At 40.2% G+C, this 72,089-nt stretch overlaps 1 long non-coding RNA gene across 1 annotated transcript; it reads left to right on the top strand.

Annotated features, from left to right (window-relative positions):
- Positions 1-25,635: 25,635 nt before the first annotated feature.
- Positions 25,636-41,546, top strand: LOC131912361 (uncharacterized). Its single transcript, XR_009379607.1, has 3 exons — positions 25,636-25,762; positions 31,532-31,681; positions 40,984-41,546. It is a non-coding gene; the product is annotated as an uncharacterized LOC131912361 (long non-coding RNA).
- The last annotated feature ends 30,543 nt before the right edge of the window (positions 41,547-72,089 follow it).

Below are 72,089 nucleotides of genomic sequence, written 5' to 3'. Positions count from 1 at the left end.
TCACTCGATAGCCTTGAATCCAGTACCAGTCATGGGATCACACACTGCTCATCCAGTCCACCCTGGTCAATCTTCTCAGTCACAAAGGGAAGACACAGCTTCAGTGTCCCCAGAGTCTCTTCTTAGACTGGATTCTTACAACTGTAGTTGCTGACGTTCTTCAGGATAAAACCCAATGATGCATCACTAGTACTGATAAGCTTGAGTCTCCAAATTATTTACCAGACCCACAAGTCCTTTCTCACTCTTTTGAAGGAACATTTGGATCTCTTTTTAAAATTATTTATTTGATTTTTTGACATTATAATACAATTACCTCATTTCCCGTTCCCTTTTCTTCCTTCCAAGCCCTCCCCCATAACCATACACCCCTCCTTGCTTTCTTTCAAACTCCTCCTGATCTTTTCATTATTTGTTGTTACATGCATTTATATGTACTTCTTTTACAAAGATTTGATATTTAATTTTTAATTGTGTGCATGTACTTGTATCTGTGTGTGGGTTTCTGCACATGGGTGCATGGATGTCAGAGGGTAGCTTTGAATCCTCTCAAACTGTAGGTACAAACAGTTGTGAGCTCCTGGTGCAGTCTTGGGAACAGAACTCGAGACATCTGCAGCAGCAATGTGCACTCTTAACACTGAGCCATCTCTCCAGCCCCCTCAAATCCGTTCTAGAAATTATTTGTCTTTTCTAAAAACACATGAAAACACTCCATGTCTAAAGGTCTAAAAGTGAATAAATGGGGTAGGGATGTAGCTCAGTTAGTAGGGAGCTTGCCCAGCATGAATAAAGGTTCAAGTTCTGTGCACAGCTTCACATAAACCAGGTATGGTGCTGCACGCCTGCAATCCCAACATTTGGGAGGTAGAGATAGGGTCAGAAGTTAGTGGCCATCTTCAGCACCACAGCTGGTTTGAAGCCAGGCTTAGCTATATGAGACTCTGTTAAGTGAATGGATGAAGAGGTGCAGGCATTGAACTGAAGATGTCTCACTATAATGTTCCTGCTGTTGACCTGAGGACCGACAGCCCCCGTGGCCACTGGTGGTCATGTCTGTGAAATGTTACCTCCAACACTGCTGCTCTCGTGAGCCCAGGACCCCAAGTCGGCCAATCAGTTTCTCCATTAGTAAATTGAAATTGAAAATCAAATACTTGGGGCCAAATTAGGTTGACAAATGGCTGCCAGGGCTGGATCGCAGCTGCTGATGGCCTGATTCGGGCTTTCCTGGGGCTGCTTAGCAACGAGGGCCTCCCTTCTAGCTTGTGAGGTACATACACTTCTTGTCTTAACATTTTTTTTTTATATTTTATTTTCTGTTAGTTGTAATAGTGAACCTGAACTAATAAAAAATAAGAGAAAAGACTGAACCTTGAACAAAGAACACCACAATGAAAACAAGTGATCGTCACTCATAGGGAGTGCACAGCTTGTTTTCAGAACTCATATCAAAATTCCACATGGGAACCATGCTGTGTAACTACTTTCAAACATTTCTTCTCCATTCTCAGTCTGCCTCCACAGCTCAGCATTGAATATCCCGGCTATTGGAGAGACAGATAAGAAGAGAAAGGGGAGTGATGGAAGGGGATGGAAGGTGGAGAGAAAGGGAAGTGGGGAAGGGAGGAGAGAGACAGACAGATAAAGACAGAGACACTGAAAGACTGGGAGGGAGGTGAATGAATAATTGTGAAAGAAACCAATCATAATAATAACTGTTTCAACGATCATGGATATTGTCCCTAGACAGTATGTAAAACTCAAATTTGTGACATAAAGCCTATGTGTGTATATGTGTATGTGTCTCTCTGTGTGTGTATGTATATATATATACATACACATATATAAATACATGTATACACACATATATGTGATAGGGTATGTATTTTTCCCCACTGTTATAATACCATTCCCCAGTCTAGCCTGCTCTGAAAGTGGGTCTATCATCTGTGCACTCATGACAGGCTCCTGCCAGTTTGTCTCATGGAAGATCCTGGTCTCCAGGTTGAAGAGTTCTCTTGAACCTTGACCCAGCTTGGTGCAACCTAGCCAACAATTCTGCCCACTGATGCCACTACTGATCAATCTCTTCATCTCAGACTTGAAATACTGAAGTGCTGTCAAGGTGGCAAATGGAACCCCCAGACTCTAATTTTCTCTTAAAAACCTAAATTTGTTAATGGGAATGAGAGTGTGGTGGTTTGGATGAGAATGGCCCTCATAGCATGTTTGAATGATTGGTCCCCAGTTAGTGGAACTGTTTGGGAAGGTTTAGGAAGTACGTCCTTGTTGGAGGAGGCATATCACTGAAGGGTAGGATTTGAGATTTCAAAAGCCCATGCCAGGACTAGTCACTCTATTTTTCTGCCTTCTGTCTATGAATCAGGATGTAAAGCTCTGCTCCAGTGCCATGCCTGTCTTTCTACCATAGTGACCTTGGACTGATGCTCTAAAACCATAAGGAAAGTTCCCCTTAAATGTTTTAAATGTTTTTTTTTTTTTTTTTAAGGAGTTGCTTCGGTCATGGAGTCCTTTCACAGCTGTAGAATAGTAATGTTCCTGGCTTTGGCAGTGGCTGACTTTCTGTCAGTCATTCTCTAACGGTTGCCTTAAGGAGGCGATCTCCCATCTCGCAGCTTGAGGGTACTATTTCTTGGGTTGAGGAAGGCTGCTATGCTCCCATGCAGGGGTGCCTGTTTGATTCCACACCTCAGTACAAAGAATATGAAACAGATGTGCAGTCAAGTTGGAATGTGACAAAAGTTTGCCATTTGCTGCTTCCTTATGGGTATGTCAAAATGAAACCAGATAGAGAAGAGAGAAGCCAGGCTGAGGAAGAACGCACAGGCTACCAATCCCAGCTCACACCTTGGCCAGAGTTCCACATACTGTTGCTTTTATGTTCATGGTCTAGATGCTATTGAAGGGCCACTAGTCATGTCTCAGGGTTGGTCTGAAAAAATTTTGATCTGCTTGTGCCCAATAAAGGTTTTTGGGGAACACCAGGCAGTTCTGATTTCTTCTTTAAGAAACACTGACAGAGAGGAGAAGTATACGGAATGTGACTATGGAATGTAACTATGTGATATTGAATCCCATAGTTAATAATCAATACACAAAATCAAGATTAATTGTCATTTCCACACTAATTATCTACATGACTTGGGCTCTTAGAGGAGATGTGAGACAGACTCACATCAAGGATCAGGGGATTTCTGAGAAGAGGGGTTGGAAGAGTCCAAGAGGCAGAGTTTGGGGCAAAGCAGTGTGGTTTGGACATGACAGGGCTATTCCACACACCAAGTCACTGCAGCTTTGCTTGTCTACACAAGACCTAAACAATATCAAGCCAGTCAGCATTCCAGCATGAAGTAGGAGAGGCACATGAGCTTTCCCTAATCCTCTGAGGAGTTATAGACAGTTGATGGCTGCTGGTGGAGAAAGTGCCACTCATCTGTGGGGATGAACCACTGGGAGACATGCTCTGCTCTATTGGCTAGCCCCACATGCACGAGGAAGCATTTATCAGACTTAGAGGGTTATTACAAAGACAAAAAAGAGAAGACTTGAGGTTGAGGGGGAGTGTGGGGAAGAGAATCTGGGACGAACTAGAAGGGGTTGAATGTGATCAAAATACACTGTATACGCATGAAATTCTCAAAGAGAAAATAGTTTTTAAATGAAAAAATAGAATTATATGGAACTTTCTAACAAAGATAAGATGTGTGAGAGAAGTCTGGGTTGAAACTTCTCTGTAGAATTGTCATAGGTTGAGTTAAATCACCCCAAAATAGAAAAGGGGGAGAAAGCTTGCTTTCCCCATCAAAAGATGAGTGTTAAGTTGTACTTCTTGCTGAGTCAGGATGCTGCCATCTCCAGGGAGAGGTTGTGTAGCTAGAATTTTCCTGCCTGGCCCACAGTCAGGGCAAATCTCTTTCACCTGCCAGTCCCACAGCCGCTCAGACCCAACCAAGTAAACACAGAGACTTGTATTGCTTACAAACTGTATGGCCGTGGCAGGCTTCTTGCTAACTGTTCTTACAGCTTAAATTAATCCATTTCCATAAATCTATACCTTGCCACGTGGCTCGTGGCTTACCGGTATCTTCTCATGCTGTTTGTCATCGTGGCGGCTGGCAGTGTCTCTCTGACTCAGCCTTCCACTTCCCAGCTTTATTCTCCTCCTTGTCCTGCCTATGCTTCCTGCCTGGCCACTGGCCAATCAGTGATTTATTTATTGACCAATCAGCAACACATTTGACATACAGAACATCCCACAGCAAGGTTGTGTGCCCTCTCTGCTGTACCAGCCTTAAGCACAAGGTTTCTTCAGCTGGTGATGTGCACAGAGGCCTCTTGCTACTTGAAAAGGAGGTTTTTTACAAGTATTCCTCACTGTCACTTTTGATTTTTCTGAGGCTGAAAGCCTAGCAACTCCTCAGACTAAAAATTTATTGGGTCTAGACACATCCAGGTGTCATGTCACATGAATATAAGCAAGTTGAAAGCCCCCCAGACTTCAGGATTGATGCACCTGTCATTCAGGAAGCAGGAAGAGACAGAGATACACAGAGAACAGAGACTATAACAGAGGGGGAAAGTGTGAGTGTGCAAGAAAGCAGAGAAGGGACCAAGACTCAGTGGTTGAATCATGGAAAACAGCAGAGCAGGTTTTATGCTGCCAAGAAGGAAAGTGTCAGGAAATGAATTCGAGTTACAGCTCACGCAGGTCAATCGTGTATTACACCATATCTGTTCCAGACTTTAACAGGCATTGTGTCAGCAAAACATTTCCCTTCTTTGGGCTACTATTACTATTGTTACTGTTCAGTTCATGATATGGAAATATTTCTTAGTCACAGCAGGGTTTGGGATCTAATCTCAGTTTGAAATCTAGTTTTACCTCTTGGTCAGTCTGCTCCTTAGATGGGGGGTGTGTATCTCTCATTCATTTCTTTCTCTCCTTCTCTTTGTCTCTCTCCCTCTCTCTCTCGCTCCAGTCACTCAACATTAATTTTCCCTTCATGACAATTCCAGAAACTTCATTGGGACTAAGACCTCACCCTCACTTTCCACCACTGACTTGAGTATAATTCACCAGACTCACAGTGGTTGAGTCAACCATGGGCACATTCCATTAAGCTCTCTTGCTGTAATGACAAAGAGGCCAGATCCAACAACGAAGAAAGCAGAGCCCAGAAACAAAAAGGGAAAGCCAAGACCAATGGACCTGGCTGAGCCTTGAGCCAAACCACATGTTCGGTCAGACTCTCTCTGAATACTGGGGGTGGGTAAAGCTGGAAATTAATCTTTTGTCTTTATTCTACTTACAAAGGTACACTTTTCCTCCTCCTCCTCCTCCTCTTCTTCTCTCTTCTTTTCTCTTTCTCCTAATCCTTCTTCTTCCTATCTTCATTATTTTCCCTAGCTCAATTGTTCCTATTGAAAATCATTCACTTTTTGTTTACATTTTGCTCACTGATGGTGCCATTTACTCCTGTGTCGTCTTCTCCAGGATCTGGCCAGGACAGCAGCCAGTAAATTCTTCAAAAACTCATGGGAGAATCTTTCCACAAACCAAGTTATTTTGTCTGTGTTGATCAAATAGTTACAAGCTGAACACAAACAAATGTAACTCTATTATTTGCTGGAGGGTCATTTAACCAACTTAATGATTTTGGCTGGTGGAGTGATCCCTAATTTTTAGCCAAATTGGCTCTAGTCATTTCAGAAGAATTTGAAAGTTTGGAAAAACAAGGTGTGTGCATGAGATACTGTGTAATGAGAGGTAATTTTAGATGGTTTTCTGCTTAGTCATTAAACAGGAGTCTGCTGTAGCACATGCACAGCATACCAAGCTGTAGCACAAATGCTGCTCCTTTCTCGTGGTCAGCTGCTCTTACACCGAGGGTGTTGAACTGAGGGGATGTGGCTGCACAGAACACCAGTGAACAGAAAAGGCAGGGCATCATTGGGTGTTTGATTCTCTTTACTTTTCTGAGAGTATTTAATAGCATTTTTTTTTTCCTGATTCTCCATAATGCATCCATATATAAACTAAAGAAACCTTAGAAACATTCCTTTAAAATCCTTCATCTTACACATTTAGTATCTCTGCTCAATAATTCATCTAAGGTTGTCTAAGTTTCCAGGATTTCCAGCCCTTTAGAGTTCTAGAAATTAATATAGGGAACAACTTTATGACAATCTAATTGACAAGTTTACTAAGGTTAATAAGAAAACAAATGACTTTGTTCTGCAAACCTTGGACCAGAAATGTTCTATTGTTTGCTCAAGGACTGACTGATGTGAACAAACCAGGCCTGGAACTCAGATTCCAGTTCTATTTCCATGAGAGTTCAGTTAGAGTGGGAACAGTATTTTCCTATATTCTCTTTCATTTGGAATCATACATCTTTAATTTTTAAATGAATTAAAAAGTAAGTACCTAGCATTGGAAAATGGTCTTCTGGACTAAATAGGTGATTTGTTTTTCTACCACAGAACCTAAAAATAGTTTTTATCCAGTATTATCAAATTTATTCCACATACTTGACCAAACATTCCTGAAATACAATAAAAGTTAATTTTGTTTTCTGATTTGGAAACTCCCTGAATCTTTAATTTCTAGAAATTTTTATACTGTCTTTATTAGCTTCTTATAATTATAAAGAAAATCTTACATTAACCAGGTTTTTCTTTTATTTTTTTGTTCACTTGGTAAATTTAAAGAAACCCACAAAAGTAATCTAATTTACACAGTGGCTACAATTAAAATGGCTGAGAATTCTCATCAGACTTTCTCTTAACTAAAGTCATTCACTTTTTTCAAAACAGTCTTGACCTCCAGCCAGACCTCTATGAATGAGGTCAGTCATCTTAATGTTGACCTGGGTAACAATCCTACTTCCATAAACTTAGCTCAGCAGTTATCAAGAGTATTTATACTTGCTCTTGATTCTATCCAGAGCAATTCTGTAACTTTATAATTGTTAAACACATACTTTCTAGGTAATATATGGTATGAAACATACCACACACACGTATTTTATATTATAAAGCAAGCAATAATGCAAAGAATTAACTAATTGTTGCATATAACCTTGAGATGACCTGGCTTGTGTCACTTAAATAGACCTTTTCATTAGAGATGATTGATACTATTAAAGAGTTTAATGATCTCTAAAATCTTTTAAGTGGATAAATACAACTTACTAGTTGTTTAATATTCATTATGAAGCCTATGAAGGCTATTACACTGTTATGAACTCAAATGCTTTAATACTTTACATTACTAACCTAATATTAGAGGGAGATGAGTATCTTTCAAATACATTTAGTTCATTCTTCTAGGTTCCAGTAGTTAAATTCCAACTCCATGGGTGTTACAGACACCATTTCTGCATTTTGTGAAAATTAGTTTTATGGTAATTTTGGTTTAAACTAGTTACTACCTTTTCTCAAAGATTACAATCCTAGTCTCCCACATTTATATTTATCTACTCATTCTGAATCCATCACTGCCCCAAATGGTTGACTCCAGCCATGGTCTTGATTATAAAATGGATTTCATAAATAATGAAATCCTTTGTCATGAGTTACAAAAGTACAGCTACTTAAGTAACAAGAGGGAACTGTTATAAATATGTAATTATACAAAAATATGATAAATTTGTTGATCTATTGGTGCTGAATCTCTGGACAGACAAGTTTATCAGAAAGAACAGCCATGGTTTGGACCATGGTTACAGCTCAGTTGTCTAGTATTGTCTAGTATTCACAAAGCTTTAACACCCAGAACTGCATGAACTAGGCTAGACTGCGAAACCGATAATCACAGAATTCAGGAAGCAGAGGCAGGAGTATCACAGGGTCAAGGTTGTATTTGGCTTCATAGGGAGTTCTATCTAGTCTACCCTGGATAGTTCTCAGAACAAGAAAGAAAGATGGAATGAAGGAGGTAAGGAAGATTGCTAAAGTGTATTTCAAAGCCAAAATCTAGGCATAACACTTAAACATTCTTAGCCTCAGCAGTGGAATTGGTAGCTGAACTGCTGAAGAGTGAAAACTGACACTCATCTACAGAATGCTGGAGCAATGCTGAGCGTACCCAATGGATGCGTCCTCCTTTCTCATTCTTTACACTTTTCCCTTACCTTTCTCCATTTAACGTGCACACTTTCTGTGCCCATGTGGTATCTGTGTTACAGAGAAGCAGCTATTTCCCAAATCACAAATACAAGAAAAACTAATGGCTTTGATGTTTTTCTCTCTCTACAGCAATCCTGGTGATCCGTTCCTTTGTGATCAGTTGGAAATCAAAAGCTGCCTTTAATCCATTATGTTTATCATTTAATCAAATCCTCATGCTGTAACTGTGTGGTGAGGACAGATGCAGTGGTTGGAGATGAATTTTTGGCATTTGCTGGCAAACCACACATCTCTGAGGGATGACATTGGATTACAGGTAGATGCTGTGTGGGTCGGCATCTTGAGAACTCCCAGCCTTCTGTCACATTTCTTTTTTGGCAGACTATGACAGAGAGGGTATCCAAACTACCACAAGGCTGCATTGGCCAGGGCCTTTCTCTGAGTGCTCTGCTGGTGTTCACTGCTGACATCTGAGGCTGATGAACTCATAGTGTCATTTGTCACAGCTTAGTCAACAGCTTTGATGACTCAGTCTTTACCGAGCTGCTGACTCTGCTAAGGATTCTACCTTAATCCCTGTCCCCTGATCCACTCCCTACAGCAGGTTCTTTCCATGTGGGGACTAAAGGAAACTTGGGAGACTGTTCCAGACTCTCTTTACCTGGGGCCATTATACCCTGACTTTGATTACTAGTGCCCCACCCTATGGTGCATCCAATGCAGCCCTGCTCAGGACCTCCTTGTCCTCTGTGACTGCCACATCTCTTCCTGAAGAACAAATTCAGGAAGTAGGAATTAGGGTGGGTACCCACTTAGCCAGAGCTCACCCTTTGTGTTCTAAGAGAGTGTGAATTTTTGATGGGTTAGATGACATGCATGATTTATGAAACTGCTTTCTTTCTGTAGATAATGAAGCCTAGTATCTTTTATAATTATATTTGTGACATGGCAATCTGAATAATGATCTTCTATTTGCACTTTGCTTGCCTTCTCTGACAATTCCAATGACCTTGAAGTATATAGGTGACAAAGGAGAGGTTGTGCTGTAACAATACATGTGTTGAGGGTATTTTCAAATACAGCTGCTATTACATACGTTGCCCCATTCTTACATATTTGCATTTAAATGTGTTACACGTATGGTGGCAGATTTACTGTCTGAGAACTAATTCTCAAAGCAGACCCCACTTAGGTATTTAAGTCAGGACCTGTTGTGGAATATTGTTTTAACTAGGTAAAAGTGTGTCACATTTGTTTAACTAGGCAAAGGTGTGTTACATTTGTTTATGTTGCATTTGTTTAGCGATGTAAAGGTGTTTTGCTTGGCCTGCCTAAGGCATCTTATTGGTCTAATACAAAGCTGAATGGCCAATAGATAGGCAATAGAGGGATGGGCAGGACTAGCAGGCAGGAGAATAAGTAGAAGGAGGAATCTAGGCTCGAGGGAAGAGAGAATGAGGTAGAAAAAGAGAGAGAGATGCTCAGGGCCAGTGAGCTAGGAAGCTGCCAGACAGACAGACATGGAAGAAGCAGGAAAGAAGGACATACAGAAAGAAAGAAAGGTAAAAAGCCCCAAAGCAAAACATAGATGAAGAGAAACAAGTTAAGTTAAATTATAAGAGATAGTGGGACAAGCATGAGATAAGGCCAAGCATTCATAACTTATAATAAGTCTCTGTGTCATAATTGAGGGGCTGGTGGTCTAAGAAAGCCTGCTACAATGACATCTTCTGTCCATGTCTATCCCATTCTATGCTACTCCACATATTGTCACCTATAGCATGAATCTTAAAAAATCTTATTAAAAACAAACCTAGAGCCAGGTATTGGGGTGAACGCTGAAAGATCAGAGAAGCAGAACCAGCCACAGCTAACCTCACCTCACCAATTCCTCAGCTGATCCTGTTTCTTCAGACTGGAAGCCTCTGAGTCCTTATCCAGATGGATCTCAGCTGAACTGCTGCTAAAAGCCTAAAGCTTAACCAGGCCAAAAGCATCCAGTTTCTGCTCCTCACGCCTTATATACCTTTCTGCTTCCTGCCATCACTTTCCGGGATTAAAGGCGTGTGTCACTATGCCTGGCTGTTTCCAGTGTGGCTTTGAACTCACAGATATCCACATGGATAGCTTCCAGAATGCTAGGATTAAAGGTGTGTGTGCCACTATTTTCTGGCCTCTGTGTCTAATGGCTGTAGCTAAAGTTTTTCTCTCCGAGTCCTGCCAAGCCCCAGCAGTCCCATAGCCCACTTATAAAATAAACATACAGACGCTTATATTATTTAAACTGTTTGGCCTATTGGCTCAGGCTTCTTGCTAGATGTTCTTATATCTTAAATTAACCCATTTCTATTAATCTATACTTTGCCACATGGCTCATGGCTTTCCGGTACTTTACATCCTGCTCCTCATCGTGGTGGCTGGAAGCATCTCTCTGCCTCAGCCTTCCTGTTCCCAGAATTCTCTTCTTTCCTCATCCCACCTATACTTCCTGCCTGGCTCCTGGCCAATCAGTGTTTTATTTATTAACCAATCAGAGCAACACATTTAACATACAGAACATCCCACAGCAAATAGCTCTTATGTTCTCTGATCACAGATAAGTTTATTAAGGTACACAATATATTGGGGAACACAACATCACCACAGTCACCATCCTTATGGTGTTACCCCAGATCTTCATCTCCATCCCTGTCTGTGCTACCCCACATCTTCATCTCCATCCTTACTGTGTTACCCATGTCTTCATCTGCCTGCTTAATGTATCATCTCATATCTTCAACTCCATCCTTACTGTGTTACCCTACATCTTCATCTTCAACCTTGCCTGTACTACCCCATATCAAACTAGGAGCAACACATTCGTGTATATTTTATAAAGATCTTTCTCCATAGATTTTATAACAACTGAAAACAGTGGCTCTTACATTTCTTTTAGAAATGAATAAAATGTTTTAAATATTTAAAATTTTTATGTTTAAATTTAATCTTTAATCACACTGATCGCCAAATAGGCATCTCCTAACATAAATGTAGTTGGAGAATTTTCTCTTCCTTCCATTTTATTTTCCCAGCACTCTATTCTTTTCTTTCTTCCTTTTCATCATTCTTTACTTTGTTTCAGGTAAGTCCCCCAGATTTCAGCATTTGTCTCAGCACATTTGATTGTGTGTAAAAAGAAGTGACCAAGGAAGTGTTCAGGAGGTGGCACAGAACATACAGGGAAACCCAGTCAGTCGCTCTGGGAGCACATCCATTCCCTTATGCAGGAAGTATATCCTACCTACCCTAACCTTTCTGCTGTGATCACTTGCCTTCAGCATTCCCCAAAGGGGAATTCTATATACATTTATTTACATGTGTTTCCTCTGACACTCAACTCTCTTTCATTTAAGTCCTTAAAAATAGAGCAGCCTCTTAATAAATGGGAACACAATTAAAATCTACTATGGAACCCATTATTATTCACATAAAATCATCACATTTCCTAGGTATAATGAAGTCTTTAAAAAAAGATTTGGTAATTTTTCTTCTGTGTGTATGGGTGTGTTTCTTACATATATGTCTGTGTGTGAGATGAATGCCTTGTGCCTTTGGAGGCCAAAAGAGGGCATCAGACCCCATAGGACTGGAGTTACAGATGGTTGCAGGGTACCACATCAGAGTTGGGGATTGAACCCAGGTCCACTGGAAGAGCAGCCAGTACTCTTAACCTTTGAGGCATCTCTCCAAACCATAATATAAAATAACTTTCAACAGAGCACCATGGTGAAGTCATAACTACTATACATTTTTACAAATATTATGTATTTATATTTTGAGGACTCTACAAATTACATGAGATTTCATTTTCACAAGTTAAAGATCTGTTTTTCCTTTACATTTACTATAATTATTCTCATCTAGACTAATACATTTAATCTTTATGGGACTCAAATTTCTTGGTTGAATTTCCTTTCCTTCCATTGTTATTTAAAAACTTTAACAAAATTAAACTTGATTGAAAAATACAGTCCTAATCTGGAGGCTCCTGGGTGTCTTTTAGACACATGAAATTGAAAGTTTTCATGTTTATGAATGAGAAAAGCAAAAACTTCAAATAGCATTGTGGGACACCCTTGTGGTTCCCCACCGAAGTATAACTTCGGTAACTTGAATTCTCTGGTTTTATTATTTCCAGCCTACTGTCTGTAACTATTCATAATGATTGTGTGTATTGCATATGTTTAATAATTTATATTTATAAAAAGTAGCTGTTGTGTGTAGCTGGAGTTTTTCTGTGTCCCACCCAGTCTGCAACCACTCAGACCCAAGTAAACACACAGAGGCTTATATTAATTAAAACTGCTTGGCCATTAGCTCAAGATTACCACTGACTAGCTCTTACACTTAAACTCAGCCCATTTATGTTAATCTATATGTTGCCATGTTTTCCATGGCTTTACCTGTGTGCCATTACATGCTGCTCCTGGATGGTAGGCTGGCATCTCCTGACTCAGCCTTCCTCTTTCCAGAATTCTCCTTGTCTGCTTATCCCACTGATACTTCCTGCCTGGCTACTGGCCAATCAGCATTTTATTTATCAACCAATCAGAGCAAAACATATTCATAGCATACAGAACATTCCACAGCAACTTCCCTTTTCTGTATAATCAAAAAGGAAGATTTTAACTTTAACATAGTAAAATTATATAAAACAAAACAGTTATCAAGCAAGAATTAGTTACAATATGTAGTCTATTTATATTTGGCAAATTCAAAGAAAATATTCTATTTATGTAGCATGAATCTTAAAAGGTCTTATTAATAAAATCAAACCTGAAGCCAGGTATTGGGGTGAATGCTGGAAGATCAGAGAAGCACAACAAGCCACAACTACCTCACCTTGTCAGTTCCTCAGCTGATCCTGTTTCCTCAGACTGGAAGCCTCTGAGTCTTCATCTAAATGGATCTTAGCTGAACTGATGCTCAAAAGCCTGAAAGTGTAAAGAGACTCTAGTTCTTGGTTTTCACACCTTATATACCTTTCTGCTTCCTGCCATCACTTCCTGGAATTAAAGGCATGTGTCACTATGCCTGGCTGTTTCCAGTGTGGCTTTGAACTCACAGAGATCCGGGATGGATCTCTGCCTCCAGAATGCTTGGATTAAAGGTGTGTGTGCCACCATTTTCTGGCCTCTATATCTAGTAGCTGTTCTGTTCTCTGACCCCAGATAAATTTATTAGGGGCACAATATATTGGGGAACACAATATCAGCACATATTTATCCTATATTTGTGAGTCTAAAGTTTCATATAAATATACATACAGTATAACAAAATTAACTAAATTTGTATCAATAAACTAAAATCTATACCAATGTAAAACATTTTAAACAAGTTGCTCTATAAAAGTAGTTCAACAATCCATCCTTTTATCCTATCATATCTATATCCTATATTTTCATATCATATTCCCCTTTCTTCTTTTAGAAAGAGGTGGACTATGACCAATAACAACTTGTAACCAACAACCTAAACAAAGACAAACATCCATAATCCAATTTTTTGGGAATGTGGGTGTAGTTTTCTAGGCTACTTCCTGCTGATAGGGGGCACTGGTAGTCTTATGGGGATCCTGAGAAAATTAAGAACTATAGTTAAGTCCTGACTGGAATAGTCTGTGATGCTGTATTCTCTGAACCAATTGCCTTGAAGCTGTACTGGATGTTGGATCATATGGAGATCTCTCAGGGGGTCTTCCTTGATCAAAACTGATCCATCTTGACCTGGAACAAATTCATAGCCTCTTGCTTTCTGTGGAAACAAAAGAAGAGCCTCCTTTCCAAAGCAACATATCCTTAGATCCAAAATTTGAAGTTAAGATACCTTTAAAACATACATATTGATTTAACTCAACAGCTCTTACGATCAAATGTCTCTCTGCAGTTAAAAATCCCAAAGACAACATAATCCAGATTCTCTGTGTAATATCCACCTTTACGTGGCTTATTTTTCATATTACCTTTATTGTCTCTTCAAAGACCTTATTTTTAAAACTATTTCTTTATGCAACTGTCTATATTCCTTTCCCCCTCTCTTCTAAGCCAACATACATTTTTACATACACTGTAAACTATTTAGAGGTTTATTTAATCTGAATCTGACTTATTGTGAATCTATTGCTTTAAACTGCAGTATTACTAAGACTGAAATGGCAGCTTTGGCTGCTGGCTCAACCCACTTCAGCTTCCCAACATGGTAAAACCATGTTACTGCCAGCTCTGGGAACCATGTTCACTGCCAACTCTGGGAAGCAGTGGGTCTATGCTTAGCATGTAGCCCAAAAACCTTTTTATTCTTTTTTTTTTTTTTTTGTCTATACTAGCAAAAGCTATATCCACCATGCATCATGCTGTGCAACTTGCAGATTCCACTGTGTACAGTGGCAGGAATCTGCCATGCTGTACTCAAGCCCATATACCATGAACCCTCCATACTGTAGCTCAAGGCTGGCCCAAGAGATACAACTAGGAAGCTGTTTTTAGCTATGTTTTAGAATCTTTTTTTTTTTTTTAAGTTTTTTCAGGTTTTAGGTCCCACATTTTGGCACCATTTATAGCTGAAGGTTTTTCTGTGTCCCACCCAGTCTGCAACCACTCAGACCCAAGTAAACACACAGAGGCTTATATTAATTAAAACTGCTTGGCCATTAGCTCAAGATTACCACTGACTAGCTCTTATACTTAAACTCAGCCCATTTATGTTAATCTATATGTTGCCACATTTTCTGTGGCTTTACCTGTGTGCCATTACATGCTGCTCCCTGAACAGTGTGCTGGCATCTCCTGACTCAGCCTTCCTCTTCCCAGAATTCTCCTTGTCTGCTTATCCCACTGATACTTCCTGCCTGGCTACTGGCCAATCGGCATTTTATTTATCAACCAATCAGAGCAACACATATTCACAGCATACAGAGCATCCTACACCAGTTGTGGAATGGCAGTACCCACCAATTGTCTCATCCCTCCAGGTGTAGAGGCAGGAGCAAAGGCCAAGGTTGTCTTTGGATGCACAGCCAATTAGAATTAACCCAATTAACAAAGGGTTCTCTCTCTCTCTCTCTCTCTCTCTCTCTCTCTCTCTCTCTCTCTCTCTCTCTCTGTGTGTGTGTGTGTGTGTGTGTGAATACATGTATAAATGCACAGTCAGTGGTATCCCTTGAGCCCTGAGCTAGATCAGTCACTGCTGGAATGCATCATGTGAGGATTGGACTCTGAGTGGAGCAAAGTAGAGCCCAACTTGGACTTGCTTTCTGATTCAGAAACAGGATACTTCAGGCCTACAGAGGTTGGATCAAGCTGCATTGGGTGAGGGTGAGGGAGGGATCACTGCATTCTGGAATGTTCCTGCACTGTTAAATTACATCTATAGATATCTGCCTTCAAAACGTGTCAGTGATGGAAGTTTTGCTTCCTAACAATGTCATCTACTTTGACTTTATTCTAGAAGACACAATGAATCAGGGAGTTAATTATCAAACAGCACAGAGATAATCCCTACAGGTCTCATTTTGTTTTGTGAAATGTAAAGGGGCTAAATGTTGTTTTAATTATGATTCCCAAAAATATGCAAATGCACCATAAACATTGCAAAATTAACTCAAGTGTCACATAATGATGGTAATGGACATCCATCTTAAAGTTCATTGGATAAAAAAGAAGAACTTGAAAGGAACACAGCTTCACACACACACACATACACACACACACACACACACACACATACACACGCACACACACAAGCAATGTGGATAGCAGGGAACAGCTGGGTATACTTGGCCAACCAAGTAGACTACATTAATTCCAGTTGTGGTGCCATTGTCCCTCCACCCCTAAAGAGATTTCCACTGTGGCAACTTTAAGCTAGTGATACTCTAGATTTTAGTGAGAAAATAAAATGAAGCAGAAGAAAAACTCCTTTGGTGATTCTCAGTAGTGTGGTTCTTAGCAGTATTCAAAACACTCTGCTTCCCACCCCCTAATACAAACAGACTCTCCATGCTGGAGCTCACCCCCATCAAGTGTGTCAGCGCCCCTGTGGGAACTATCTCCATCAGAGTGCTGCTCCTTCATTCTCCACTGTCCCCAAACACTCACCTTTCCTTCTGCTTAATCAGTCCCATTTCCATAACAGTGTGTTCTCAATTTTCAAGTCATGGGGGGGGGCTTCACTTCAAGCACACCCACAGGTTATACCTTTCTTTGTCACCCCTAATAATATCCCTGTAAATAGTTGTCAAAAGTTCTCATTCTCTCTTACAAGAATGCCAGCAATTCTTTTTCTTCCTCCTCCTCCTTCTCCCCATCCTCTTCCTCCTCATCTCCATCCTATTATTCTTCCTTGTCATAATTCCCCTCCTATTCATCCCTCCTCTTCATCCTCTTCTTCCTCCTCCTCATCCCCATCCTCCCTCTCCTCTCCGTCATCTTCTTCCTCCTCTCTGTCTTCCTCCTCCTCAGGCTGGCCTTTAATTTTCCATCCCCCAGCCACATCCTCATGCTTGACTGGATTAGAGGTGTATACAACCAGCATAAAAACTCTTTTTATCCCATGAAATGAAACATCCTGTGCTCTTAAAATTGCATGCTTAAAATTGCATGCTCTGTCATTTTCTCCTTGGTACCTGGTTCCGGTTGGCAGAACCTCTCCCCAGGTTACAGCCATGAGCCACACAGCAGACCTCAGACACCTTTTCTTGCTGTAACTGCTCAAAAGGCCAACAGAGAGATCTTTATAATGTGGAAGCTAGAGTCTGATTTCACTTTGCAGACATTTCCATTTCTCTCAGCACTGGTCAAAGTGTCCAGATAACTGGGTAGCTCTGCATGTTCAGTGCCTCTGCTCCTTCACCAGCATTCACAGACAGCAGAGTCAGGCATTAGCAATGGTCTCTCCTGTGCGCTACTAAATATCCACCAGTATTTAATATTTTACAGTTATGCTAGTCTATAGGGACATAAATATCTATTGCTTCTAAAGGCTGCTTCTGTTTTTATAGTATATGTCTATTAAATCCTATAGAAGGTTGTATGAACTAAAATCCTTAACTATCTAGAAGAACATAGCAAATACTACAGAAATAAGAGCACTGTACCATATTCATATAGTAGAAGTTTATAGTCCCTAGGAACATAATGATATGACAAATGTTTATAATGAAAGCTTTAGTGAAAAATATTGTAGTTGTACTGTGTTACAAACAGATAAAATCAAATATTGTTACAACATCAAAGCCCTAAAAAAGAACAGTATCACATTATATAGAAGAAACTAGAAAAATATAGGCCACTTTTTAAAGAATTGCTTTCCTGCATATGATTTTTAAAACTTTCTAATTTTTTCTGGTGTACTCTACTTTTCTTTTGGTGTGTATCATGTTAATAACAAAGATGTAGCAAGAGTAACAAAATCAAGCTCAAGTAGGTGACTTGATGGGACCTCTAATTGCACTCTTGATAAGCAACCACTGACCCACAGTTTTTGCAATGTAAATTCATATAAATATAGGTTTAAACAAACAGCTAATAAAAATCAATGTCTTTTTAATATAGTTTACTTTCTTATGTCTCCTTATTGTCATGCATCCCATTTAGCATGCACTTCCACTGAACCACATTTTAATGGATACAGTACTCCGCATATTTACTGGAGTATGTGTAGGCAACTCTGAGGACCATTCTCTTGCCTCATTAAACTAGTTTCTACTGTGCCTTTGGAGTGGAATAAAACCACTGACTTCAGATCTGAAACATCCCGTTCCTCTGTAAACGTGGTGATTTCCCCCCACGAAATGAAATATTGAGTGCTCTGAAGAGAATTAATTTCAAACATTTGTAGTCTTACCAAGTAAGTGTTCTACTTTTGCTTTTTAATATTACATGCATCTGTCTTAATGTTCTTCGTTTCTTTGGGAATCCAGTAGTCCAACTTGCTTTGCTTTCTCTATTCGGCTTCCAGCTGACGTTATTTTTCTTTTCAGCCCTTTTTCTGCTGAGTTTGTCTGAGGGAATACTTGTCAGATTCCTCAACAAAGGAATATAGTTCTGTGATGCCTCAAATCAGTGCTTTGGACCATGTCTCTTCTCACATTCTATTTTTCCATCGTATTTGGCATTTTGCAAAATATTTCTTTTCTAGATTTGTTTTCTATGTGGTGGAAAACAAGTCGTTTATTGGGAAGTTATTTGAGAAGGCAAAATATTTTACTTTTGCAATGGGGAGAATGGTAGATTCTGTGTCTTTCTTTAGTAACGTACTGCCTGGGAAATTAAAATGCAAAGACGTTTTGAAGGAAATGAGGTGTAAAGTTATAACACATCTGTGTCCAAAAACAGAAGCCATCTTTTGATGTATAGGTATTTTCTTTCAGCATATCTTCTTTTCAATACCTCTTCATTTATGTGGACATGCTCACCATCATCGCTACTCCATAGTTACCTTTTCCTGGAGGGAACCTTTGGGGACACAGGTCACAGATAGCTGCTCATTCCACAGCTTCAAGGAGAAGATGTTTTGGAAGTATGAATACCATTCATACCGAGGAAAGTAGTTCTGTAACTATGAACGGAGACAATGGCATCACTCAGTGCCTCCGACACAATAACAGTATGGTCTAGACAATGCATGCTATCACACACACACCCCAGTGTAGCAGGTTAGATGCAGGTTCACACAATAACAAAACAGAGGCAGTCACTGAGTCAATTACAGCCACTAATGGATTTTTTACAGCTCTAATACCATTTTAAGTAAAAAATGGTCCAATTTTGTTCATATTACAGTGATAAAGTGTGAATTAAGGCTTTTATGGAAGCAAGAAGGACTTCAGTGGAAAGAACGAATACAGGGAAACAACCATTTCACCTCAGCTTCCTTTAGGTGTTCAGAAATCGCCAGAGAAAACTCGAAGTCTGGACACCGAGGGCACAGCATCGTGTTGAACTGCACTGTGCTGAGAGGTGCCGACTTGCATGTATCAACTGTCACTCATGGTTTATTTTTAAAAACGTTACAGTACAAGAAAAGCTAAATGTCACCTAGGAGGGCAGTGTCTCCTACAGATTTTAGGACTGGATTTGGAACACGGAGTGAGGTAGGTGTCTGAGGAATACATTGGTGAACGATGGTGAGGTCTGTTGTTTGTCCTTTCCCATGTCCCATCCATTGTTCCCGCCTTCGTTTGGTTCCTATAAACTATAAACTTTAAACTATAGAGTGTTGTCTTTAAACTGTAGTCAGACATTGGAATTGCAGGGAACCTCAATTTAGATAACCTGGGAGCTGTGTCCTGTTGTGTATGGATTGAATGTGGGTGGTCTGGGGGTCATTTGATCTCCTGAGAGGCCAGGGAAGGAAAACAGTGTTTGAACCCTTCATCCTGGGCCTGCTTACACAACTGCCTGGTGAGCTGCGTGTTTCCAGAACTCTGGGGAGGGAACATTTCTCCCATCTTGGTGTCAGAATCTCTTTCCTAAGAAGTAATTCTACATACCACACTTAACAATAAGGGCTAAGGCGACACTCAGCTGATCTGTTGCTGTGAAGGAAGCAACAACCTTTCACTACTTTGCGATACTGACAGGCCAGCTCTACCAGACATGCAGAATAGTTAGCGTTTGCGTTTCAGTAATAGTAACATCGGAGATTTGAGAAAAATGATGTGGATTTTACAATCCCATAATAAGCAGCTCTGCAGATCAGGCTTTGGATTATGCCAAATGATTGGCTTGATATTGATTTTTGCGATTGTTTATTTGTATTTCTATGGATTATCAGAGGTTTTTTTTTTTTTTTTTTTGGTTTTTCGAGACAGGGTTTCTCTGTGTAGCTTTGCGCCTTTCCTGGAACTCACTTGGTAGTCCAGGCTGGCCTCGAACTCACAGAGATCCGCCTGGCTCTGCCTCCCGAGTGCTGGGATTAAAGGCGTGCGCCACCACCGCCCGGCGGATTATCAGAGTTTTAAAACTTTCGGATCTTATCCTATACTTAACTCATTTTGCAGCTGCCTCCTGGTTTTAAAACAGTAGAATGTGGGTAATTTGTTTATCTCACAAAAGAATATTAACAGAATTTCTTTATAATACAATTATATTATTAAATTGTGATATGAATAAAGTTCAAAATGAATCACCAGGACTTCCCTTTGACCTAATTAACGCCTTTTATATAAAAACAATGCCCAGTGTTTGTGCTGAGGACATAACTAAAAATACACTTCATTTTTAGACCCTAAAATTGACAGTCCATGGGCCAAACCAGTTTTAAAGAAGCAAAATTATTCTGTAATGAAAATAGTGCATATGCTAGTAAGAAGATAGTTCAAAATGTTGATAATTCTAGCAAAGATGACTCAGTCTTGATATTTGGGAAGCGTTTGTACTCATGGCTCTAAATGAATGGAGAATTGAATAGACTGGTCTATAGAAGAAGAAGGGAGACCAGGGCTAGGTGGGAAATCGTGGTCCAGGAAATTATGTACTTACTTGAGGATGTTCTTGTGAAACTCTGTTATGACAATGAATATACAGCAATAAAAAAATACCTGAAGTACAAACACGAATCTGAATGATTCACTTCTCATTTGTTAAAGAACCGATTTACCCGTCTTGCCTGATTACATTGGTGATTCTCAAGTTTTGCCCATCACAGCCTTGTCGAGTGAGCCACGGTCTTGTGGATGAGACTGAATATGAACAGGTGGAACTAAATTCCATTTTCCACTTGACTTTGGCCTATCCTCCAGACAGGGAGAAAACTCTTCTCTCTCTTCTACCTGCAGTCTCTTTCACCAAATGTTGTGCTCACTTTTGTTGTTAGGGACAAATGATTTCTCTCTCACTCAGGCCACACGCCTGCAGCCTCTGTAGGCACAGCTCCAGAGAGAGCAGGGTCTGCCCTGCAGCTACACAAAGAGCTGTGCTCCCCACCTTAGGCCCTTCAGGCCCTTCCATAAAGCCTGCCTTCTTTCCCCTGCTTGTCACAGTGGCCCTTCTTATCCAGTGTCTTCCTTTCTCCATGTCACACTGGCTGGATCATGGCTGGAGCTTATGCACAGGGCAGTCCAGACAGGGAATCTTAAAGGACCAGAAAAGCCCTCTGTGCTTTGGACCTGAGGGCTTGCTGCACTCTTGAGGGCCCCACCGTGGCTCTCTGTGGTAATTATGCTTTAACTTTTCTAATATAACTCTTCTGAAGGGCAAACATCTCAGCTTCCTTTCTACAGAGCCCAAGACAGATGTGACAGAACTGGAAAAGCTCTCATACGCAGTAAGAATTTCAGAGAATGGCAGGCAGCTTGAAATGTCTCTCAGAGATGCGCAAGAAACACACACCAGGAGCCTCAGGACACTAATGATGCCATTCATGTAAAGGATCATTGAAATTTAATCACACAGTAGCTCTCCACAGTTCCTACAGTTTATAAATTAAAAAAAAAATCTTTGAACTTAGATATTCGTCACAGGAAAAACAACGAGCGTTTGTATAGCACGTACTTAGTTCCTCAATCAATCCACATTTGTCTGTCTGGAGCCGCTTAAGATAATCCTCAGTGCTCCCATCATAAGTGAAAAATATTAGGATTTGCAAACACACTTCAGAATTCAAACATCTCAGCCAATATCCAGGGTGTGACACAATCACAGAATCTTTAAAACCAAGCTTTGGGCTGTTGAGTAACTGCCACTGCCTGCAAAAGTGTCTTTGCCACTGAGGAACCAACTTTTAACATCACGTGGGATCAAAAACAGTTATCCTGAGGAGCTGTTTCAGAGGCACACACAGTATGTTACTGCTGTGGGCTTCAGCTAAAGCAGACAGAAATGAGATTGATTGTTCAAGGGCAGGGGAGAGAGGCAGGAAGGGGAAACCAGATCCCGAGAATCATCTTTGTTGTTGAGAGATCTTCAGCACCAACAAACACAAAGCTGATCTCATTCCCATGGAGGCTGCAGGCAGACTGCCTCAGGAGATGCTCCTTGGAAAGAGGAAAGCCACTTGCAGTATTATGGGCTCCTGGAGCTTGAATGATTAAGGCTTACCTTCAAGATGGGAAATGGAATCCCTCCATGGGCAAGAGCAGCTGGTGCAGACGCAGCAATGAAGACGTCAGCTCCTCTGATAAGACATGGAAGGAAGGGTGACAGGCTGCTAAGCGAAGGCAGTGAGTGCATGGGGAGCATGCTTGCAGGAAGAGCACCAGGATCAGAGTGTGCTTGCTTAATTTTGTATTAACTGTATGCCATCTCTCTTCTGTATCCCACCTCTATTCTTCTGCATTCCATCTCTTTTCTTACATGCCCACGGGACTGTAGGGAATGAAACAGTTATCTCCGAAACCCCAAGCTGCTGATTTAATTTCCCTGAGTATAATAAAACACAGATTCTTCTTGTATCTCAACTTCTCTTGTTTCTAAACTTACTTTTATATCTCACGATTGATTTCGCTATGAATTTTATTATCTTCAAATGAAAATTACTCATAACTTCTACAGTAAAGAATTGGTTTAATGTTGACTTTGGTAAGGAATTTTATTCAGGGCAACCGAAGTGACGCTATTTTCTGTTTAGTTTGTTCAAATATTTGTGTCTGTAGCTCATGGGTTTGCTGTTTCTTGGCTCCCAATTCCTCTGAGGCTACCGTGTTTTCTGGGTACCAGACTCAGGCTGGGCATGATCCTGTCTTTCTTGGTCTTCAAGTAAGAATGGTATTCCCATGCATGGCCAATTAGCGCTATTCACGCAAATGGGCTAGGTCTAGAGTCTGGGAGTTAATCATTACTTAATCCAATGTGAAAAACTTGTGGACTATGGAGAATCCACTCCTCTTCTAAGGACTAAGGTTAGGAATTAATTTGGCTAACTATATACGGAGAAAGTACAGGAATATGTAAAGATGAAATACCTTATGGCTTGCTTTAGGAAAATGCAACCATATATCACAGGGAGTGTGAAAACATGCTATTTCATAAGTCTTGGGAAAGTTCCTATTCTTACAAAACCCCACCGATTATCCCTGGGAGTTCCTGAATGTCACATGAGTTCAAGAAAAGTCACATCTACAAATTAAAGCCCTTCTACAAGTCACTGCTGTCACTTGAGACCACACTGGGAGCAGTTTCTGTGGGTCAGCAGAACCTCCTGGCTTTCTGCAGGGAGCACCACTCCCCGCTGGAGTTGTTTAGACCTCCCAGATGACAGAACCCTGATCACCAGAGTGATGTGCTGAGGGAGGAAGAGCAGCTGCTTCTCTGTGATTCAGGGGTTGATGCTTTGATGGGACACCCACGAGCTGACTTAAGCCAAGGGTCTAAAACAGAGAAGGATCTGAGCATTGCGAGCTTCTGCAATTAGTTTTTCTGCTCTTCTCCAACAATGAAGATACAGCCATTAAATGAAGCTGAGGGATCCAGCGTATTCTTCCCCTAAGTCAAGATGCTGTTCTTGGAGCTCCCGCCACATTCGCTACTCTAACTGATTTGTATGCAACAAGGTTTTCAAAAGCAAATCTTCAGGTTATTCTAGCCAAGGACTTAACTTCAACTCAAATAAAGTTTTAGTCATTCTGTGTTTTAGACTACATTTTTACTTAATGGAGAATATAGAATATTGTCATGGTAAATAAGAAAATTCAAAATATAAGTGAATATACAAAAATGAATTTTCTTTCCTATTCAAATAATGCACATATATATTTCCTGTGGAAGAAAAGAAAGCCTTTCAAATATTGGCCATATTGGAAAACAAAACAAAACAAAACAAAAAGCCCTCTCAAAAACCTCTGTAATTATTGGCTGTGAATTTAACCTGATTTTGGATTGAGACACTTAGGAAATTAGTAAAGCACATGTTTATGCCTGTCTAGAGAGTATTTCCAGACATGATTGACATGCATCAAAGCAACTTAAGAGGAAAGACCCATCTCAGATGTGCGCACTCCATCCCAGATGTGCACAGCCTGACTTCCCTCTCCCAGTGTCTGTGGCCTCCGGCAAAGCCTGCAGGCAGACAACCCCAGCTTCAGGAAGCTTCCAGTATGGACTCTTATCAGTTCTCTCCAGACAAGCTCCAGTTTTTCACTCTTAGACTAAATGGTTGCTCCCTCTTCTTCTGAGGTTCCCATCATGTTGGACTGAAAATGACTGTTTCCTTTAGCCCTGCAACATGCAGACAGAAACTATGGGAGAATTCAGTTATCTCATCCGAGCTATGGTCTGCTCGATTACAAATCCAGTGCCAAGTGTCTTCATAAGACACAGAGATGCAGAGAGAGTAAAAACGCAGCCTATTGATTTGATCACGTGTGAAAAATGTTGGCAACACAGGAGGTCTGAAGAAGACAGAAGAGGTATTTCCCATGACCTCTTGCAGGAAGCATAGCTCCATCACTTCTGGGACTTCTGAATGTGACCTAAGGACTAAAAGCACTTTTTGTTAGATTTTGCCAGTTTGTGGTGGTAAAGTTTGTCCTGACAAAGTCAGGGCTCCAGCATTCCATCATCTTGTGGAACAGGAGAGTATTATTGACCCTGGTTTTCACTGATTATTTTCACATTTCTCTCTTGGATTTTTGTTCTTCTCAGCATATAAAAATGTACTGAAATCTGTGAATATTTGAAAAATACTTTAGTATGTAGTAATACTATAACTTATCTAAGTGGCCTTCTATGGGTAGATGTTCAAGTAAGTTCTTATTGATTTCAATAGTCTTTTGAAAGTTGAATGACCGTTCTGAATCAACTTCTGGGAAGCCACAAAATGCCACTTGAATTTAACTATGACTTCAAAGGATCAACTATTTTTCTCACTCTACGTGTGCTTGTGTCTATGCATGAAATCTTTGAGGTAAATTGGTACCAATAGAGTTTATTTCCAGAACTTAGCAGATGTTAACATTTCCCCTTCATTCAAATCTGCTGATTATATCTATCTATCTATCTATCTATCTATCTATCTATCTATCTATCTATCTATCTATTTATCTATCTATATATCTATATACCTTTTTCCTTCCAGCTCTTCCCTTCCAGCCTTCCAGTTCCATTCTGAGTCAGCACACAACAAAAGAAAAATGAAAACAAAACAATCAACTTACAGCTTTGGGTGAGCATTTTTTTTTAAAAATCTGGCATGCTTCATGGAAAATCAAACCTGGTATTTTCAAAAGTGAGATTCTCTATCTAGGTTTCTTATGGAATCCTAAGTGGAGTAAAAGAGTCCTCAATTGCAATCAGCAGATGGTGTCCGTGAGTGATTCCAGTGTCTCCTAGTTGCCATCAGATGGGAATACCTCGGCCAGCTCTTGGGATCTTCTAGCTCTGCTCCCCAGCCGTTCTTTCTTGCACTGACTTCAGACCTTCATTGTCCTTTGAAGGACTTACATGGCATATCTTACATCTGTTCAGCCCTTTCTCCACACTTCACCATCTAACCCAGCTTCTCCTTAGTGAAAGTACAGATTGTCCAGTGGTTCTGTTTTCCAGAGTTACACTCCCTCTGTTGACACCAGGATTCAACTGTGACCTCACAGTCCGAGGGTGAACCCTCCCAGCCTTGTTGGCACCTGACTTGGGTAAGTCTCAACTCAGGATCAGGGGCATCCGAATTCAGAAGCACGCTTGGCTTCACCAGAACTTTATGTCATTCCCCCAGCTCTGTTTCTCTGTATAAAAACGTACCTCATTCACTACCTGACATATCTGTTACTAAAAAGAAGGTATTACTGCTTCCCTTCAGGGACTCATCTGTTCTTCTCTTGGCAGAGCCCAGGACTCTGTCCTCATGGCCTGTGATCATATTCTTTATTGACAAGATGGCTCTTTCTTCCCAGCATTCTGGTTTGCCTCTGGGGCCCTCATCTTCGCTGTGAGTTCTGGCTCAGCTTGTTTCCTGACACGTGTTAGCCCCTGATTTGATAATGCCCAGATAAACAATTAGCTGAGCTCACTTTTGCACAAGCTAGTCCTGGTTTAGTGTGACACACATGAGCTCCGTGTAGCTGACCTTCACAGAGGATGTGGTATTTTCTGTAGAAAACTGAAACAGTGTTAAATTGTTTGAAGAACATATTTAATTGTGTCCTTTGAAGAGTTTTTTGTTGTTGTTGTTGTTGCTGTTTGGATTGGCTTTGAATCTCAATTCACCAATTTGTCAGTACAGGAGCCACTGTTTTTATAACATACATAACTTATTTCAAAGACATTTAAATTTTACTTGTTATCTAAAGGAAATCATGATCTGACATATTGATACCATTGTTAATTAAAAATTAGCAAAGTCCAGCTGCATGAGGCTGTTTACAGTTCGATGTTGGATTGCTCTAACTTCAAGTTCAGCTTAAGATCTTGGTAGAACAAAGCTGTTCATGCTGTAGGGAAAGATTCTCGGCAGCCTCAGTCACACTGAGCTACCTAATGAAGACAAACACCATCCTCCTCAGCTGAATTTGGGTAGCACTTTATGACTTCCCACAGATTGATTAAGAAAGGTCCTCAGGCTTTCAAAACACAATGTGACACTGAAATATGACAAATAATGTTTCTTTTTAGTTCCAATGAAGTTGGTCTTCCAAATGTTTCCTGTCTTTATGCCCATTATGTCCCATCTCCAAAGAAGCCTAGTTAATTTAGATAGTTCTCTCCAAAGAAGAGAAGCCACTCAAAGTCCAGTGGGGTTTCCAGTGACTTCAGCACCATCTGCAGACTGAATGCTTGTTGTGCCTGCTGACAAGCCCCCGTGTGTTGGGTCAGAGAGCATCATATGCAAGAAGCTTAGCTTCCCCTTTTTATATTTGCGTATTTCGGCCTCTCTTTCCTACCAGCCTACAAATGTCTTCTGTGCACTTGACCACTGGAATTCTAGCCTAGTATCTCGTGCAAACTCAGTAGTCATCAGACATCTTTTGAATGGACAGATGAATGAGTAAATGAATGATTTAGCAATTAAAATTAGGAGAAAATCGGAGACTGGGATGGAGCCCAGGGCTGTTGGCATGCTAGCCAAGTACTTTACCCCTAAATTATATCACTAACTATTTTCTTTATTTTTAAATTCTGAGACAAGGGCTGGCTGAGTACCATAGGCTGCCTTTGATCTAACGTGGCAGCCCAGGCAGGCAGTCTTGAGGCTTTAGAAGTTGGTGTCCCAACCTCCTGGCTAGCTGGGATTATCAGCCTGCCCTGCCACTCTTTTTAGACTTCTATATTATTTTTGGAGCTTGGCATGTATCCAATTTGGGGGCATTATTTCAGATCTACAGCACATAAAATTTAACAGTGAATCGCTGAACTTTCTTGTGGAAGGAATCCACATCAGTGGTGGGGTCTGAGCCCCGACATCCTAACTCCCACATTCTGTCAGAGGCCTTAGACTTGGGTTAAAAGGAGAACCATGAAACTGTGGGCCTGGGCTTGGAATTTGTTTTCAGTTCCAGTTATCTTAAGTTACTTCCCGGTGCTAGATGGATGGATTCCTGGGAGATAAATCCCAGGATTCATTGGGATGCTCTATCCTAGTATACTTAAGAGCACAAGTCCTGAGAGTTGTCCTAGCTGTATAACACTTTTGTGATTCTAAGTAGAGTCTTTTACCTAACCTGAACAAAATCATAATATATTATTTCTTTAGTAAGCATAGGTATATAGTAAAAGGGACCAAGAGTCAGTGTTGTGGATAGATATAGAGATGTGTAGCCTTGGAAGGTGCTTGGACGGGGCGTAAGCACTTGCATGCACGCATGAAGGTGCTTGGACGGGGTGTAAGCACTTGCATGCACGCATCCTCTTTAATTAGTGATGGGACTGGTCTCTTGTGCCTTCTCCACCATGCCTCCCACCCACACAAGCGATAGGCTTCCCTTCATTACCAGGCACGGTCGCTGAGGTGAACTCCAGAGCAAGATCACATGGTGGGACTCTGGCTTCCCTCCAGACAGTCTAATAGGAAGGCCCCACAGCCCTTTCCCATGCTTAATCCTGTCTTGTTTATAGTCCCTTTAATGATTGTCTGGCCCTCGCTGCTGGCACAGGACATTTCATATCCCCAGGGTCACTGGCACAGGTTTTAGCCACCTTTCCAGAGAGAGGGGGGGATGGAAGGACCACATTTGGCCGCTGCTCATCCTGTTTATATCTGTACTGTCTCATAAACCTGACAAGTTTATAATGGCTACTGCTTCTCAGGGCCAGCCTGGCTGCCTGTCCCAAGTCACGCTGGGTGCAATCTCACTTCTGGAGACTTCCCAGAGGTTCTCATGGGCTCACCTCACACTCAATAACTGTGCTCCTCACAGAGGTTAGTATATTGGAAATGTTTCAGGATAGCCTTGCAAATCCTGATGAAGCATTCTCAGAGACACCAAGTACAAACTAAATAAAGAGTTTAATGATCAGTTAAGTATAATAATTTCATTAAGAGACAAGCAAAATTCTGTGCCTTTATTAACTCTTCTTGTGCGACATTGGGGCAGGTTACCAAGAGCCATCACTACTTTGTAGTAGAAAAATACTGAGGTATTGACTGATACTCATCTTCTAGTATCAATTGAAGGTGAGTTAAAAATGCATTTCTATCTTTAATCTTTTATTTACTGTCCAGAAAAAGAGTTTTCTTATGTCTTTTGGATCTTAGAACTGACCTGGACAACTAGTTATTTGTGTTAGGTCTTTGTGTTCATGTTTAGATTTTCCCTATGTATTACGGAAAGACAGATCTGATACCTCAGTCAGAATTACCCACTCTGGATTATGGATTCAAGATGCTTTGTCTCAAAGCCACCATGTAATAATGCGTAGCCAATGTTTTGAGCCAGAGTTCATCAGAAAGTGTGAAAGAAGGGTCTGTATTACTTGTTATGTGACAAAGGATGGAAGAATAATGGGGAGATCTTCAGAATGGAGTTGACTTTACCAAGAAGAAAATAATTTCACCACGAAAATAGGTCACATAATTTTACCTATTTTTTTTTAGGTAGATTCTATCTACCTAATAAAATAACAAGTAGTGAGTTAATTCAAATATGAATTAATTAAAGAGTTAAAGGGCTAGGATATTCACTATTTAAATTTACTTCCCCAGGAACCGTGCTAACCTTCAAGGGGCAGAAAATAAGTCAGTGGTGGAAATTTTCTGCTTATTGATAATTTACATTTCTTATTATTTCACGTGTTCGAAGATATGCTGGTGTGTACATATGTAAACCATGTGTGGGCAGTGCCCATGGAGGCCAGGAGAGGATGTCTGAGTCTTTAGAACTGTAGTTCCAGACAAGTGTGAGCGGTCATGTAGGTGCTAGGAACTGAACTCAGGTCCTCTGCAAGAATAGGAAGTGCTCTTAAGAGATGAGCCATTTCTCCAGCCCTGAGCTGTCGTTTTCTTAACAATGACATTAGCATCAGCAGTGAAGCTGATGGTGACTGGGTGGCATTGACGGAATGCAATAAGCACACACTTAATTCATTGCTTCTGTGCTATCACTGCCCCGCGGCCATGACTCAGTCTAATCAAATCCAGACTAGAATAGTTCTACAAAACAGTTAGTTTATGATCTTAAAGCATCAGAATTATCCAAGCAAAGGCAAGAGTAAGAAAATACAGAGTCACATAAGTTCATGGAAGTTAAATGCTACATGGGACTGGGCACTGTATATCACTGCTCGTTATTGAACTCACTCACTGAAGAAACTCCAGTGAAGTTTGGGGATTTGATGGCAAATTGTTTAGGTGTGAAGCTTGTGGGTTTGATGGCATTGTGTAGCAAAATGACATGACACCTTGTTTATAGGAAACACACATTAAACTATTCAGGGTAGGCAGTTTGGGTATCAAGTAGACAAGATGTTCTCACAATAGTGTTTAATTATTTTAAATTTAATGAACATGGATAATACATTAGCAAAATTAAAACTAAAAATGTAGTTTAAATTGTGATGAACTTTTGAGAAATCTTACTACGTTATGTTTAAAATCTCAGCATCTGAAACACACACACCACACGCACACACACATACACACACACACACACACACACACACACAAGAGAGAGAGAGAGAGAGAGAGAGAGAGAGAGAGAGAGAGAGAGAGAGAGAAAGAGAGAGTGTGTATCAACTTAACAACTTAACAAACATTGACAATGTACTCAATATCTGTCTTTGAGAGAAAGGTACTAAATAATGATTTTTTTTTTTTTTTTTAGAAAGCAAACATATTTTCTTTTCTTTTTAGCTTAGATGAACTGTAGGAAGTGAACATCAATTATGAGGGGTAGTAATTTAATTAGAATCCATATATAATAGTACAGAATACACAGATTTAACTCTATGTACAATGTTATCTTTCGTGTGACTATTGGATTATTATAATTTTTATACTATCTTTATATTTTGAAATATATCTCTGGCATTTAAAATATGGATGTTCATCTGGAGAGAAAAGTATTCTGAAAGGGCATTACATTTGTTTATTGACCTTTTAAAATTTGATACAAAGCTCCAGTATGATTGGAGGATCTGTCTTGCTGGAGTGGAAGAGAGTTGGACTCCCAGAGTGAGTGACTGAGCTATTTCCAGTTTGAAGTACATTAGAACTCCATGTATGTAGAATTCCGCCTCCATTCTTGCTAGGTTATCTTTCCAAACAGGCTCCAGCATGTGAGCCACACACTATTATGTCTCCAGCCTTGTAAGACAATGAAAACGTGTTCCTCATTTAACCTTAATATGTTGTTTTACTAAATAATGCAAGTGGAGCGTTACAGTTTTGTATGAGGTCTAATTACTTGGATAAGAGCTTATAAAAATTAAAATATTGATGTGTTGACGATTAATTCATGTTTGTTCTTAATTAACTTTTTGCCTATTTCCTGTAGAAAAAATGTTTTATTTTGTGGTCTTCCTTTTGCTTTTTTGAGAGAAGATCTTTTACATCCCAGGCTGGCCTTGAACTCTTTATGTAGCTTAAGATAACCTTGAACTTGTCATTCTCTTGCTTCTACCTCACTAGTGCTGGGATTGTAGGCATGCATCATCATGTCCAGTATTATATGGCACTGGGGATGGAGCCCAGGCCCAGTACATGCTGGGAATTTGCTCTACCAACTGAGCTACATCTTGAGCCCAGTGTTCTGTGTCTTCAGATAGAGTAATTGTTGACTGATCTATTCTTAATATACCAGTGTAAGTTCAGTGTTGAAGGTCATTCAGAGATTGGACTATTCATAAAGGGATAGAAGATCTCAATACCATGACAACCAATGTTTTAAATGACTAAAGCGAGAATGCTACTAAGAACATCAACAAAAGAGTAGTCAGATTGTAAACCTCTTTTAAACGATCATCCTGCCCAGGGAGAAGCAAGAGAGAGACAGCTCCACATGGGGTGTGAAGTTCAGAGGTGCAACAACAGGGAAGGTCGCCAGGAACTACAGGCCTTGGGACAAGGCCCACATCAAACCAAGTCCTCTCAGCAGGTACATGAGTTGCCTGCCAGTGCACTGGTGAGTATAAATGAAGTCACTCATCCTGGGCCAAACTAGTGGAGCTGTTTCCTGCTAGCAGAGCCCACAGCCCCTGGTTTGAACAAATCCAGATTGATGTACCCGTTGGAAACCCTCAGACGTGGCACTATTGGGTGTGTTCTGTTATACATTCATGGGAATATGCGTATATAACAGAGCCCTCCATTTGAAGGTTGCAAAATGAAGATAAATGTTATTTACCATTTTACAGAGGCCTATCAATGAAAGGTGACCATTTTTCCAAATCTAACATACCAAATAAAACAGGGGTAGCATGCAGTGAGTCAGCTGACCAACACATCTCCTGCCAAGTTGCAGAGCGCACAAAGCCATTGTTACTGTTGTTATTATTATTCCTATGGGCATCTTGGTTTCTACACTTGCCCCATTTTTACTTCTAAAGAAGCAAGATTTTTCTTGATTTGCTGTTCTCCCAAGTTTGACTTTTAACCTTACCCTCCTTATTAAAATAATGTTAACAGTACAGAAAAGCAAGGTTTTCTCATCTCGATCTCCCACAAGCCATCCTCCATGAATTGCCCTGTAAGAGCATTTCAACCACCTCAGTTGAAAACTGGCTGAAAAGGAGAGAAGGAAAAATGGCAGACTACGAGTCAGAGCCAAGGCTCAGAACATCGAGGGAGGAAGGCCTGAATGGGGGAAAGCTGTGCTTGAAATATGGAAGCCTCTGAGAAGGCATAGGGACTTAGGTTCCCACGGCTGTAAGGACAGTCATCTGGAATGCAAGACGGTGATAATTAAGAAAAAAATGTGGCTCAAAGGGAGTGACAGTGAAGAGCTTGACATGAGGAACTCAGTTCTCCAGAAACCCTGGGTTACTAGAAACAGGAAGTACAGCAAGATGGTTAGGGTCATAAGTGTGAAATGCAGTTTACAAACCAAAACTCTACAGGAAAATCAGTAGCAACATGGTTGGTTTCATATAAGCCATGCAAGCTCTTAAATGGGTATTTTTTATTGATCATGGCCCAGGATAAGTTCAGATATCAAGAATGAAGCACTAAGTGGGTTACGTACAATGAGAGAAACAGAACTCACTAGAGAACCAGACAGCAATGCTGGTCACTAGGCTTAATGTACTATGGCATATTGTTTCAAAGCCTCTGTAAGTGAGAGAAATATGCTCAGATCTTTAGACCTAGTTTTCATAGACCATTGGGAAGAGAAGGTAAAAGTCATAGTTACCCTGTAGCTTGCCTTCTTCTCTAAGAATCTTCCTCTATCCATCTTCTAATAGTCCCTATAGCAGTAAGTGGCATCCATCCTATATTAGTTCTAGCAGGTAAATGTCTAGCCATCAGCCTCAGTCTGCTTCTCTACTCGATGCTTGGGTGTTCAGGGACTTAGCAATTCATAGCTATCTCTAGGTTACATCAACACAGCTGTCTTCATTACTGTCTACAAACTCAAGATCTCATCATTTCGGAGGCATTTCCTGTTGTCTCTACACTACAAACTTCTCTCATGATAGACACTTTGTTTCTAGAAAGGTTCATTTGCCAGTCATTAAAATCTGTACCTGTCTCAGGAGGCAACGATCCAATCAAAGTCATTTGCCTTTTCTACATGCCTAGATTGAAGTAAATATAGCCCCCTACCCACCATTTGAAAACTGAGCATGGCCTGCCTGCCTCCTGCCTTCTGCTCTGCTTATTTTGGTATATTCAAAATGATGGGTCACATCGGCACTCAGGAACATCCGGGGCTTGACTTTTCCTCTCTTCCAGCATTTTGGTTCATCCTGGCAATGTCTTCTTTTGGCTAAATTAGCTGTGTCTCTGTCTCTCTGGACACATGCATCACCCACCGAAAAGAGCAACAAGGGAAATTTCACCTGGACACCATGAAGACCGCCCTTCCCCAGGTGTTCACTGCTTTCCTTTCTGGACTGCACAGAAGGGACTGCTCTATTTGTTGATCTCCCAATGCACTGCACCTCAACTCTTAGGGTCCATTTTAAACCTTAAATTCATTGACAAGTAGAGGGGTCCAAGCAGATATCAAGAAAAGAAGTTCTGAGGGTATGACAAATGGTATTTGGAGAATTCCAGTAGTTGTGGCATTAGAAAGTATAGTGTGTGTGTATGTCATACTTTCAATTTCTGGAGTCCTCATGTGTATGGGTATTCCAGAGGGATGTGTATATATCCCAGGTGTGGAGATGCTATGAGATAGATTTCTCTTGCACAGGAGCCCATTATTCAGCATGGGAACAGATGAAAAAAGACAGTGGACAGAAGGTGTTGTGATATTGGAGGGAAATAACTTGCACTGTGTTTTGATATATGTGAGCTCTGCCAACCAATATCCTTCCCAGATGCGGGAGGGATAAACATTCAGTTCAATGTAGTGTGACAGTGAGCTGAAGTGATGATGAGTCACTCTGAGGCTGCTGTCTTTGGACTGCTGAAGTTAAGGACCTGATACAAACCACTGACAGTGTGGTGAAGGGCACAATCCCAGGGAACCCCTAGGAAGACAAATGGTTATGGTTTGGGTCATAAAGATAGAGTGTGAACTGGGAGCCAGAGAAAAATAAATAATGGAAAAGAAATGTTTCCTTGGTATCTGTGTTTGGACAAAGAATCAGTGAGCTCCAGTACAGTAGGAAACCCTATCTAAAAAAAAGTGAAGTAGAGGGTGATTGAGAGAGAAACCCATCATTCGCTAATATACAGGTGTACAAATGTGTGTGTGTGCCTGTACACTTCCAAACATGTACACATGGACACACACACACACACACACACACACACACACACACAGTTACTGAGTCTTTGAAGAAGAACATTTCTGAACCTTAATCACTTAGCAAAACTGCTGCTGAAGCTCTTGGGGGAATTTTCACTAGGCATTGTTGATTTCGAGGATATTAGAAGTATATGGCCAGAAAGAGCTTGAGAAATCACTGAAGAGTAATTTTCAACCAGAGCCTAGAAATTGCAGAAGAGTTTGAGGTCCAAGGTCAGGTTAGAATTCATCAATAAGATTCAATGTTCAATTCTCTGCAGAATACTGAAGAGAGAAATCTGTCCTAGCTGACTTTTAACACAACGTTGTCTACTGTAAATTTGTATTTGCCCCTCTCATTGGATCATGAAGCAACATTTCAAGACAAATATCTCAGTTTTCCCAAACTCTCGTGATGGAAAGTGTTTGTCTACACAAGAAAGATGCTTTATAAATCAATTGGTCCTTCTTTTACCATGTCTCATACTCCTCCACAAAGGGGCCACTGTCTTCTGATGTGTGGGTGGGTTTCCTCAACCTATACTTCATATAACATGTTTCTAAGATAACACAAGACCCACAAATGTTACAAATAATCTAGGAGAGGAAAGGAGGCACCTTTGGTTCTTCATGACTTCCTGAGTTTGAAATCCATCTCCGTCTCTAACACCATCCTAAGGGGGGGTGGCGGTGGGCAGGAGGTGGAGATCACAGTGCTGGTAGACAACAAGATACAGCATGGTAGGCAGCCTACCAACTTTCCATGGGTGGCAAGCGTACAGAGGAGGCCAGCACCAGTCTACTGTGCACACTATTTCAATGTGATTTGTTGAGTCTGAAGAACACAATCATGAAGTCACCCTAAGCATCAAACCCATGTTTACTTCCAGTGAGGTCTTCACAGAAAAGATTTGGCACTGAAGAGGACTAGTGCCTTTGAGAATTCATGCCATTCTCATTCTGTTACCCTCTCTCTGATGGCCCAAGATAGACTGAATTGTGATGGATGACCAAGGCATAGAGGTCAAAAAAGGACACTGAAAAAAGACAGATTCTTTACTTCCCATGCTGTACTTTAAAATTACACCCTCTCATTATACTTGTTTCTTGAACTTGCATAGGAAAGTGTGATCTTAATTTTACTATACAGTGTGGTAGGCAAATGAAGGAAAATGACATTCATTATCAGGTAGTGTTTTCTCCCAGGCAACACGCTGGTGATCAAATTGAGTAGTTTTCTCTATGAACAATCTGTTCAAGAGATGCTGCTCATAGGCTGTGCTTTCCTGAAATAATTAATTAAGTAACTGGGTAGCTTTTGGTTCAGGAATGCAGAGGGGTGTTGCTTCCATTTAAGGATTAGGGGTGGGAGGACAATATGCATGATTTAAGGAAGCACTAATTGTATAAAACAATGTGAAGTCATAGTAACATAGTGTTAGGGTTGCATTTGTGTTCTCCTCCTCTGGTGGTTTTATTCTTATTTATGCTCCCCATTTCAGTAAAGAACAGACAAGCTACTTCTTTGCCTAAGAGAGAGTGTATCATGAAATATAAATTCTAAAATAAATGATTCAAGTAGTAAATCACATGAAATTCTCTGGAGAAAAGAACACAAGAGGGCTGTTTAATGTCACAATTTTCTTGCTCTAAGTGTTGGGCTTTTAGGGGTTTTTTTTCAATTGAACAAAAAAGGACACTTCTCAGGATGCTGAGCAGAAAAGCATGAAGTATCTCGGAGGCATAAACACCCAAGCCTGGTTCCCATGAACCCACTAAGGAGCTGGAAGACCCTAGAGGAAAATGGTTTTATTGTGTAGCTAGAAAATGTCCCTTGTGTGAGGCATCTTCAATGAGACAATAAACTCTCAAGAATCAGGGCTGGAGAGATGGCTCAGTGCTTAACAGCACTACTGCTCTGCCTCAGGACCAGGGTTCAGTTCCTAACATCCACATCAGGTAGCATAGAGAAGCTGGTAATTCCAGCTTCACAGGACCTGACGATGCCCTCTTCTGACCTCTATGAGCAACTAATCAGACACATATATGTACATACGTATAAATAAAATAAATCTTTTAAATAGTTTTAAGAAGTACCTGTGGTTCACTTAGACAGAATGTACCATAAGGGACAGAAACACACTAAGAAGAAATGGTGTTTTAATGGTGTTCAGCCATATAGAAGGTTCCAAAAGGCCGATTGGAGGAGGGGGGTGCTAGGACTTCAGGATGGACTAGATGATTGAGGGAGCTATTATACTTGAAGACATTCTGTGGACAAGTGTAGCAAGCAACCCCAAAATCTGGTATCAACAATAGGAGAGTAGAGGGTGTTCAGCCACTACCCTAGCCCATACTACACACACACACAACTCACAGAACTCAGTACTGTGCCTTCAGTGAGGAAGATTTTCCCTGTACAAGAGATCCACTGGGAACACCAAACCCAGCTCTATGGCACCTCCAGAGAATCAAAGGTAAGAGCCTAAAATTTAGATGAGTGATACAAATAGAACTTTTGGAGTGAGATTGATATAAATATTAACCCATAGTAGTAGACGTTTTCACCATAACCTGTACTTAGGAAATGGAATCTCAGAACATAATCCCCGATTTCCATTTGACAGATGATCCTCGTATTTCTAGTGAAACTCCTCCAGTCCACACTGCCTCACACAAATGCATTAGTTTGTGGCCTTACTTTTCATTTCTAGAATTAATGTCATGATTATTTCACTTTGCCACAAAGAAATATTTTGCTTAACAGTAGAAATGAGCCCCTCCTGTGAACAAATCAAACCATGTGAAATCCTCCTCAGCACTTTGAAAACAAAACAAAATAAACAAAGCTGAGACATTTAGATAATTTCCCCTATTTTCCCATTACATTTTAAGACATCTTAAGATCAAGATTTCACAAATTTTCAGGCCCTAAAAGTAGTGCTTTTTGCAAAAGAAGTTCCTACCTCTGAGTTAGATGCAGAAGCCAAACTCTAAAATGACGGCGACAGAATCCCTACCACCCAGCCACGTACTTTCCTTAATGGCCTGTGATCTGCAATATATATTAGTGTTGTCTGCCACCTCCTTGACAGGATGCTCTGGACTTCTTACCTTCTCCGAACCTCTCCTCTCTAAACCCCAGCTGTGCTAGACTTCAGAAGTGGAGTCTCCTGCATTCACAACCCTTCCCACACGGTCCACCCTTGTTCTCAGTCCGTCACCCTCTTTTTGTGACCTATGAACCCAGTCAAGATTCTTCATTTCCTAAAGCAAAGGGCCCAGCCTTGTCTTTGGAGCTTTGCTGTGTGAAGGTGGCTGTGATTGGGTCTGTCTCCCTTGACCAGCCACATATGCCTGAGGAAAGGAGCAGACTTGACCCTTGGAGACTCTTCAAAGCCTGTGCAGATCTAGCATCAAGTGGGAGCTCTGTTGAGGAGCTAGTGGCAGATGATAACTTCTGTGTCGTACCCTGCGTGGTCACACTCCTGCATGATGGTGGTCCAAGGCATTGCATATTTCAAAGCCGAAGAAGTGAAGTCAGTGGCTTTAGTCATCACATTGCAAGACAAAAGTCTACATTTTTACATTTCATAGAAACACTTTTTATTTTTAAAATAATTTTATCTCATAGATGTCTCTAAGAAGTGTGTTGCCTGACAAAAGGGGGGACCAATGTCTGCGTAGATAATTAGAAAGCAAGGTTACCTCATGAGTTATTAATATTGTGTATGCTCTCTTAGGCAACCTGATATTTTTAACATGGACAAAAAGGTGCTAGGACAGAGCTGGCAGCCCCTGGCACTGCCTGAAAGACTGGCTTCATGGGTGCTATTGAAATGTGCCATTCTGGGCAGAGACTGGCATTTAAGGATTTTCCTCTCTAAACATTTACCAAAGACAGAACTTACAAATGTTTCCTACTTCCTGAAAGATGTATGTAATAGTAATAAAAATGAGATGGGAAGAGAGTGTTTTACATTTATTTCTTTCGGTTGACAATACGGATTACACAGGGTATGACATACAATTTTAGCTGTCAACTTTAATGTTCTAGATAAAAAGTATATATGTGACAGAAAAAAAAAAGACAGTGAATTGTAATTTTAATTCCCGAAAGTAGAAGGACGAATACAAATTCAAAGCCAAGATGAGTGTCATGACTTAGGATCACTGAAAAGTTATAGGAATAGTCCTCACATAACGCAGTGGGCAGATTTGTTCTCTGGATGTTAGGAAAAAGTTTAATAGAGTGTGGACTTCCTAGCTGTAATGACAGATGATTTAGGAGGTGAAGCCAACCATGGCCATCTCCTGACTTCACACTCCAAAGGCTGCCAATGCCTGTGGTTAATGAGGCTGGTTGGAGCTGTGCCCTTTATTAGCCTGGCCCTGGGAAGCTGTGTTCTTCCTATGTTTTAAAGGCATGGCCTGCCAGTGCCCTTGACCTGGGTATTAACGCCAGCCAAGAAGACCCCTGTCTCTTTTCTTTACGTGTCATAGACACTCTTCCCACTTATTTGGCTTACTGGTGATGTTGGCATGTATTGTCGGTGTGTAATAACACTTGTGTCCAGCTCCTTGAGAGAAAGAGGAGCTAACAATGACAATGGTTGCATGATTCCTAGAAGGTGGTTTCTCCATCACTGCTATGTGTCCTGCCCTTCATGGTCAGTGAATCATAGATACTATGGAAATAGCTGAAGCTAGGAGGATGTTAACATTATCTGTCTTTGTATTGGACTTTGAATGCCAGTTATGTATTTGTTGTATATATTTTTTAAGTATAATTCACTGAAATGTAGTGATTAAAATATGTCTGTTATAGGGAGATGACACTTTATCTACTATGGGGCACAAGCTTAATTTTTATTCTATAGCTCAGTGGATTAGGACAAATTCTTCACATTGTGTTCAAAAGAAGGCTTGGGCATGGTGCAAATTAATAATGGTGTCGTTACTGCAATAGTGTATAATACTGAAAAGAACATAATTGTCAAACTTGGGAAGTAGAGAGAATATTCTCCTCCTATACTTTAAGTCTTGGCTTCTGCTCCCTAGGTAGTGCCATTGTAGAGCACCCTCACTGAACAGTATAACCAATCTATTTTTGTTGTGTGTGTATGAGTGTTTTTGGTGCATGCAGGTACTCCATGTGCAGTGCTACTACAGGAGATCAGAAGATGCCATTGGATCCCCTGGAACTGGAGTCACAGTGGTTGTGAGCTGCCATGTGGGTGATGGGAATTGAGCCCTGATCCTCTGGAAAAGCAACCAGTACTCTAAACCTCTGTGCCGTCTCTCTAGGCCCAGTATAACCAATCTAAATGAGACATGGCCTTGTAGACTGGGGTCTTGTTGCAGGACTTGAAATTAAATTACATTTGCTGAATGTCTGTGAACTTTCTGGACTTGAGTGGACCAGTCCTTAGGAGATCAGAGTTGACTGCTTACTTGGATGGGATCCATCTTAACTTTATGGCTACAAATGGAAGAGAGACACAGGCTAGCAACTGAGAGTAACTGACGTGATGTGAGATAATTCTTGTGTAAATCAGAGAAAGAAGGAGAAGGGGAGAAAGAGAGGAACATTTGTTAAAATTATGGTCTCATTTCTAAATCTGGAAGTTAAGTGATAGAGAACTAGATCTCAAATATTGCCCATATATATCCTCAATATTTATGGACGGTGGATTCAAACAATTCCTAGTTGTAAAACCATCCTATGGATAGCACACACTTACTTGTCATATCAATTCATGTTGTATTGGGCATGTAGGCCACATGGGAACCACATGAACTTTCCTGAAACAATATGTCAAGTGCATATGATTTATCTGGAAAAACAGCTAAGATGAAGATTTCATCCCTAGTTCAGACTCTACTTCTGGGTTGAACAGAAAAATCTGCATTATTAATTATAAACCCAAGGTACTGAGCTAGGCAATCTCAAGGTGAAGTCTCAAAGCTAAATCTTACGGTGAATTTATTCCAGGAAGCACATGCAAAACTCAGACATGGCATAGAATGCAAAAGTCTCATGTATTGCAGTAATGAAGTGAGCATCACAGAAATGTCAGATAACCAACAGGTAATGTCTGATTGCTTTTCTCAGCAAAGAAGCCACCTGGCTCTCTGAGGAACAGACATGAGGAGGAGGGAGCTCAGATCAGCTCTGAGGTATCCTATAGAAAAGAAACCTGCCTCGTTGTCTCTAAAAACTATACATTTGATCAACAAAATGTACACTACTGTTTTTTACATCTGGCCTTGGTGCCTAATCCACTTCTCTCTTGCTGCACCTCTGTGGGGCCATACTTTAAGTTTTTAAAAACTAGTTATACTAAAACATACACATTCTAGAAAGAGAACAAGGTGGGGAAACTGGCTAAATGGAGTTTGGAAGGGAGAGCCTGGCCTGAGGTCTGTCTGCTGACAGCTAGCCCAGGGTCCCTTTAGCCATGCTGGTGACTTTTGCTTGTATGTTGTTGTTTGTGACTCCTGGTGAATATTTTTTTTTCTTTTGTCAGAGTGAATCTTCCCATGAGTTCTTTCAGCAACATGTGTGCATTTTGGTAGATGTTCCCTTGAATAAACAAGAAAATGAACCTTACTTAAGAAGGTGCTGTGCTTACCCAAAGGCTGAGTACTGTGCACAGCTAATGAGAAGATGAAGGGATGGATAACATTCTCAGCTGTCCCCTGGGAAATACTCATTTATTGGAAACAATTATTTGTGATTATTTATGCAAAAGCTGTATGAAAGACAAGAATGGATAAGTGACAATTTTATCTTAATGGAATTTTTTTGTAAGCAAAATATATCTTTACATGGTTGACCTTGGTGCTACTTGAGCAGGGATCAATGGAGGCACAGAGCTGGAAATGGGAGTAGAGTTTCATGGTCCTCAACTACTGTAGAAACAAAAATTTGACTCAGTATTTCCTTGCAACTGTGAGTATCTGTTATACAAGATGCCTGGGGACTTTGTTCCATGACTTAGAGAACTTAAGAACAAGGTGGGCATTGTGCCTTTTTTCCCCTAAAATCTTCAGTATGAAATTGTGAAGTTTGCAGAAAGAAAAAAATAAAATCTAGCCATGTGAAATGCAAAGTAACTGTGTAGGAAAAGAGATGTTGTGTGTGAAACTCAAGATATTCTTCCCCTTGCTTCTTGCATGGTTAACATTTTCTATAGTTTTTTAGGTTAAAAACATACAGTGCATGATCACCATGCTTCACCCTCCAGAGGAGAAGTCTGTTGTATTAGAGTGTGTAATCAACTGGAGGATACCATATGCCCAGAAGAGAGGTTGAGTCTAGGAGTCTGCTTCCATACAGTCATAGGAAGAGGGTCTGCTCATCATGAATGAACTGGGAATGAATTCAGAACTAGAATTCTCATTGATTGCTCATTTATATTATATTTTCTGTCAGTGAAAACAGCCAGGTAGTTTGTAGTACTATGAAATGGCATACTTTCCTATTGACCATTAATGACATAAGAAAAATGAGAGCCAAGGAAGACAGAGTGTGTGACTATATTTTATATGGACATGTTTCTTTTTTGTTGTTGTTGTTTGGTTTTTCGAGACCGGGTTTCTCTGTGTAGCTTTGCACCTTTCCTGGAACTAGCTCTGTGGACAAGGCTGGCCTCAAACTCACAGAGATTTGCCTGGCTCTGCCTCCCGAGTGCTGGGATTAAAGGCGTGTGCCACCACCGCCCGGTGTGAACATGTTTCTTTCAAGGATTTCCTTCATCCTCCTCAGATCACAGGAAAAACAACTGATGTTTACCACTTAATGCTTGGTTCTTAAATATATTATATGTAAATATATATCATATATTATATATAAATATATGTGTATTGTACAGTTTAGGATGGCTATAAAATGTTTTTTTTTTTTTTTTTTTTTTTTGGTTTTTCGAGACAAGGTTTCTCTGTGTAGCTTTGAGCCTTTCCTGGGACTCACTTGGTAGCCCAGGCTGGCCTCGAACTCACAGAGATCCGCCTGGCTCTGCCTCCCGAGTGCTGGGATTAAAGGCGTGCGCCACCACCGCCTGGCCGGCTATAAAATGTTAAATATAAACTCACACATTTATAAATAGTTGTATGTATACATAACTGTTCACGTGTACATTACTAAACATAACTGTATGCATTTAGAGATGAATAGCCAAGGTAGAAATCTGTAAAACTATAGGAACTAGTTTACAAATTTAAGCTGAAGTACAAAGATAGAGTCATGGTGTTCTTAAATTCCAAAAGTCAATTGACACACTGTTTGACCCTGAAAACTTAATAGTTCAGTTATAAGAAGAAAACTGCATGTCCTTTGATGATCTCAGACTGTGGCATCTCATTTTCATAGATCCAGTGTTAATCAACTATGATGAAATTTGGGTCACCTATGGGTGGAAGCTGCAGTAATAATTTTCTAGATGAGGGGATTTATTTAATCTAGAGTAGCTATTATCTTTTTCTATTAACAACATGCCTGCTAACTTGTTATTAATCAGTCTCTAATCATCATTATTAAAATTAGATTTGGTTTACACATACTTAATTTTCAATGACCACCAATAAAGAAGATTGCTAATTTTCTTGCGGTCACTATAATCAAAAGAATTAAGTTGTAATACTGAGGGCTGAAGCATAAAGGCATGCAAAAAAAATCAGCTTTTAAAAATGACTTATCACTTTGTTAATATAAAGAACTTTTGGTGGAGTTCATATCCCTGACACTATGTCTGGAACTTCAGATGTAAATTCTTGACTATCCCCTGTCATGTGGAAATGTCATTTTACATAAGGAAACACTTGTGATTTTCCATCACTTTCACTATTTCCTGGGTGGTGTGTGTGTTACTTTTCCCAGAAGAGTATTACACATGGTGAAGACAGAATCAACCCTACTCCTGAAAAGAGAGAGAAGCTGAGTTGTAATGTGGATGTATACTGAAAACAGCATCTTCAGAAGGGATTGACTAAGTTTGGTACTCAAGCCCTTCCTCAAACAGAGTCAAAAACTGCTTGTATACTAGAGTCTCTTGGGGCAAAGGACAAATGGAAACAAGCTAGAACACCCTCTTTACCTAGCCAGGAGTAACAGTGCACGACACTGATCTTGCCATCTGTGTCTTTTACACATGACATTCCCAGTTCAAGCTGCTCAGGAGAGCTTTTGAAATCCTGAGGTCCACATTCCCTGTGTCAGCTTACTGTTACGTTGTCTACAGTGTTAGTTTCCAAGTTTTACCATACACTTACAGAAGGAAAAATTAAAATTTTCCTCTTCATTCTCCCCAGAAATGAACACAGCCATGACATTCACTTTCTAGAAGTTTCCTAGAATCACTGTGCTGCTGATGCGAAGCACAAGTCTCACCTCAGAGGGAGTCACAGATCTTCTACTCTGAGCCAATGATTCACCTTGTCCTTGAGTGGCAGGTGCCACAGAGGAAGCAGTGACGTGACTTTTCTAGACACAGAACAAAGGAAAGCTATAGATCAAGGCACTTACCAAATGCACTGGTGGGCATCAAGTAGGGTGGCGGTAATAAAATAGGCAACCCTTAGCCATTGCTTCAGACATTCTCTGATAATATCTCACTTCTAGGACAGTGGAAGTGAAATGAATAGTGTGTGTTTTGTGCTTCTTCCTGGAGAGATGCGAACAGATGTACTCACCCAGATAGGGCACAGATGACAAAACAAAGAAGCAATACTACCTCAGTCCCTTTCTGAAGCAGGGTGTTCATTTTGGTTAGTTACAAGACTATGGGGAAGAGTTATTCATAGCATCGACTGTGACTCAAGGATAGGGGCATCAATATAAAGCCTACCCAAGCATGGAACATAACTCAAGGCAGCTGCGTCTGGGAAGCTCCCTGCACACACTGCAGGCAGTCTTTCTGTCTATAGTCCTGTCTCCCAGCAAGTGTTACTGCTTTTATAACCTTGGGAAGAGCACTTGCGAATCGGGTAAGTTCTAGAACTTTCCTAAGACTTGTGACTCATTACTTCCTGACTTGTAAGTTTTCTTTACTTCCCGAGTCTTTAAGAGCCTCTGCTGAGAAGGGGATGCTTCAGTCTTGAGAAACTAGCTATACAGTCATCTGCTAAATGAGTGCTTTTCAAAGGTTGTACTTGATGGCCACAAGGATGCTGGGCTAAAAAGCCAAGGATGGTAAAGAGCTACCAAGAGGGCCACACTTAGCCCAATATCATTTTGCATCTTGCTCTACAGCATTCTGGCTGTGCAGTCATGGAGTTTGTGGCTGCATACCAACCTACCCAATCTTATCAAAGGCATAGCGTTCTCAGGGACCTTCAGTTCACAGCGACCAAGCAAGTAACCATTACCAAGCTGGGTTTTGGTAGCAGCAATGCCAAATGTTAATATCTCAGTCTGATGGAGGATGCAAATGTACTTCAGAACTTTTAAGCAACTCACAGAATTGGTGAACAGCAAGAGATTTGAACCAAGTTAGTGCCTCCTAAGTTCCTATTCTTAATAGTCTGTCAACCCTCTCCAAAAAATATGGGAAGGTAAGTCAGGGGAAAATGGTGGTACAGTAATCTATAGATAAGCAACTGAGGTAAAATGGGCTGAAACACTTTTTTAAACTATTTTAAGAGAGCTTCAAATGTTAGGCAGAAAAACAAAAGGAAACGTGTAAAGTAAGAAAAGCAAGTTTGAATGTGCGTATGGGACCAAATGAGAGAGAGGAAACCAGCTGAAATGGGTTAATACTGCAATACAGAGCATAGGAGTTTGGGAAGTTGGGCTTCAAATGGGAGCAGACCCAAAGCAACAGCTTTAACATGAGTGCACCTACTTCCTGGAAGAAGATGTCAAGGGGCTGGAAGAGGAGAAGCCCCTGAGATCCTGGGCCACACAAAGCACAAAGAAAGAATGAGAATTTGTGGCTGACTTCATGATCACTTTGGCAAGAGACAGCCTAAGAATGCATTCTCTCTCTCTCTCTCTCTCTCTCTCTCTCTCTCTCTCTCTCTCTCTCTCTCTCTCTCTCTCTCTCTCTCTCTCTTCTTCTAGAGCTGCTGAGACCTAAAGCTCCAGTGGCTCTCTCCCCTCACCTCAGTGATTGATTCTACAGGGAACTGGCGAGTATGATCACTTGGAGCCATGCTGTTCTTTCTTGCTTTCCAATGCGGAGAAATTGTAAGATTTCTTTAGACAGAAAGGTTCCCTCACCTCCTCCTTATTCAGTGAATGAAGAATTGGAGACTTCAGGGCCAAAGGCAACAACACTGGCCTAAATATAAAGAACATTTAAGCTCCCACCAGTATTTTCCCTGTGTGTGTCTATACCTGGAATCTTGGATGATTAACTTAGCTAGTAGAACTATGATTTTTAACCAAGGTCCTAGGGCCAGACTTCCCAGAACACTGTGGGAAGCTTTGGTCTTCATGTGAACATCTATGGCAGTGTTTCCTGCCAGGGCTTCTTCAAAACACTCTTAGGTGGCTGTGGAAACATTCGAAGGGAACTGTACTTTGTTCCAGGAGTCAGACTGGAAAAGCCTTGCTCACAAACGTCATTGATTTAACGCTACTGGGATCATAACCTTTGGGCAGACTGACTTTCGACGTCTTCTTTCTTTGTGCTGGTAACTGTCTGAATCGGGATCATTTTAAAGTTCTGGTTATGGTGTTTATTAACACTGAGGTTGCCCAGTTTAATAGTGAGGTAGCTGGTATTAAGCATATTTTAATAACTATACTCTCTAGAGGGTAGATTTGCTCCAGACACTTAAATAAGTTCACTTCATTCATGTTAAACAGCGGTTATGCTAATTTCTTAGTTAACAACCAGTTTAGAAATTACTTTTTTTTTTTTAGCCGAACCACCCAGGATGTCTCCAAAGCTGATTTTGTAAGTGGTGAAGAATCTGGGGACCCAGGCATCCCTCTCCCTTTCTCTTCCCTTTCACAGTTTCTCCAGGGGAAAGAGGGGCATGATGCTCACTACATTTAAATGTTTAATTGTTCTCTGGAGTTCCTTTGCAATTTACACCTTAGAAAAATGCAGTACATTCATAAATCTTAGAATTTAAGAGTGTCCCTTTCCCCACAGGAGCCACTAACCTCACAGGAAGGGATGGAGGGACAATCTCATACAGTTTCGGGATTTACAAGTCTGTGGTGAAGGTAGGGTGTGAATTACTAAGAAACCCACGAGTGTATTAAACCATTTAAAGGTAAGGCACACCAAGATGTTTTCCTGGTTTGAAATCTAATTAAACCAAGAATGGGAAAGGGAGCAAAAATATGCCAACATTGAACCCAAGATGCCAGCCCTCTGCCTACAGGGAGAGACTTGATGGACCTATCCAAGTCTCCCATTTTGTACGACTCACTTAAGGGGAATAGGCAGAATATTCTCAAAACAGGTACAAGGTCTAAAGTATACAGATGACCCATAGCCACCAGAGCCTTGCTTCTAGAATTCAAATAAAATTTAATATTTAGATGATGATTAAGGCTTCTATAAATTGTTTCATACAGTACACTTTATTATCCATATTGGGGCATTATTCAGACTAGATGGGAATAATGTTAGTAACTATATAGAGTCACCAAAATTTACACGGTTAATAATGTGGACACTCAAGAGCCATAAATAAACTGCTGAATGGAATTACCCACAGCTCACCCTCACCGTATTAGGTTACACCTTAGAATAGTCAGAATAAATATGTATTAATTATATTTCTCTTTTCTCAAGCAAAGAAGATTGATCAAGCACCTCACAGTCTCCTAGTAAAGTGTGAGCTATACATGGATTTTAGAACATAGCCATCCAGGACCAAGTCTCCCTCTCGCTTGCTGTTCCTGGGGAACAGCCCTCTGAGCCAGAAGCACTCTCCGACTTTTTCAAACAATGTAAATCAGCCACCATTAGAGGGTGGAGTCCCCTGAAGTCACTCAGAACTATAATATTCAAGAGGAGAGGGAAAACACCCAGGAAACAGCCCCCCCCCCAACTCTTATGTTGAAATTGAAAAGGCTTTAGCCTAGGCAGGGCCTCCATCAGAGGGGACACCTTGGGGTTATGGCAATTTATCTTATAGCTAAACCCACCAAATCCCAGGCTTTTGCCCCAGACTTTTGTTTTATCTCATCTATAAATTGTAACATGGTGGAGGAAAGGATGAGGGGAAATTAAAAAGTTTTCTTTTCCTAGTTTGCGCTGGACTAGAATGAACCAGTTTCCCTGATAAGCTCTTGGATTTTCATGTGTCCTTTGTATGACTACAAAGTGTGGCTGGAGACCAGTCTTTGTGCTCAGTGACTTTGGAGGTTTCATCTCCTTGTGGCTACTGGGACAGAAAGCCACATCTCACCTTTAGTACATCAGAGCTTAGTGGAGTCTGACATTTATTCTAAACCTTCTTCCTCATTTATAAAATGGAGGCTTTAGCAGCCCCACCCTCTGAAGTCTAATCATGGGCTTCAGACTGAGCCTTATCTTGAGTGACTCTGTTTCAAAGCAGCATTTGGCTTCATTGATACTGTAGGAGGATTATCTTATTCAAAGTTCTATTGCTATGAAGAGATGCCACAACCAACCAAGGCAACTCTTAGAAAGCATTTAATTTGGGCTAGCTTGTATTCAGAGGCTTATTCTATTATCGTTATGGCAGGAAGCATGGCAGCTTATAGGCAGACATGGTGCTGAAGAGTTCTAACATAGAGATCTACAACTGAGAGTTCGATATCTCGGCAAAAAGCAGGAAGAAAGTGTAAGCTGCTGGACCTAGCTTGAGCTTCTAGAATCTCAAAGATCATCCCCGGGGACATACTTCCTTCAATGAGGCCATGACTACTCCAACAAGGCCACACGCCACTCCCTATGAGACTATGAGAGTCATGTCTATTCAAACCACCACAAAGACTCTGCTCCTGTCTAGTGTGGCCCAGGAGACATAGATCAGTAAATAATCCCGTTTCTGCATTACACCTAGGCTATGCCTTATCTTTACATTCTATGCCTCTGCAACTCAACATGTCTTCCATGCAGCCTTGCTTCAAGAAAAGCCTCTAGCAGCTCTCCAAGTGTTTTTGAGAATAATGTAGCTAATCATTGCATTACTCTCTGCGTCTGTATGAACTCTACCTCTGTCTCCAGCAAAGCATCTCAGAGCTGATTCATTTCTCCTGCTGCCTCTTTCATGCCCTTGCAGCCTCTCTGTAAGCAATTCTGTAAGTATGTGTATATAAATAGAGAGGTTACCTCACTGTGTGAAGTGCATAGGGGTAATTAATATTGGAATAAAAGAACCTGTATTTGCCAACAGCCAGCTGTCAAGGGAAATCAGGACCACTTGGTGACGTGCACCCTACAATACCCACACAGCTTGTGAATTTATTGTCATTCAGTAAATTCTGACATTATGGAGAAACACAAGTTTGTCCATCTACATCTCTGGCAGGGAGCACTCCTGGCCCCTGGTCACACCTCCTAACCTCTCAAATTCTTCCCTTCCTTACACTGTTATTGTTCATTCTGGCCTAAACCTTGTAAATATCAACTGGTGCCATTTCCTGGTTTAATGTCTTTAGAAGTTTCTCCCAGCCTGTTTTCCTTCTCTTACTTCCTCTGTGGCTGATAGTTGCTGAGTCGTCTTCTCTCATCTTTCCTTGTGGACCAGGTTGCCCCAATTCTGATCCGTGTCCTCCTGTGTACAGTAGATACTCAGCATTTTTATTACAACTAACTCTTCTACTTAATTAAAATATGTGTATTGGTATTCTGCTGTAAGTATTCTCTACTCTTCTGTAAAATTCACATTCACACACATCAGCTTTTGTTGCTACTTTTATATTTTCACAGGAGTTGACAGCACACATCTTTCAGGACCTCATAAAAGGTGGCAATTCTGTACTTTGATGTCACTGAGATTTGTATTTATGATCATTTTATGTCTTATATTTTTGTCATCTTTCCATAACTGTATTTTTTAAATTTTCTATAGTACATTGAATGATGTCTACCATCTGCCCCAGGTCATACCCATCACAAACTTCAGAGGTGACTTTACTTGAAACAGAGTCTTTGCAGGACTGAGATGAACTCATATTAGTATTATTTGAGTCATAAATTCAAAGAGATTGCCCTCAACAGAAGCAGAAAATGACACAGAGCAGAGGGCATGAGGAGATGGATCGGTGGGCTGAGTGTGGAGGTGAGTGGTACAGTGGTGGCTTAGCATGTTCAAGGCCCTGGTTTCAATCCCCAGCACTGAGAAGATGGAGACAGGGATGAATATTTTGAGGTCACAGACATTGGAATCCTCAACAGAGTCATCAGAGAGCAAGAAGATGGGAGAAGACTAATCTGAGGGCCGCCTGAGGAGTGTCACCTGGCTAGCATGCTGATATCAGCTTTTGTAGTCCAGAAGTATGAGGAAATAAATTCAATTGGTTAATACACCATTTAGGATAATTTCTTCAAGTGACTGGAGGAAATCAGCCTGAAACAACACTGTAAGTCAAGTAGAATGCCTTTCTCATTTGGACGCCTTCAACTTCGCTATGCTAATCTGTCCTATTCAGGACACTCTCTGTACTGTTTTCCAAAGCTATTAATGCTCTTGGCCATCCACATTTTCTCTCTTTACTGCTCATCAGGGTTCAAATAGGCTAACCCAGGCTCAGCATTCAGAAGCTTGCTTAAAATGACTCTACCTAGATGACCTCTCCTTGGGTGACCTGTGCTCTTTTGCTGAATTCAACGTTCTTTGAAATTCCTTAATGACCCAAGAAGATGACACAAATTACTAATGACTGGAGATGGTATCCATCCATCCATCTGGTCAAAACATGAAATTTGCTGATCTCTAATCATATTTTTTATGGGTTGTTTTTATGCATAAAATTAAAAGGTGTGTATTTTCCCACTGTGATGTCTATGATTCTATTTTAAATTTTCAAAGTTAGACTATCCATATTGCTAATCTCTATAGCATTATTACTAACTCCATGTTTAAAATTCTCTCTAATATGACAATAATAAACCATGCTGAGTTCTGTTGTTCAGACAGGAGGAAAGAAAACGGTGAAGTGGCTGCGAATTTTCAGACGTATCTTGGCTTTCTTTGTTTCTGCCTGGGGCTCCAGGGTCAGAGCTAATGGCACGGGGAGATTGCAGTCAGCAATTATAAATCTCTTTGACAACAAAAGTGCCATGCAAAGGTTCAGAAATTACACTTCTCTCTGGACACAAAAGAATCTTGCCTACTTCAGAACTACTCTAATGAGGCAAAAATATATTTTACATTACTAATTACATCTGTACTAGATTAATTGTATGGGGACAGTGAGAGCTAGTGAAAAACACATTGTGTTATTTCTTCCCTCACTCGGCAGAAAGGGAAGAATCTTAAATGCTTTGATGCTTTTAACAATAAGTATAGTGCATGTTAACATAAGTGGGTTTTATGGGGCTAAACTCATTATATTAAAAACTGATGATTCTTGTTTCTGTAAGAAAATCTACAATTACTTGTTAGTATTTTTTTTTTTCACCTCCAATAGGTAAGAAGACAGACAAGCCAATGCAAATTAGACATCTTCTGTTGAGCGGTATTTATTGCTCAGTCAATCGCAATCCTCTTAGAGAAGACTAGCTTCATGTCACTGAACGATTGAGAATTTTGCAAAGAAGTAAAAGGTAATAGCTGGCTGAGACTGAGATTGAAAACATGTTTTTGACACATCTTCTTCCGTGTTTTTTTTTTTTTTTCTTGAGACAAGGTTTCTCTGTGTAGCTTTGCTCCTTTCCTGGCTCTGCCTCCTGAGTGCAGGGATTAAAGGCGTGCGCCACCACCGCCCAGCATTTTTGACACATCTTTATTAGCCTCCACTCACACTCAGGAGAGAGTGAATGTTGTGGTTCTCTACCAGTAGGCGGGGCATTCTGAACATGACACTTCAAGTAAAAGTTTCCAGTGCTTTAAGTTCCCTATAGGGAACATACTGATCAATTTGACAAACTGGCATGAAACGAGGTGAATGTTTACTTTAGCCTTGTGCCCATCTACACAGACTTTGTGATGGTTTCATATTTAATATCCTTAACGCCTCTCGTATGCAAATGACATTTGACCTTCCTAATGCCAGGGCCAAGGCTGGTGCATCCTAAGCTGCTGGTGAAGTCCTTCACTGCTCTCTGTCCACAGAGGGATCAGAACCATGAAACAAAATACATTGCAAAACCAAACAGAGTGGCTGGAGTGGCATAGGAAGGAAGAAAGGATGCTGTCAAGAGCAGGAAACAGCTAAGTTTAAATCCACACACACTCTCCTCTTTTTATTTCTTTCTAATTATGACACTTGCAGAAGTCTTTGATATCCTACACTTTAGACACTGGAGCCAGCAAAGTGTTCTTTGAAGAATGTAAACAGCTTTAAGAGGGGAAAGTGTTGACATTGTTCATGTGACATTAACATGAGCCCAGCCTGGCATTCACTGGGTGCAAGCTGAACAATCTCCTGAGAGTTTCCATCATCTCACCAGAGCGAAGAGCATCTTCTCCTTCAGAGCTTGTGGTGGGATCTTTATTTTTACATCCATAAATGCACAAATGTAGAAATATCACAAAACAAGTCCATTTTTATTGTTTGTGTGTATATGGTCTCAGCACTGATCACTTTGTATTAGATAACCTTTTATGAGGCTCATTCGTGTCTTACAGATGGAAAGTCTAGGGCTCAGGGAGACAGCGTACCAGATCAAATTTGTTTTTTTTCCTGAGTCAGTTACTTAAATTTTTCTGAATTTTTTCCCTCTCATTCTAAAACTAGACCTATCCCTATACATTGTGTTACTGGGTTACTGGGTTACTAGGTTACTGGAGTACTGGGGTGCTGGGGTACTGAGGTACTAGGGTATGGGCTACTGGGGTATTCTAAGTAGCTTTTCAATAATGCCATTGAGTTCATTTTACAGAGCTTATGAATATAATTTTTATTTTCTAAGCCTAAACTGCTATTTTGTAGATTTATTAATTCTAAAATTTTATAGCTAATCATTGTTTATTTTTGAAGATATTTATAATAAACAGTACCCATATAAGGTCCAGTGAAAACAGAGGAAGCTAATCTCTTAAAAGTGCAAAGTCCAACATGACAGTGAGCTCATGTGAATAAGGACCCTGAATAGATATCGGTGTTGGGGCTGAGGAGAAATCCCCAACTTGCCACATCAGGGAAATAAAACTACTTTGATCGAACAATCTGAGCTCTAAAGGATAAATTGGTTCAATTGGTCTTGATTTTTGTGTGATTTTTTTTGTGTATGCAAATTTTGTTGAAGATGGCATTAGAAATCACTTTCACTCAAGTTTTAATCCGTCAAGGTTAGAGCTATACTCACAGGCCATCATCACCACTGAGCATCTGCTGACTCACAGAGCGGCCTGCTTTGCATTCTGGAGACTTTCTCCACTCACCTGCTTGAGCACTCTGCACGGGCCCCATTGTTGGATATGTGCATCACCATTTAAAGCTTATTACTCACCTAATTTGTTAACATACTCATCTATGACGACTGTGTTTATGGCTATTCACCACTAAAAATACCTCAGCAAGAAGAAAACATATATATACACAACACAGTTTTTAAAACTTTTGTTATAGCTTATTTACTCATTTTCTATTTAAAATCCTGTAATATTCACTTTAATTACTAAGAAACTAGAACTGCATTTGATGCCTAAATTAATAGTAGATGCCAGTTATGGGAGTTCTAAACTAGTAAAAATTTATGATATCTGTTTTTGTTTTTCTTTTTTATGGAGAGAGTGGACTGCCTTGTCTTGTCCCTGATTTTAGTGGAATTGCTTTAAGTTTCTCTCCACTTAATTTGATATTGGCTATTGGTTTGCTGTGTATTACCTTTACTATGTTTAGATTTGTCCCTATATCTCTGATCTCTCCAAGACTTTTTATCATGAAGGGGTGTTGTATTTTGTCAAAACTTTTATTCAGCATCTAATAAGATGATCGCGTAGTTTTTTTCTTTCAGTTTGTTTATGTGGTAGATTATATTGACAGACTTTCATATGCTGAACCATCCTTGCATCTCTGGGATGAAGCCTGCTTAACTGTGATGAATGATCTTTTTTATGTTTTTGGATTCCATTTGCATGTATTTTACTGAGTACTTTTTCATCTATGTTCATGAGTGAAATTGGTTTGTTTCTTTGTTAAGTGGTTTGGGTATTAGGATGACTATAGCCTCATAAAATGAATTTGGCAATGTGACTTTTATTCCTATTTTATGGAATAATTTGGGGAGTATTGGTGTTAACTCTTCTTTGAAAGTCTGGTAGAATTCTGCACTAAAACCATCCGGCCTTGGGCTTTTTTTCTTTTTTTTTTTTCTTTTTTTTTTTTTTTTTTTTTTTGGTTGGGAGATTTCAACGACTGCTTCTATTTCCTTGGAGGTTATAAGTTTATTTAAATTGTTTATCTGGTCTTAATTTAGCTTTGGTAAGTAGTACCTATCAAGAAAATTGTCCATTTCTTTTAGATTTACCAATTTTGTGGAGTACAGGTTTTTGAAGTATTACCTAAAGATTCTTTGGATTTCCTCAGTGTCTGTTGTTATGTCTCCCTTTTCATTTCTGATTTTGTTAATTTGGATATTCTCTCTGCCTTTTAATTGGTTGGGTAAGGGTTTGTCTTTTGTTGTTGTTGATTTTCTCAAAAAAACAACTCTTTGTTTCTGTTGTTCTCTTTGTTTCTATTTTATTGATTTTAACCCTCAGTTTGATTATTTCCTGTGCTCTACCCCTCTTGTATGTGTTTGTTTCTTTTTGTTCTAGAGCTTTCAGGTGTGATGTTTAGTTGTTAGTATGAGATCTCTCTAATTTCTTTATGTAGACACTTCATGCTATGAACTTTTCTCTTAGCACCACCTTCTTTGTGTTCCATAAGTTTGGGCATGTTGTGCATTCATTTTCAATGAATTCTAGGAAGTCTTTAATTTCTTTATTTCTCCTTGACCCAGTGGTAGTTCAGTAGAGAGTTGTTCAGTTTCCATGACTTTGTAGGCTTTCTGTTGTTTCTGTTGTTGAAATCCAGCTTTAATCCATTATAAGATACAGGGGGTTATCCCAATTTTCTTGTATCTATTGAGACTTGCTTTTTGACTGAATATATGGTCAATTTTAGAGAAGGTTCCATTAAGTGCTGAGTAAAAGGTATGTTCTTTTGTGTTTTGTGTTCTGGAGATATCTGTTAGGTCCATTTGGATCATGACATCTGTTAATTTCATTATTTCTCTGTTTAGTTTCTGGCTGCATGACCTGTCCATTGGTGAGAGTAGGGTGTTGTAGTCTCCCACTACTCATGTGTGGGGTTTAATGGTGATTTAAGCTTTGGTAATGTTTCTTTTACAAATGTGCATGCCCTCACATTTGGGACATAGATGTTCAGAATTGAGACATCATCCTGGTGGAAAATGAGCATAAAATATTCTTCTCTATCTCTTTTGATTAATTTTGGTTTAAAGTTTGTTTAGTTAGATATCAGGATAGCTAAACTCTCTTGCTTCTGAGGTCCATTTGGTTGGAAAATATTTTTCTAACCCTTTACTCTGAAGTAATGTCCATCTTTGATGTTAAGGTATGATTCTTGTATGCAGCAGAAGAATGGATCCTGTTAGGTTCCTGATCCATTCAGTTAGTCTGTGTCTTTTTATTGGCGAATTTAATCCGTTGATATTGAGAGACATTAATGAGCAGTGACTGTTGATTCCATTCCTGTTATTTTGTTATTGTTGTTGGTGGTGGTGGTAGTGGTAGTTTGTGTGTGTGTGTGTGTGTGTGTGTGTGTGTGTGTGTGTGTTTCCCTTCTTTGGATTTTGCTGGTGTGAGATTATCTGTTGCCTTTGTTTTTGTGGGTGTAATTCATTTCATTAAGTTGGAGTTTTAGTACCTTTTATAAGGTTGGACTTGTGGATAAATATTGTTTTCTCCATCTATGGTGATTGACAGTTTTGCTGGGTATACAGTAGTCTGGGCTGGCATCCACGGTCTCTTAGAGTCTGCAAGATGTCTGACCAGGCTCTTCTAGGTTTTAGAGTCTCCATTAAGAAGTTAGGTGTAATTCTGATAAATCTGCCTTTATATGTAACTTGACCTTTTTCTTTTGCAGCTTTTAATGTTTATTATTTGTTCTGTATGTTTTGATTATTATGTGACTTGGGTGTTTTTCTTTTTAGATGCAATCTATTTGGTGTTCTGTAAGCTTCTTGTACCTTTAAAGGCATGTTCTTCTTTAGACTAGGAAAATTTTCTTCTATGATTTTGTTAAATATATTTTCTGGATTTTTGAGCTGGGATTCTTCTCCTTTTCTCTATTCCTATTATTTTTAGGCTTCGCCTTTTCATGGTGTCCTGGATTTCCTGGATGTTTTATATTAGGTGTTTTTTAGATTCAACACTTTCTTTGACTGATAAATCTATTTCTTCTGTCATATCTTCAATACCTGAGATTCTCTGCTGTGGAATAATACTTTTGTACACTGTAAAGATTTATCACTCAAATTGGTTTAATAAAAAGCTGACTGGTGGGAGGAGGGAGGACAGAGGAATCTGTAGTTGGTATGTAAAATAAATAGAAAATCTCTTAATTAAAAAAAGGAAGAAAAAAAAAAGCTGACTGGCTGGTAGCCAGGCAAGAAGTATAGGCGGAACAACCAAACTAAGGATGCTGAGATGAAGAAGTGGGAGGAGATGACAGAAGATGCAGAGGAAGCAGGATGTGTAGAAAATGAAGTCGCCATGAGCCATATGGCAGAGGGTAGATAAAAAATATGGGTTAATTTAAAATGTACCAGTTAACTAGTAATAAGTCTGAGCCATTGGCCGAATATTTACAATATTAAGTTTATGCGTGGTTATTTGGGAGTGGTTGTTGGCACAGGAAAACTCCACCTACAATTCTCTCCTGCACCTCTTGTGTTCTGTTGGTGATGCTTACATCTGTAGATCCTGTTCACTTACTCTGGTTTTCCATTTTTTATAAAACATCATTTTGTGTTTTCTTTATTGCTTCTACTTCAATTTTCAGAGTTTGAATAGTTTCTTTCACTTTTGTTGTTGTTTTGTTTTTTTCTGTTTCTGTTTTTGTTTTTCTTGGCTTTCCTTGCATTTTTAAGGGATTTATTGATTTCCTTCAATTTTTGGTTGTTGTTTCCCTCATTTCTTTAAGGGAGGTTTTTTGTTTTTGTTATTTTGTTTGTCTGTTTGTTTGTTTGTTTCCTATTTAAGGATGTCTATCATCTTCAGGAAGTTGTTTTTTCAGGTCTTTTTCTTGTACTCTAGCTGTGTTGGAATATTCAGGACTTGCTGTTGTAAAGATAGCTAGGCTCAGGTGGTGCCATATTGCCCTGGCTGTTGTTAATTGTATTGTTATGCTGGTGTTTAAACATCGGTGTTTGGGATGAGTAATTCTAGGTCCTGATTTCTGAGTTTGTCTTTGTTGTATGGGTATTTTGTTCTTTGATTTCTGTTTTCTCTTTGGTTTTCTAGTCTTTGTGGCCTGGGTTTCTGGTGACTGGAATGACCTCTGTTCTACTAAGGAGTTTCTGTCCAAGTTGGGAGCTGGCCTTCTGGCAGTTAGCTTGGCCTTTGATGCAGGAGGAGGGTCTCTGCCCTTCTGACAGGTGTGGTGTGCATCTGAACAGCTGAAGTTTGCCAGAGTTGGGGGAAGGGCTGTTCTTCAGACTTGTGTGGACTGCACCTGTTCTGACTGAATATCTCTGTTTTTACAGTTATAATTTATTTCTTTTATTTTTTGAGATTATAATATAATTATATCATTTCCCCTTTACCTTTCTTCCCTCTGAAGCCTCCCATGTGCCCTTCCTTACTATCTTCCAAATTCATGGCCTCTTTTTCACTACTTGTCATTACATGCATTTATGCATATATATATATATATCATATATATGTGTATGTATGTATTTATTCATAAACATAACCTGCTCAGTCTGCATATTGTTACTTGTATGTGTGTTTTCAGGGCTTACCGTTTGGTACTGGATAACCAATTGGTGTGTTTTCCCCTGTGAAAGACTGTTTCTCCCACTCTCAGCATTCCTTAGTTGCTTGGAGTTCTTTGTGTTGGACTGAGGCCTCATGCTGTACCTCCAATCACTTTGGCATGTCTGCTGGAGTTGTCCTTGTTCAGCTGATGTTTATGAAATTCTGTTGTGAGACAATATGGGTGTAGTTTCTGACATTACTAATGGAAATAGCCTCACAGGAAACTCTCTGATTCTCTGGCTCTTGTAATCTTTCTGCTCCCTCTTCTGCAGTGGCCCTGAGCCTTAGGTGTGGGAGTGATTGGTAGATGTAGCCATTGGGATTGGGTTCCACAAGTTTGCATTGTGATTGGCTGTGGTTTTCTGAAATGGTCTCAGTCTTTCGCAAAGAGAAGTTTCTTTGATGAGGAGGAGGACTACATTCCTTTGAGGGGATAAGGACAAATATCTAGAGCAGGGATTCTGCTGGTTTAGTGAAGTGGCGGTTATAGATTCTCTTCCAAGATCATGCCTTTACTAGCTCTGGATAAAAGTGCAGTTTTTAAACTCATAAAGAACAATTACATCATTTGCAAGAAAATGGAAGCAACTGGAGAACCCCACGTTAAGCAAATTTAGCCCAATTAAGCTGGGCACATGCTTTCAATAATCTGTACTTCCTAGACTTTATGCAGATCTGTTAGATCTTGTATGTGTGTATGACATGAAAGTCAAGTGAAGCTATGGAGTGAGAAAAGTGGACTAGTGAGAGGTAATGGGGGGGACTAACGTTAGATGGGGGATATGAGGGAGTATGCCAGAGGCATGTGCCAGTGTGAAATGATCCTCATACAATAACGCCTTATAACATGAATATATATGAGGACAGTCTTAAAAATTACAGAATTTAGAAGGAAGTTTTAAAGATTACCACATCAGACACAAAAGTTGAAATTTTCACAAGTCATAAATTGGATGCTTGACTTAATCCAATGAGGAAAGATCATTTGGAGAAAATGAAGATTTAAAAAAAACCCAACAGCTGAACCCTAGAAGAGCCTGGAATTAGTCATCTTTTCATGGTCTCTGATGGTCACAGTCCTGAAAGTGAGAAGTGTAGAAAAGCTGCAAATATCTCTACCCAGGGCCAGAGCTTCAGGAAATCACAGAGGCCCGGGTCACCAGAAATAGTAATATTTTAAATTTCTCCCAATTTTTTCATTGTAAATGCGATCAGTGGAGAAAGGACGCAATGCATTGTATGTAAGCTCAATGATACGAAAATACATAAAACAATCTGCAAAAGATATAATTTTTTTTCATTTTGTTTAACTCAAGGATTTCTGTAGCCTAGGCTGGCCTCCAACTCTCTGTGTAGCTAAGGATGACCTTAATTTATCACCCTCTAGCCTCCACCTTCCAAATCTAGTCTTGTGCTACCACATTCTATCTATATAGTGCTGGAAAAACAGGGTTTCCTGCATTAAAGGCATGTACTCAGCCAACTTAGTGCAATCCCCAGCCCAGGGCAAACATCTGTTTGGCTTCAGTGACTCTGTAAACATGATTGGGGATCATGGCTCTATGTATCAGAAACAGTGTATCAGGAAGCCTTCGCCCTATCCACAAAGCTGTAAGATAATTCTGGGTGATGCAGAGCTCTTCAGTATGTCTCAAAGTTTACATCCTATAGTAGAGCAAGAACCAGCCTTGTCCACTTCATGACTTCCAGATTTCTATCCATGTCTGTTCCTCAGAATGAGCTTGTGCTTGTACGCATTTCAACTTCATCCTCACTTTTACATTACCCACACGATACACACAGGGCGATGAATGACTTCAATTTTTCACTCTAGCACGACAAATGTGTTCAGCATTATGAACGCCTCGGGGATGGTTCTGAGCACAGACAGCAATCAGCTAAATTCAGACATTTTTCTGAAAGCCGAGAAACTCCCAGCAGCTAATAATTAGTGAAATTGTGCAACAGCGAAGGAAAAACAAACCTGTCAGCACGGAGGAAAGTATTTTTCCGCTTTGTGAAGTTGCCAGGTGGCCCACTCCGTTCGAAGCTGTGCAGACACTCAGACATTAAAGCATACTTTGAGGAGGCTCTGCCTTCCAACTCTACCTGGTCACTAGCTGCTAAGTTTGCTGAAGGAAAATCTAGATTCAGGCTGACTTTGCGATTTGAGTATTTTTGGCGTCTGCGTGTGTGATTATTTCTTACCATCCAGTTTGGAAAAACTAGATAAACGGTACCTGAAATACAAACATACAGTTTGACAGTGGTTGACATGCTAAGCACTCCACAAGAATGGCATGAATATCTTGATCTGTGTGAAGTGGTAATTTTCAGTTATGTCTTCACATTTTTTAAACACATTTCTTTATTTATTGTGTGTTGGGTGGATGCATGTGCTACAGCATGCCTGTGGAGGGCAGAGGACAACTTGGGGTGTCGAGGGGGGTCTATTCTCTCCTTTTACCATGTAGGTCACAGGACTGGAACTCAGGAACCCTTACTAGCTGAGCCTTCTCCCTAGCCCAGACCAGAGCTTAGAACTTCATAGCTCCCACAGACAGGCCAACCATTTCTTCAAGTGACATTCATAGTTGGTATGTACACATGACTGTGTGTGTGTGTGTGTGTGTGTGTGTGTGTGTGTGTGTGTGTGTTCCTCACATCGATGCCAACCAAGCTGAGCCATCTCAGGCATCCCCAGTTCTGTGTGAGTGAATACAGGCTGCATGAGAACAGGGCCATATGCTCACACATGGTTGGTGTCTTCCTTCTCCTTATCAAGAACAGTCATGCTTCTGATATGCATTTGAGATCACGTAATTTCATCACTGCCAAGGCCTTCTGGCTTCTCACAAAGAATTCCAAAGTTTTCAGGAAGTTAAAAGAGATACCCTGTGACCTCTTGTCTCCCGTTTTCCCTTTCATTTCCTTCTAGCCTTATCTCTGTAGCACCACCACTGACCTCTGACTAAACCAGTTCATCTTGCTGACAGGACCCATCCCATTTATTCCACCTGTGACCCCCAGCACAGCATGGTGCCCACACAGCCTCACGTATGCTCTAGATCTCTCCTATTTGTGATTTCCTATCTTCAAGGTGTCATGATAAACATTGGTTCTATGTTACATGTGACTCCTTCAAACTGATTTCTCTTCAGCCTATTCTGAGAGTGTACCCAGTTTATATAGAATAAGAATAAAGAATTACAGCTACTTTAATAATTTCTCATTCTGATTCAGTCTCTGATTAAAAGATAAAAGAGATAACTTTCAATTTTGAGGCATTTAAAGATATTGAAAGACTATACGGAGCTGTCAGCAGGAGCCAGCCTGGGAGGTCTGTTTCCATGGACCCTGGTCCGGTCACTGGTCATTGCCATGGTAATTGTTAGAGTGTGATATCATCCCTTTTACCATGTATCCCTTACTTTGGAGGCAGAATTGAGTTAATTCTAAAAGAAGCATGTAGGTTTTCATGGATTTTGACCGGGAAAAGAATGGGGTTTTAATGGAGTACTTTTCAGAAGGAAACCCTTGCTCTGCAGCCCAGTGTCCCCCAGATCCTGTTTAATCAAACAGTAGTATCCACCTCTTCTATAGCCCCTCAGGGATCGCAAAATGGTGGCACCAAAATGTACATTTCACACCTTTTTTAAATTTTTAATATGCATGTATTACTTCGGGGAAAATAAGTTGAAGAAATTATAATTCCCCTAAAACCACTGTAAAGGGAGAGAAAAGCGAAGTACAAAAGTTACAGCTTCTACTGAATTCCCCAGCACAGTGCGCATGACTGAGGAATGTGTGGCTTTCGTGACATCACACATAAGCTCAAACCCAGACTCCCACAGTGAATGTCCTTTCTGCCACCCCTGTAAAAATGAGATCTTGTCTCCCTGGGGACAAGCTGTGTCTCTGACTGCTGTGAATGGAGGTGCCTGTTCACTCCCAGCCAGTTTATTTTTTCATTTTTATTTTTTAGAAGCTCTCTTCTCTACCAAGAAAACTGGCTTTTACTTCAAGTTTGTATATGAGGAACTCTGCAAAAGTTACTGAAGATTGAATATCTACTAGTTATTGAATCTCTGTGACTATCAGCATAGCTGAAGGGTTTGTAAAAGCTTAAATAACTATTTATTCTCCTAAATATGTTGGTATTCAATTTGTTTTTAAAAAATAAAACAGCCTAAATTACTGGATCATAGTGTTTCAGATTCCACTTGCATTGATTTTAATATAGAAACAAACCAGGGACAGTATACAGCTTTTGTACCAGTTTTCCAGGCTAGCTCTGTGGAAAGTTACATGTCCCTTCAGGTGGTGGCTGCTGCCCACGGCTGTGTGATTCCAAGTAGCTACCAACAACAGGTGATTAAGTGTGCTTTTCCCAATGACATTTCTTTAGAAAGATGCCCCGATTCTCTCCCAGTGTTCTTTATCGTCTCTCAGGGACAGAACACGAGTCAAACAGAAAGACAGAGCAGCCATGGGAACACACTGCCTTGGCAAAGAGTCACCCGTACCATTCTCACATGTTGCTAACTTTTGTTCTGTGATCTTTTCAGCTTAGCTATTACAGCATGGACCTTTAGAAGTGCCATAAAATAGCTAAGACCTACAGAAATGCATTTGTTGGTATTTCTTTAGGGCATGGTTAGATTTAGTTCTAGTAGTTGTATGTGTATATGTGTGTGTGTTTATGTTTAACATTTATTATTTAAAGGAAAACTAACATTTCCTTAAATTAACTACATATGAATGTTAAATCACAACCACCATGATATAAAGTTAGAAAATAGGGAAAAAAGTTGCAGAATTAGTAAATAATATCAGTATGCTTTCCAGCTACTGCTTCAATGACAATCCGAGCACAAAAAAACTAAACCACAAAAGTGAAAATTATAAGTTAGAAATATTAGTTACACAAAACACAGCTACGGCCTCAAAGGGGATAAGAGATAGCTCATTCATATATGTGAAGGAGGGTGACCCAGAAACATGGATCTGGGGGCTTCAATTCCCATTTTCCAATGTGGAGGGTGTCACATGAACTTTTCACAGTCATAGAACAAAAGAAGTCATAGATCAAGGTTTTTTCCAAATGCCTTGATGGAAACACCAGGTGTGTTGGTGACTGGAAGGGGGTTTCCTCCTTGCTCTAACCTCAGAAGTTGTCTGATGATGTCCTTAGCTTTTCAACTGGTAGAAGCCAGTGGTCTGCTGCTAAATAATTATAGAATTTTACCTAATGATTGAAAAGATGTTAGGTCAGACAGAGATGTGAGCATTGAGCAGCTACTGGGGGCGGGGGGGGCGGGGTTAGAGACGGTCTAATGTATAATACCTAGAATGTTTTTGGTAAACTTTTCAATTTTCCAGAAAAAAATGTATAAACATAGGATGTTCTTGGTATTCTAGTTAGGGCACAAAAAGAGTGAATGGGGTAGAGCCATGGTACTCTCATCTTCAGAGTTCTACGTGCTGTGACCCGTTTGGCTTGGGTCTGGAATCCTGACTGGGCTGGTGAGGGAATAAAAGTCCAGACATACAGATGCATGTAGAAAAGCCTTAGTCAGGTAAGCTGTGTACACTCTGATGGAGCCAACTCCCACAGCCACCTGGAACCTCAGTGTGTTTATTCCCCACACCAGAGGGGGAGGGCCTGGCGAGTCTCAGTAGGAGGTCTCTGTAGGTGAGCAGTCTCAGGCTGTAAACACCAGAGAGGAGAAAGAAGCTGCAATTGTTAGTTTTTATACACACCGGTCACTCATTTGTACTCAGAGACGTGAGGAACGATTTGCTATCCCTCTCAGCCTCACTGGGACCAGACTTTGCCTTTCCCATGGTGCTGAGACTAGGCCCATGTGAGATGTGAGTAGCACATTTTCTCTCAGGACTTTACTCACTTGGCACTTCCTCTGTTCCCTACAGCTATGGGCCTTAGATAAGACAGGAACTAATGGTATCTAGATTAATCTCTACCCATTTTTGTCATATATGATGATGTCATATATGTGTATTGTTCTCAAATTTGATTTCCCATATTATGTATATTGCTAATGAGCTAAACATTCCTGGGATTTGGTCTTATTTCTAAGATATCAGGATTATTAAGTTATCAGGAGGCAGGGAACACCTGAGAGGAAAACAGATTGAAGAGAAAGTTGGAGCAACCTACAGGGGAATCACCTAGAGTTGAGGATGCCCTGTGAATGCAAATGTCCCTTTCCTTTTTTCTTTCTTTTCTTTTTTGTCTCCTCAAGAGATCACTCTCACTCCTCTATTTCCTGTGACTCTTCTTTGACCACACCACCAAGATATGTATTAATGTGGCAAAATTTGTGTGTATGATTGAACATTGTGACAACCAAATTAAATAAATATCCAAAATTGGGTAAGAGACTTTCTGATGAATCTTCATTGTCAGCTTGATATTGATTGAGAAGCATCTTAGGGACAAGGAAGGCACAACTCAGGAGGTAGCTACCAGGGCTTTTCTGATAAGTAGATTATTAGGATTGCCTTAGTGAATGATGCAGTCGGCTGATGAATAGATTTGAAGACTGCTCTGGATTTCCATGCATCTTCTTGGTTTTGTTCTTTCTCATCCATAAAGTTCTGACATGGACACAGAAAAGGCAGAGAAACTGGAAGACTTTTTGCCCCAGTTTTGTCAACCTGAAAATAAATTCAATTTCCTACTTCATTTAGTCTCCTAGCTTTTTGAAGCAAGGAGAACTACAGGCCGATTCTCTCTAAATGCAGGTTAACAGCTTCTGAGTTGGTCTGTAAGGCTGTTTCTGGAAGTAATTACCATCCATGCAGGTCAGCTGAGGTAGGAAGGACTCCCACTGTAGGAGGCAGCATCAGATGTGCCTAGAGCTCATGGTAGAGAGAACAGGAAATCTGCAAGAGAGGGAAAAGCAGCTTCTTCCTGAACTGCTGTGGTCATCAGAGATCACGGGCCATAATCCTCCTGCCTTATCTGCCTCTGCTTCCCAGGAAGATTCAGGGCCTACAGCCTCAGACACAGGATGCATCATAGATGTCTTTCTTCCTGCTGTGTCCATCCTGTGGCAGTGATCAGCTATTGGTTTCTCTGTCTCTTAGTCCATATCCACGGAAGGAGTACACAGCTTGTAGCTGGGTGGAGCAAGCTAATAAGGCTTCACTGTAAATTTTAAACCTATACCTATAATATATAATAGATAATATAGATCTATATGTAACTTATATGTAGGTTGCTATATCATTATAGTATATTGCATTATATTATACCACATATTATAGTATATTTGCATGTAATATTAATTTCCTTCCCACTAGAAAACCCTCAATAACACAGATAGAGATTTTGCTACAATAAATGACTCTAAAGAATAAGAATGGTAAGGATTGGTTTCTTTCATTGGTTTTATGGTTTCTCCACAATCTTTCCGGTCATAGAGAGAACACTGGCAATTGTTGGTATGAACTATTTAAAGGGATATGCACAGTATATGCATATCCACTTACCACTCCTAATTCACCACTTGTGAGAGGTGAGGGACTTAGTGGCTGTATATATGATCCTTTGAAGCATTTCTGGGAAGGGAAGACTATAATGATGTTGGCTGGTGGCTCCTGGCATCGAAGGACAAAGCAATAAATGAGAAGAATGAGCTCAGAGATTCAATTTCCCAGCTCCAGATGTGCACAAACAATCTACAGGCTCCTAAGTATGCCCTGAAGGAGAACCTTCTGTACTGAAAGCCATAGGCTTGAAGTTGCCCACAACTGAAGCCAAGCCCTCATCATGTAACTGGCTGACTTACAAGGAGAGCTGAATTCTCAGACTCCAAGAGTGTCTGCACTTAAGTAAAGACACTGATTAGAAGAGTGACATCCTATAAATTAGACTGGAGATCTGGAGATCGGTGAGGGTGGAAGTTATTCTTCTGAGGCTTGGCTAATTGAACTCCTAAATTCTCCTCAGTTTACTTTGCTAGAGGAAATGGTCTCAACAACTTCTGTGACAGCTGGGCCACCACTCTACCCTTTGTAGTACTGACTTCTCTACCTCTGTCTGTGGAAACTAATTCTGCACTGCCCATTAGATCAATGATGACTAACCTCAGTTACAAAGCAGGACATTTCTGATGCCTTTGTGGACACATTCACCCTCAATAACTCTCACTTTGCCCAGTAACTCTACAGCCAGACTCAGATCTCCATAATGGGCTCAGGGGCTGATGAGGACATGCTCTATACCTCTAAAGGGCTTCTTGAGTTTTCTAATTCATACAGAGCTCTGAGAAACCTGATAGAGATAGAGCATGTGGAGTAAGCAGAAAAAGCAGTGCATACTGGAGACAGGAGGGATTTATTGATACGTGCTCGAAAGGTTGAGGTTCTGGATTTACTATTGTAGTTTACAGAGGTAAAAACTATACTAATGGTTTATTTGGTGGTTAACAGACATGCCCATCAAAAGCCAATCTATTATTGATGAGCAGATGTCTGCTATTCCTTAGATTATTTCAATGGAGAGTTGAAAGACTCAGAGGGGTTAGAATTTGGAGTGAATTTGCCACAGAAAACATCACCTCTACTAGAAAATGGGTCCATTACTAGTAAGTTGAGAAACCAGAGCTGGGTGGTGGCTCATGCCTTCAATCCCAGCACTCAGGAGGCAGAGACAGGTAGATCTCTGTGAGTTCAATGCCAGCCTGGTCTACAGAGTGAGATCCAGGACAGGCACCAAAACTATACAGAGAAACCCTGTCTCGAAAGAAAAAAAAAAAACAGAAACCAGTTTGTGAGAGGAGATCCCAGAGTTAGTCAAGAGCTTGGCCATTGATCCTTTCTGCAAGAGAAACAATAGTGTGGTTAAAACATTCTATATGATAACACACACACACACACACACACACATACACACACACGTACACACACATACACATATGTAAATATATATATTTACATCCTCTTCTGGCCTTCTTGGACACCTGCACTCATTTGAGCCTACACATACATATGGGGACACACACACACACACACACACACACACACACACACACACACGTTTAAACCAGGCCCTAGTCTCCTCCAGTCAACTGATGATACAGCATACCCTATAAAGGCACAGGTGCATACTGGGGCAAGGGAGGCGTTGTACCAGAGGTAGACATCATGTTATTTGGGTCACTGTGCCTTTAGGACCTGCTCAGTCTCCATTGCTTATGTGTCACACCCATTTGATGACAGAGTGACACTGTGCAGGCCTAAAGTGAGGGATGCTAGAAAGTGATGAATAATTCACATCACACGGCAGTTGGTGACCCATTATCAAGTATTCAGTTTTCACTGAGGCATCTCTCTCATTCCTTTGTCATGTAATAACATGATTCACTTAGCCTTGCTGCTTAAGTGCTACCCAACCTTAATTGCCGTGTTTAAGTTCTTGGCTATCCTGGGGAAGGACAGTGAATTTCTCACTTTGCACAGGAGATTTCTGTTAGCAGAATTGTGACCTTGTCATTGTTTTCTCTGGGGCTAAGTATGGTTTAAGGAAATGGGGTTAGGTATCAAGGACCAGAGGACTTGTGCCAGCTACACGTTATTGTATTGAGAGGAACCTAGAAGGTTACTAACGGTCCGTCTCTGAGTGTATCTCTGAGGCCATGCCCAGACACAGTTGCTGCGTGGGAGAGCACCCGAGAGAGGGGAAAAGGAAGGCCTGCCTTAAATATGGGCAGCACATTCAATGGCCTGGCCTTTATATGTAGCAAAAGCAGAAGAAAATAGGCAGCCAGAGACTGGGAAGGTGGAATCTTCCAGATGAGCATACCTCACATGGCCGGTGCTGCCTGTGGACATGACTCTAGTTTCTTCTTCCTTGTCAGTGTGAGTCACACCAGTGATTGCAGAGGCTTCCAGCCTTAGCCTAGAGCCCGGCCGTTTGAGACGCTTATTCAAAGGCTGACAGCTTCTTGGGATGAACAGCTAAGAGTTCTCTAACATCCCATGTTGCAGTTGGCCATTGCTGGACTCGCCAGCCTCCAACCATATGAACCAATCTTGTGCATTCCCTTAATTATTATTTAATTATCTGTATCTAACCAACTCCATCTATGTATTTGTTCCGTTCCTGCAAAGAGCTGTAACTTATGCCTGCAGTGCTTCCAAAAAGCTAATTGCCAGTAAAGAAAATACAGTTGGTACAAAAAGCGAAGACACTTAAGTTGTGTAACATCTAAATGCTTATTCCATATAATTGACTTGGCATTGTTTGTACATGAAGATTCTCTTTCAAGTCGAGTTCACACATTATGAATTTTCATTGTCCAATTGCCCATATGTGATTCCATTGTGAAATCCTGTCAATTCCTGTCAACAAGAAAAGTGTGTGTGTGTGTGTGTGTGTGTGTGTGTGTGTGCTCGCGCAGCACTCAGAGACTCTAAGTTTGCTTTCAAAGACACAACTCCAGAGTAAGAGGTTCTTTCCAATGATGTGCTTGGAGAGCCCCGTGATTTCTGTACTCATTAGCGACTCTGCCCGTAATGAAAAACTTACAACTTCTCTGCAGACAATTTGTCATCTCAGACACCCGCTCCCTTTCCTGTCTGGGATATTTTTTGGTTTTGCTTTTATTTTTAATCCCTGTGAAATCTTAGGCAATCCTTGTCTCTTAAACATGATCTCTCTCTGTCTGCATTTCTGCCTTTAAATTCATGGATCAAAACTAATATGAAATTAAGTTTTATATGGAGCCATCTTCACATTTTGAGTTCAATCTATCATCTGTCTTTTTAAAGAGGACCCCTCATTTTCTATCCCTTTTCCACTGAGAAAAAAAAATAAGTGAATGAACTTCAAAATTGAAAAATTGCCGTAAAATCCCAAATCTTACCTAGCAAAATCATCGTGTATTGTGGTAACTGTAATTGGTGCCCCTGCTAATCTATATTGATCACCATTATGGTTTAAATGCGCAAATGTATCCTAGTTTTGCGTGACCATTCCCCAGGTGATAGGTCTGTTCTATGGAATCTGAGAAGCCTCTAGGAGCAGAAAATCAGCTCAGAGAAGTGGATCACCAGATGTGGAACTATGCAGGTTGTAGTCTGAACCCAGGTGCCATCACACTTCCTGTTTGCTCTATTGGTAAATTTGCAAACATTGTCTTCCAATAGTGGTGATTACTATGAGTTTTGGAAGAAATTTTTTTTTTTTCCTGTGGGTCTACTTCATGATGGCAAATTGACTAGCCTGATCTCTTCTGTGATTTGCCCATCCAGCCAGGAAAAACACTAGTGAAATTCAAGACGATGGATGGAGGCCATATCATTTGTTCCTTTTATTTCACTATAGGTTTAAGATTGTTTTTTGCTGTTGTTGTTGCTGCTTTCTTTCTCTCTTCTTTTCCTATCCAAATATCCTGCATTTAATATAATTTGTTTCATATATAAACAATAGCATGCTACATAAGATGTAGTATATACCAAGTGGTACCTGAGATGTGGTATATGATTTATGATAACATGATATATATGGTATATGACATAAATTGTTTAAAACAACTGTTAGACTTTAGAGAAACTTACAGGAAAATAAAGACATCCATACATAATATAACTTTTAATAATAAACTGCATTTTCGATTCATAAGTTTTATAAATGCCTAAATAATACATTTTATTTCAATAAATGATTTAATTCAAAATAAGATTGAATTTTTCAAAGCTAGATTTAGTGGAATTAATTTAGATAAAAATTATAAGTTGGATATAATAAATTCTCTTTGCAAAAATATTTTCTATCATGTTGAATATCAGAACTAGTAAAATGAGAATCAAGCCAGTTTGTATTAAAATATAGACTGGAACACATTGTATAGAAAGCCTTTAAAGACTGTTTTCATGTTAAAGGAAGTTTGAGGGATTACAAAATTCTTATCTTCAGGCCTCACTACTCCAACCAAAAAGGAAAAAAATAGAATTACTATACACATCTATAGTTTATCATAGGCCTATGCATGATTTAAAAGTGTTTGATTTGAAACACAAAAGTTAGTCTTCCTTCCTAATTCATGACTTTAATGTAAAAAACCAGCCTTTGCTTTATTCATTTATTTATTTTGAACTAATCCTAAATTAGAGTCAAATGTGTGCTTTCCTCGCAGATTTAATTCTCACCTGGAATGGGGTGATTCTGTCCTGTTCATGATACTTGCTAAACAAAACAAACAAAGCTTTGATGCCTCTCTCAGACGTGGGACGTGAAGCTGAACACCCATCCCTCCCTGCTAACAGCAGGGTCCACTTCTTCTAAGACACAGAGACTGTGTGAGGGAAGGCGACAAAAGCCATCTGAGGACAACGACTTGTTGTGCACAATGTTCCTTCTTCCTGCTGAAGACAGACTCACAGGCAGAACTGAAGGTGTCAGCAAAGAGTCCCCCTCTGGTCCTCAAGCTGTGCCAACAAACAGAGGTGCAGATGTGGGGAAAGGGGGAGTGTCGGTAGAAGGGTCCATGGGTACATCTGCTTTGGGACTAAATTTGTAAGTGTTTCTTAAAGCTAAATATAGATCCACCATGTGATCCAGAAATACCTGTCCTGGGCATATACCAAAAGGACTTGATATATCACTATTTGCACATCCATGTTCATTGTGGCTCTGCTCGCTACTGCTAGGAAACAGAAACCAACTTAGATGTTCATTAGCTGACTAATGGATAATGAAAACTATATATATATATATATATATATATATATATCATGGAATATTACTCAACTGTAAAGTAAAATGCAGGTAAGTGGATTGAACTGGAAAAAGAAAACAATTGAGGTCATCCCGGCTCACAAAGAAAAACATCCCATATTCTCACTCATATGTGGGGACTAGTTCTAAATCTTTTATTTTGTGTGTTTTACCTGGATTACATGTAGAAACTGGGAAACTAGAAATGGGCCACTGGGGAGGAAGCATTTAGGAAGGGGAGATAGTAGAATGTAGGTAAAATGGAAGTAGAGAGGGGAGAGAGAGAGAGAATACAGGGAGTGGGAAGATTCAAGCGGAATGATGGGGATGGGAATGAAGAGCGGGAAAGAGTTAAACAAAATGACGTGCATATGAAGAAGCTACACGGGAGTCCACAATCCTTCACCGAGATATGAGAGAAAGCAGCAGAACACATGTGATACTGGAGAACAGAGCTGGGAGGATTCTGGGAGCTAAAGATATAAGTGATGGTGGAGGCATGGGGAGATGAGAAAGTGGGTTAACCAAGGATGAAGGGCCTTTAGGAAACCCCCACTGGCTTGTGGGGTAAAAACGTGATTTTCTTAAAGGGGTTTAATGGAAATATTCCATATTAGTAGGCCATGCTGCTCCCAGAAAATATCAATGCTAACCAGGTATACCTCTCTACAAATTTTGGTGAGGGAGGCTCCAGAGGCACCCCAAACAGAAAGAACAGCTTAAACAAAGCACCTAAGGGTGTCATTGAGTGTCTGAGGGTCTTCAGTGACAGTGCCATGAGAGTGCGGTATCTCGGGTGGGAGTGGAAGAGATGGTCAGGTGTATCACCTGTGTTTTCTAACCCAGGGGCCCAGGACAGGAGTTCAGCAAATTCTAGGGAAAAGATGGCATCTTCCAGGGAGGGTCTGAGCGAGGAGATAAAATAAACACTCCGCCTACCTCAAACAAAGTGATAGGTGGTTTGATTGTATTAATCGGATCAAATGTTTAATTTATTTTTCTGCAAGCCGTGCGTATGGATGTGAGAAATGCAGGTCTCCTTAGAGACCTCATTTCAATTCGCAGGCGCCCTAGGAGGAAATGTGTTCTGTGTGTGCTTTGATGTTGCGTTTCTATTTGGTCTTACTAAATTCTTTATAAGGGCCATTCAGCGATAAGCCCTGAGAAATAGATACATAAAATCTATTTCCATTTTTTTATCCTATTACTGAATTCTTTTTCATTGAAAAAATATCCCAAAGGTTGGTCTCTTTCTGCATGCAGTTTGAAGATACAGATTAACGCCTGTAGAATGGCACTTATTTATTTTAACTTTGATCATAGCTGAAAGCCTAAAAGAATGTTTCTGATGTATTTTTCCATTAGATGATAATATATTTTACTTTTACTGAATAAAGTAATTTGGATGGTATATGTATATATTTCTAATAAAGATAAGGTGGAAATTCTTTTATCATTTTAAATATATAACATATATTAAAATATAGTCACATATTTATATAACACACATATATATTACTGCCTAGAAATGCAAATTTTACAAAATGAAATCAGCACTTTAGGGAAATATTTTAGAACTTTTTTGTAGCAGTATCATTTTCTGTGTTTTAATAAAAAAAGAAAATCTTATACTACAATGGCACAAGGTCAAGTTCATTGCTTTGGTCTATATAAGTTTTACCTCTCAAACTTGTTGAAATCCAGTCTCTACTGTGAAAGACTAGGAGCTGGAAACAAGGCCATTAGGCAGTGATCCATCTCTGCCCTGTGAATGTGTTTTTGAGTTAACAATTGATGGAT

The sequence above is a fragment of the Peromyscus eremicus genome, chromosome 6, assembly GCF_949786415.1.
Source record: "Peromyscus eremicus chromosome 6, PerEre_H2_v1, whole genome shotgun sequence".
Taxonomy (NCBI): domain Eukaryota; kingdom Metazoa; phylum Chordata; class Mammalia; order Rodentia; family Cricetidae; genus Peromyscus; species Peromyscus eremicus.
Note: the sequence above shows the minus strand (reverse complement) of the source record. Positions and strands in the feature narration are given on the sequence as shown.